Source organism: Brassica napus, chromosome C6 (assembly GCF_020379485.1).
Source record: "Brassica napus cultivar Da-Ae chromosome C6, Da-Ae, whole genome shotgun sequence".
Classification (NCBI taxonomy): Eukaryota; Viridiplantae; Streptophyta; class Magnoliopsida; order Brassicales; family Brassicaceae; genus Brassica; species Brassica napus.
The window spans coordinates 1,925,898-1,997,986 of NC_063449.1; the positions used below are offsets into that span (position 1 = coordinate 1,925,898).

Genomic DNA, 72,089 nt, shown 5'->3' on the forward strand with positions numbered 1-72,089 from the left:
GGTCGGGGTCTAAAACTGGTAAGCCTTCTCTGCCTGGCTGAGCGAGAAGGTCTTCGGCAGTGTACTGCGAGTAAGGAGCACTCGGCGGCACCATCAAATCGGGATGAATCCCGGCCGGCATCGGAGGAGCCATCGGAGGAGGCACATGATCATGAGGAGGCGGCGTTGCAATGAATCGAAGAGCCGATGGTGCACCAGAAGGAGGGGACCGAGAGACTCTCTGAGAAGACTGAGTCTCGGGGAGAGTCTCCGGACCCGAAGAACCGGGAGCTGAAGAAGACGGGTCTAAACGACTACCATGATCACCGAACATCTCTCTATAATGGGAGTAAGTCTGTTCTTTCGAACCGTCTGGAAAAAATTTAATTTTAAAATTAATATCAACAGTAATTAACAAATTCTATAATTAACCACATAATCAACACTAACTAACATAAAATCCGTAAACCTATCTAAATTCCCTACACTAACCACCTAATCTACCCTAAACTAATCAAATTAGAGAGGAAATAGAGAGAGCGTACCATTGCTACGAAAGGGAGAGGAAGTTGAGACGAAATGGAAGTGAGAATCTCGCGTGTATATATAGAAAATTAGGAATCGTCGTAAATTTATCGTAAAGTTACGAGGAACTCGCGAGGCCCGTATTTTTTTTACGAGGGTCTTCGTAAATTCGTCGTAAAGTTACGAGGAACTCGCGAGGCCCGTATTTTTTTTACGAGGGTCGTCGTAAATTCGTCGTAAAGTTACGAGGAACTCGCGAGGCCCGTGTTTTTTTTACGAGGAATTAGCGAGGCCCGCGTTTGGTTTTCTTGTAACGTCCTCGTTCATTTACGAGGAATTAGCGAGGCCCGCTTTTTAATTTACGAGGAATGATCGAGGCCCGCATTTTCTTATTACGAGTTTCTTACGACGAATAAGGCTTACGTAGAATTAACGAGCCCCGCGTTCTTTATTTTTAAAAATCGTCGTAAGTTCCTCGTTAATTTACGAGGAAATCACGAGGATTATGTTTAAATCCCTAAAATCGGATACCCCAAACACCATCTTCCTTATCTTTTACTTCATATATATTCAAAACCCCAACCTTATCCTCCCTTTAAACCTCAAATCCATTCCAAACCCCAAATTCTAAAACCACAATTCCTTAACCTATAATCTCAATCTCTTCTTTCTAATTCAAACCCCCCATTACCTTACACAAAATCAAATTATATAAATATATTTTCATGATTAAATCCATCAAATAACATGCATTAAGTCTGAAAATCAATCATATTAAAAACAAATACATCAATCGGATACATCGACATTCTCGTTATCACTAGAAACATCATCATTTTCATTAAACTCGTCGTCAACAGCTTCGTCTGTGGCATCGTCGGTAAGATCTTTGAACTCATGATTATGCGGATCAATGAGAAGGATGTCATCAATTTGTTGTTCAGGTTCCTCGACTTCATTTATCTGTTCTTCTTGCAATGGTGGTTCTTCTCCACTGATGATTCGTCCACGAGGTGTAACTTTGATCAGGGCTAACCAATTTATTCCTGATTCTCTCATCCGAGGGTATGGAAGGAAGCTAACTTGGTATGCTTGTGAAGCTAAGATGAAAGGCTCGAATTTGTTGTACCTGCAAAAATAAAGACAACGTAGAAATTAATCATAGAGATCATGTATGCCAAAAAAAGAATTTGTTGTACCTTCGTCCACCATTGACATCAACTACACCGAATTTGTTAAACCGAACACCTCTGTTGACGACGGGGTCGAACCATTCACATTTGAAGAGGACGCACTTCAGCTTCAATAACCCTGGGAATTCCACTTCAATAATCTCCTGCAAGATCCCGTAGAAATTTGTCTCACCTTTCACACATATTCCATAGTTACTGGTCGCCCGCTGTCTACCATACTCATATGTGTGAAAAGTATAGCCCCGTGTGAAATACATCTGTGATGTGGTGACCTTTGCAAGTGAAGCTTGAATGACTTTGTGAAACCACGTAGGGTAATCTACGTCGTTGTTATAATCAACCTGCGAAAATAAAGAGAATGTTGAAATACATATCATGTATGAAACAGTTTGATCGATCAACCTGCAAATGGTGATGATAAAAGTTTGAGTTAATACCTGATTCTTCAAGCACTTAATAAAGTGTTGATCTTTCCTTCTGTCTATGTCACTTGTGGATATTCCTGGGAAGATCCTTCCAATATGGCAACTCACAAAATATACTCTTCTTGTGCCAGTTGTGCCGAACACAGTAAAAATCAGGCATATTACCGGGGACATGCCAATTACTACCACAACGAACTGTTTCGTTAGCTCCGTAGTAGTCGATTTGTGCTTCAATTTGTTCTCCAGTTAGATATGGAGGAGGAGTGTCTCACACAACCCTTTTGTGCCTAAACAATTTCTTGTTTCTTCGGTACGGATGGCCAATGGGAAGAAATCAACGGTGACAATCGAACCAACTTGTCTTCCTACCATTCTTCAGTTGAAACGCATATGTCGTTCCATTACAATATGGACAAGCTAATCTCCCATGTGTAGTCCATCCAGACAACATCCCATAGGCAGGAAAGTCACTTATGGTCCACAAAAGCATCGCTCGCATCGTAAAATTTGTCTTCGTTGAGCAGTCATACGTCCTCACCCCTGTTGACCACAAATCCTTCAACTCTTTTATTAGTGTTGTAGGAAAACATCCGGAGACCTTTTTGGATGGTTCGGACGAGGTATTAATATGGTCAAGAATAGCAACTCCCGTTGCATGCACATCTCTGGTGGCAGGTTGTATGGCGTAAGAAAGACTGGCCACAATGAATATTGTCTCCCTGACATTCCGAATGGACTAAATCCATCTGTGCATAATCCAAGATACACATTCCGGCTATTGCTAGCGAATTCCGGATGTACTTTGTTAAAATGTATCCAGGCTCTTGCATCTGATGGATGAGTCATCTCACCATCCGTCTGAGTATGCTCGGCATGCCATCTCATCCCTATGGCTGTCTGCTCAGATTGATGCAATCTTTTCAATCTGTCTGTAATTGGTAGGTACCACATCCTTTGGTATGGTACCCTATTACGTCCTCGTCCTTTCGGCTTGAATCGTGGCCTCTTGCAGAATCGACATTCTTCTAACTTCTCATCATCTCCCCAGTAGATCATGCAACTGTCGATGGAAACGTCTATCATCTCCGAAGGCAACCCAAGACTATAAACAAGTTTCTGAATCTCATAATAAGAATCAGCAGACAAATTTTCTTCCGGCAAATACTCTTTAAACAAGTCTGCCCATTCATTCATGCAACTTTCAGGTAGATTGTGATCAGCTTTAATATTCATCATTCTAGCAGCCAACGACAATTTAGAGAGACCTTCTCTACAACCACTGTAAAGTGGTTGATTCGCAGCATCTAACATTTCATAAAACTTTTTTGCATCTATGTTAGGTTCTTCATCTTCATCATGAGCTACGAATGCATCAGCTACCATATCATGAACCCTATCATAATCTACCATCTGCTCCTCCTGATGGTAACTATGTTCATTATGCAAATGATGATCAACCGGTTCTTCCTGAAAATTGCTATTACTACTACTAGCTTCATTCTCATAATTATAACCTTCTCCATGTTGAAACCAGATATAGTAACTTGGCGTGAAACATCTATTTATTAAATGCTTCCAAACATTTTCACGATTTGCCAATTTCGAATTGTTGCATTTCCGACAAGGACAGAACATCTCACCGCTTTCTTGGGCGAGCGGTGTGGAATCTGCTTGATGCATAAATGTCTCCAGCCCTTCGAGGTATTCTTTCGTCACTCTCCCGTTAGCATCTCTGTGCACATACATCCATCTCCGCAATTCAAAAATATTTCCGGAGCCCGACATTTTTTTTTCTTTCACGTTTTTATTTTTTTTCTTGTTGGTGTGTTTAAAGTGATGTTCAAACGTCCATATTTATAGGAAATTTTTGAATGTTGAAATTTTACTACGAATTTACGACGAAATTTAGTTAGTTAGCCGAAAAAAACGTGTTACAACTACAAAGTTGGTGGACTCGCAATTTTCTCGTTAAGTAAACGTAAAATATTTCCTCGTAAAGTAGTCGCTACTTTTACGCCGAACTTACGAGGAAACCATCTTTCCTCGTAAAAACAACGTTATGTTACGTCGTTTTTACGACGAAATCGTTTCTTTGTTATTTTACGATGAATTAACGTTGCTTTTAAATTTCCTCGTAAGATCCTCGTAAGATTCTCGTAAAATCGACGTAAATTTACGAGGATTAATTTTCCTCGTTAAATTTTGTCGCTATAGTTGTGTTTTCTTGTAGTGCATGCAGCAGCCCCAATTCCACCAGTGTTGTTTCCCAGTGTAAGCCATTACGCAAATATGGACAATCTATTTTGGCGAACGAATGATATTGAAGATCTTGAGTTGGATAGAGATCCATACCCTTGGATTATTTGACACATTTAGAAAGCGGAAAATGATAAATTATTCAGAGGGATAGACATGAACCCATGTCTGTCAGGCTGAGTCAGAATGTCATGCTTGGTTTGAAACTAATGATAAGCATGAAGAACCAGTGGAAACACAAGTTTCTGAACAAGTGACAATCTATGAGAGATGCATGATAGATAGATCGTAGACACATGAATCACTCTTTAGTGGCTCTGGGTGGACATGGATAAACTAAAGAGGAGTAACTCAGTTATTGGGAGAAAGGAACCAACGGCGAAGAATCTCACCACTTCATTCGGAGCTCGAGGCTCTATCATGGACAATGGAGTGCATGCTAACCCTATTGAAGTGTCAATATTTTAGCACCGAGTGTAAGGATCTAGTCTTGATGATTTAAGACCCTAGAGCATGACCTAACTTTTTCACTGAACTGAATGAGTTTATAAAGTTGAAGAACATATTCACACAGTTCTCTATTGTTTTTATTACTCGTTTTGAAAATGTATCGTCTGATTCACTAGCTAAGATTGCAAAATCCTTTCATAGGGACTTATACTACTTTTGTTGTTCTATTCCGGTCTGATTCTCCGTACCACCTCAAGTTTGAGTAATACAATAACTGTTTGATGAAAAACAAATTAACATCAAAGTGTTTTATACAAATAAAATGTTAGAATCAGTAAATTAACATCAGATAAGTTTGAATTTAAAATTATCAAATAAGTATATATCAAAAATTTAATCAAACAAATTACAGATATTTTATTAAAATTTAGTAATTAAACAGATTCAAATAATTGATAAAAAGTTATGTAATATTTTAATAATAGAAAGATAAAATAATATATAATTATATAGTTTTCAAATATATTAAAATAAAAATTTTAAAACATTACTTATTAAAAACATTAAAATTTATTGATATTGTAAATTAGATTTTGTTAAAAAAAATATTTCTACACTTCTAAGAACGGGTCATAATGTTTTTTTTTTTTGGATCCAACATGTTTTATATATATGCACGTATTAGTTATAGGACTTTTAGGGCCAGTAAGATACAACATACACTTATTGCATTCAAATAATTTGACTTTCCTTAAATTATTTCTTCTAAAAATTCATCGCTGATATTCCAAACTTATATCACAAGTAAAAAAAGGCCTATGGCACGTTTTTCGTGACTATAAAGCAAATTTTTTTTTTTTTTTTTTTTTTTTTTTTTTTTTTTTTTTTTGACTATAAAGCAAATTTATAGTCAAATTTCGTGGTAATACAAAATTTTTAGCCAAGAAAAATGTGGCTCTACGTTCGTATAATTTTTTAACAGTCACAAACTTGTAGTAAATATCCATGCTTTTGGCAAAAAGAATTCGTGACTAAACCAAGTTTTCCATGAAACATTTTGTGGTTATTTTAGTCACGAAATAAACCGTGACTAACACATGATTATAAAATAAAAAATCATCAGTTAAAAATAAGACATATGCTTAGTTAATAATATTGTAATATAATCACTTGTGTATATGTAACTATTTTTCTAATACCAAATCTTATTTTATTATTTAAGGAAAAATAATTGCTGACTACATGAAGTGTTGGCCATCACATGGCTAACTATGCAAACTAAACTAATGTATACCTTGCTACACGAAGTATGTATTATGCATGACAACATCCCTCAACTTAATGATGTTATGTAGTTAACATCACGAGTTTAATTTCATATATCCAAAAATTGATGTGGATGTCAGAAACCTTTAAATCTCCCGTTTTTATCAATTAAAATATGTTGTACCTGGCGGTAATTGAAAGTTATATAAGATATTATTTAATTTTGGTTTTTAATTATTTTAATCTGTTTTATTATTAACTCTTAGTAAAATTTATGTACTTCGTTTGATTAATTCTGTGATATATACTTATTTGATCAATTTTATTATAAAAATTATTTCATGTTAATTTACTGACTCTAACATTTTATTTGTTTAGTATAAAATTAATTAAAGTAATGAATTATTTTATATATATTTTCAAAAAAATATTGCATCTATTTAAAAATATATCAAATAAGTATATATCACACAATTAATCAAACAAATTACAAAACATTTATTAAAATCTCATAAGAACACAGATTAAAATAATTTAAAAGAAATTACATAATATCTTATAGGCCTGGAATTATTATCAGAGATCCGGATTCGATCTGAGATCTGCTCTAGATCCGCTCTAAAAATAGGATATTCGGGGGGTCCGAATCCGGATCCGGATAATAAAATCTTGGATTTTTCAAGACCAAATCCGGATCTATATATCATGATTTTTAGGTCTGGATATCCGGATCCATATTTTTATAAGTTTTTAAATTTTAAATTTTATTAATAATGATATTTGATATATTGATATTTATACATAAAAATTAGTTTTATCATGTTATATTTTAATTTTAATATTTTATACATATAAATATATAATATTTCACAGATATCCGGATCCGGCCCACCCCTAATATCTTATATAAATTTCATATTTAATATAAATAAAATAATATTATTATATATTTTTGAAATACACTAAAATAAAAGTGTTAAAACACTACTTATTAGAAAATATTAAAACACATTGATTTTGTGAATTAGATTTTGTTAAAAATATTATTACGCATTTAAAACGTGGGTTAAAATATCATTACGCATTTAGTTAAATTACGCATTTAGTTAAATTAAAATATCATTACGCATTTAGTTAAATTAAAATATCATTGCGCATTTAGTTAACATATCATTACGCATTTAGTTAAAATATTATTACGCATTTAGTTAAATTACGGCCATGTCAGTTATATTTTAATTGATAAACGAGATATTTAAACGGTCTCAGACATCTACGTCAGTTTTTGGATGAGCAAAATTAAATTCGTAATTTTAACTACATAACATCATTAAGTTGAGGGATGTTGTCATGCATAACATATAATTCGTGTAACTAGATATACATTAGTTTAGTCATCATGGTTAGTCATGTGATGGCTAATATTTCATGTAATCAACAATTATTTTTTCATTATATAAATAAAAATATCACGAATCATACCCGAATATATAGAACAATCAAATTATTACGTAAACTTGCGAAGTCTCTCTCCTTCAGCTCTGTCCTCTCTTCTCGATCCGACACAGAGGAAGGATGAGATGAACCTCAGCCGAAGTTATTCTAACTTTGTTTCTATCGGGTTGATTTCTGGGAGGTGGTGATTTCTCTACACCGTCGTCGTCCGCTTTGGGTTCCGAGGATCGGTGGCTCCGCCAGCACCGGATTCGTCGGCTTTCGCTTCCGGGAAGCGGTGGCTCTGACAGCACCGTTTTCGCCGGCTTTTCCCGGTTTCCAATCTATGCTTTTGTTCTCTCTTTGCTCAATCGACTCTCGATTTGAGACTCCATGTTGGTTGTTCTTGGATCGATCGTAGATGATTGTTTTTCTGGAAGCGTAGATCTATGGTTTGAACTTCTACGAGGGTGCTCTAGTTGATCGGCCTAGTTAAGGGTTTGGTGTGTTTGAGGGCGGAGTTTGGTCGCGCCTTGATTCTCTGGGAGATGGAGGAGATTTCGACTGGGTCGTTGGGTTCGTGGCGCGGGGTTTTTTTCCGGTGATTCTACGGTGAACGCCGGTGACTCCGGCGACGAATCTCGAAGCGGTGAAGGTGGAGATGTCGTAAAACACGTGTTCCTCATCGGTGAGGAGTCCAACACGTGTTTTGGTCCTGTTATCTAGTCGACACGTGCATGGGGTAAAGCCTAGTGGGCTTGGGGTGTTGGGTTTATGGCGTCGGATTTTTGGGGCGCCGGGTTCAGGTTAATGTTTTTGGGCTTTTGACCCATATGGTTTCTTTAGTCTGTCCATCGGGCTTTTATGTTTTGTAGGGGTCATTATTTTGACCCATCAAAAATAATAATAATAATAGATGGAAAAAAAAATATATAGAACAATCAAATTCATAGATATTGATCACATGTATTTATTATCTACACTACCGATATATTATACCATTTACTATTTTTGTTATTTTTAATAAAATATATTTTCAATGATTTTATCAATTTTCTGATTTTAAATCAACCAAAAATATATCTAACTATTCATCAAAATCCGCCAAAATCCGCCGTTAGCATCTACACGTTTAGTTCGCACTTCTCAATTATTTAAAGCTAAATTCATACGGGTTTGTCATACATGGAAGTCCAGATATACTTGAAGAATATTTAACGACACATACAGGTTTTTCTTTATTACTTTCCTAATAAGTAATAGCTATAGTAATGATTACCAATCATGTCAATATTTCGAATCAATCAATTTAAATATCAGATTATTATCTAATATTTCTAAATCGTTCCACTGATATACAGTGACAGCCCATTAAACTATATATCCAGACACCACACTCACATTGTGCTTCTCAACATCTTAAGCAGATGCAGGACCAAGTTTCTGAACAAACACACTCATCGACTGCTCTCTCTTTCTCTCCCTCTTTCCCTCTCTCGTTGATAAGTCATGAAAGGACAGAACCAAAGCTCAACATCTTCTTGTAACATCCATCCAATAGATTTTGTTGAAGGTGTGTGTCCTATCTGTCTCAACGAGAGGCTGCTAGTCTTGGCTTATTTACAGAGAAGACACGCTCCATCTCCTTCTCCTTCCTACCATACCATCCAAGAACCGAAAATAAATTCCCAAAAATCTTCCAAGAAGAAAAACATCAGACTCTTCTCGTTCCTTGGCTCCTTCCAACTGCGACACCACAATTCTGATCATCGAGCCAACTCCATCATCAGTCCAGAAGGTAAAATGTAATATACTTTTTGAGAATTGACATATAATAAACTTGTTGTTCCATTTATTTAACATTAACTCATATACAGGGCCGATCCATTCGTTTTTAATATCTAAAGCAAATTTATCAAAACATGGCTTTTCTAAATTTATCATTTTAAACTTTTATTCACATCATATCTTCATTTATTTTGAAAGTATTCTGTATGTATAAACAGACTAAAAAATAAAAAAAAAGTCCTTGTTAGAGTGTTAACTGCTTTACATAGAATGTTAAAATTATCCGTCCATGGGTTAGATACTGGTAATATAAAATTTATAAATAGTTTTTTTTCAACCAAATATTTTAGATTATTGATCAAGTCTTACAAGGTGGCTTAACTAATTTGTTCAAATGTCTATAGATTCATTCATTTCGATTAATTTCGAAAACAACGGAACAACTTCATGGGAAAAGGAAAAAGAAAGTTACCAGCTTGAACATTCCACGGCTTCATGTGATCATCAATATCAACATATCACGAAGAAGGAGATTATTCTTCGGCTAATGCAACGGCCTCTGTTGACGTGGAGCAAACGGATTGGCCGACTCATACACGTCATCAGTTTCAGGAGGCGTTCTAGCGCCAAGGTTAAAGGTGATGATGGCTTGAGTAGAAGTTGCTTGAAGCCTTCGCCCCTCACAAACAAGAAAACGCAAAGTCTGGAATCTTTTGTATAATCATTTTGTTACAACTTTTTTTTTTTTTTTTTTTTTACTAACCAAGTATCTTGGTCCCACCGAAATGGTCCAGACTAGAGACCGAAGTGAGCATGGACGCTGCCAGGGCGTCACCATGTAGCTCACCGTGTAACGGTCTTCGGTCTCGGATGCTGCAGCCCACATGTAAATTTCGCAGTGGTCAAGGTTCGAACCCAGGAGCGGACACTCCAGCTGGAGCTCCTATACCACTAGACCAAAACAACTTGATTAAAACTATTATCCTCTTTTTGTTCTATTACAATATTTTGGCTTTTTCTATTTGAGAATAAGATGAAAGCAATCATATTCAATATAAATGTGTTCACTTTATATAGTGAATAATCAAATCTATTTTTGAAAATACGTAGTTAGCCATTGATTACTTATTAATAAGGACGTTAGTAGAAAAAGAAATATTTCCTATATATTATTTGACCATTTTTTTTTAAAAGTTGTAATCTTAATTTTGTTTTAATTACAAAATGAACTTGTTGAGGTGTCAACACTTAACCTCTTCTTATTGTTTATGTGGCAATTTTACAATGATTTTGGACAAACTATATACTAATAATTTATTCTCTAGGAAAATTAAATAACTTTAACATAAAAACAGTCCGAGTTCAAACTATATTAACGATCGATTAAGAAAATAATGCCATACTCTTGAAACTATCAATATGCAGCATGGTCGTAAGATAATCATAATATTAATTCAAACTTCGTCACCATCACAAATCGATTTGTAATTTCGCTATAGAGCATGAAAGAAAGCATGAAAGCAAATTCAAAACTTCGTTCACTTAAAGACAATAACCAATTTTGTGAGAAATCAAACTTCTCATATATCATCATCGATAAGAGCATTTAAATCATTCTCACCAAGTATGTGATTTGAAACTTTGTCACCAAATATGTGATTTTAGGAGACAAAATGAAAAAACTACTCTCGAAAATTTATATTTATCTTCCAGTGAGACACGTCAAATTATGCAGTGAGAACTTAAATTAACTTGGGATTTGAGGGACACTTGACCAGTGAGAACAATATGCATTTGGTGAGATATCGATATCTTGCACATTTGCATTGTTTTAACTCTTCATTCTTGCATGTTTTGGTCATTTAGATTAGGGATTATGCATTTTAGTTTCCTTTTTGCATTGCATAAGTTTTTATCAGGTGTTGGAGTGTCCATTGGAGTTTTTGGAAGTACTTGGAAGCATTTGGGATAAAAAAGGGAGTGGAAATTGTTGTTTGAGCGAGTAGAGCACCAGAGCGGGTAACGGGAGCGACCTACGACACCCGCTCCAGACGAAACAAAGGCATCGCGACATCCTGCAGCGGGGTTAGGCACCCGCTCTGAACTAACACCTCGTCGACGACTTTCGAGAGTCAGAGCGACCAAGATGGAGCGAGGTCCGTAACCCGCACGCAATACGAAGATACGAAGCAGGCATTTGGAGCGACGCAATATCTTTAAATGATGTTTTCAACTCATATGGTTTTTTGATCAATTTTATCTTTTATAACAAAAACTTTAAATTACTGATAACAAAATTTTCATTGTGAAATTAATATTTTTAGTAATTTTTTAATTTTCAAAGATTTTGTCAAAAAAAAAATTCAAAGTAAATTTCGAAACTAAGATATTTATGTATTTTTATATGCTATATAGTTTAATTAAAAATGATATATATATATATATCTTATTCTTAATTCTTATTAAATGGACTTTCTACTTATATGATTTTGTAATCATTTGTACCTTGTCATAACAAAAATTTTAAACTATGAATCATAAAATTTCAGTGTGAGAATTTTAACAGTTTAGTCATTTATAATCTTTAAAAAAAATTCAAAATATAAAATATACATGAAAAAATAAATTGTATTATATGGTTTATGTGATTTTTTAATTTATTTTAATAGTTTAAAATTAAAAACAAATATGATAGAAGATACACTCATTTTTATAAAACCTTTATTATACCATAGAGACAAATTAAGGTTGAGTTTATACAGGGAATAAAAATTGTGTTTTTTTGTTCTATTTTGGCAAAAACAAAATTTCTGACAAAACTCTTCTACGCATTTGTCCAATCCAAGCGGGCTTTAGGGCATCTGCAATGAAACCTCTTAGCTCCAAAACCTAGGTAAAAAATTATTAAAAATTTGATGGGTTCCACACTATATTAAGGATTAGCCTTTTCTTATTCTTATACAAGGATCAATCCGTGAGAAATATTATCACTGTTTGCGGATCCCGCTGTTAAGTGGCGATTTGCCATTGGTTATCTTTTTTTTTTTTTTTGTTGAAAAATAAATAATAATAAAAAAAAATAAAAAAAATAAATTTTTAAAGGATTCTTTACCGAATCCACGGTTGCAGATGGTCTAAGAGTTTGTTCTCGCTCATCTTAAACATATTGTAAAAATCATATTTTGATACATTAAACTATATAATAATTTGTTTCTATATATATAGTTTAAAGAGAGAATTAGGCTAATAAACACGAAACCATCCAATATTAAATATCTACCCACACACGCTCAAAACCTTTATTTCTCTGTAGCAATTTTAACTGAGCTTCCTAAATTGCCCTTGCCTTGTGTACACGTCAGAACAGAGATGATCGATTGGTAAATATACATATCCCCTTCAATAGCATAGGTCTCTGTTCATTTTTTTTTTTTTTTTGTCAAACCAGAATGCATTAGATAATAATTAATCGACAAAGGTAGCGGCTGAAGACAGCGAGTACAGGCCTGCTTTCGCAAGGGAATCAGCAAAAAACATTTGCTAAACGCGGGAGATAACAAAAGGAGATAGAATTGAAAGATTTAGCTAACATAACAATGTCATGGAGCAAACCTTTCAGAACCACATCCTGCCCTTGAGACTTCAAAAGCGAAATGAGATTCTTGGAATCAGAGAATACATTGATGCAACTGACATGAGAAGAAACTGCAGCTGACAGTGCAGCTTTAACCGCCAAAGCTTCAGCCACCAGAGCCGAAGGAACAAAGCGCCGGTGAGAGGAGGAGCTGTCGATAGTGGAGTTGCTCGCATCACAAAGTAGCCAACCCATACCGCAGTTACCAGAGGTCGACTCCCAAGCTGCATCAGAAAACACAGACCAAGTATAGGAGTTAGATACATGAGCACAAGGTAGCTGGACCACACACTGTGGTAAGGAAGGCTTTTTAACAATTGTTTGAGCCGCCTTCCAGGCTCGAGCATCCTGTATAGCTTTGAGGATTGATTCCTCCTCTGAAAACACTCTGTTCTCAAACACATTCCTATTCCTATTAGTCCAAAGCACCCAAAGGATCCAAGGATAAAGGGGGGTGGATCCTAGACCAGTAGGTGGGAGCGAGATCATCTTCCTACAGTGTTGAAGGAGGAGTGCGATCGTATCAGTGTTGTCACTAGTAGGCTTGAACACGCAAGGGGCCAGTTCCCAGACTTTAACCGCATAAGGGCAGGTGAAGAGCACATGGAGCTCTGTTTCGATCTCATCACACCGTTTACACCGAATATTCGCCGCCAGTCCTCTGTTTTCCAAGACAGATCCAACCGGCAGCGCTCCATTGTTAGCTTTCCACAGCAAATGTCTAATCTTTGGGGATGTGTCCACTTGCCATACACATTTCTTCCAGTTAAAGGCAAGATCAGCTGGCGTTCCATTGAAGAGCTTGGCAATGGCGTAACCAGATTTGGTAGTGTAAACTCCTGAGGCATTATGAAGCCAAACTCTTTCATCTGGAGCAGCCAAAGCACTAGGGATCAACACCCGAATGAGCTTCTCGTAATGAGGGACTACTCTTCGAATCTCAGCAAAATTCCACTCATTAGTTCCAGGAAGTATCAAGCTGTCCACACACCAATTCCTGGTAGCAAAAGTTGGAGGACCTATAATAGCCAGAGGCTCATCAGTTGAGAGCCAGGGTTCCCTCCACACCGGAACACTCCTTCCTGACCCCAAAGCCCATCCTAACCCTTTTGTTAATAAATCTCGACCAACTAGAATCCCTCTCCATCCATGGGAAACCGAGGAAGGGGCTTGAACTTCCAGGAAGGTATCATGAATACAATACTTCCCCAGCAAAGTTCTAGATAGCAACGAGTTCGGGTTTTGCAGCACTCTCCAAGAGAGTTTTGCCAACAAGGCATCATTGAACTGAACAATTTCTCTAAAACCCAAGCCTCCTGCCCCCTTAGGTTTGGTCAGTTTTCGCCACGAGACCCAACACATCTTCCTAACATCCGGGGAGACATCCCACCAGAACCGTGTCAGTACAGATTGAATCTGTTTGCATAAAGACAACGGCAGTTTGAAGCAAGACATTGAGTAAGTAGGCATAGCTGTTAAGACAGTCTTCAAAAGGATTAATTTGCCAGCACCCGACAGGAACCTTGACGTCCAGCTATGGGATCTTTGTCGAATACGGTCCACCAAGGAGGCAAAAATGTCGCGTTTCTTCCGGCCAAAATGCTCCGGCAGTCCCAAATACTTTCCGATACCTCCCTCATTTAGAATCTGTAGCTGCTCTCGAACTCTGCGTCTCGCTTCTCCCGGGGTCTTTGACGAGAACGTGATCGCTGATTTATCCAAATTTATAACCTGTCCCGAGGCCTCCTCATATTTCTTTAGAATAGCAATGAGGGAAGCACAACTCCTCGGGTCCGTACTACTAAAGAACATAGTGTCGTCTGCGAATAGTAAATGGTTAATAGCAGGACAGTTTCGGGCCACCTTAACGCCCACCACATCTCCTTGTAACTGTGCTTTTTTGCATAGGCCCGATAAAACCTCCGTACATAAGATGAAGAGGTAAGGGGAGAGAGGATCGCCTTGTCTAATCCCTCTAGACGGGATAACTTTCCCTTGCGCGGCTCCGTTGATCAGATAAGAATACGAAACAGAGGTAACGCAAGTCATGATCCACGAGACCCATGTCTCATGAAAGCCAAAGCGGATAAGAACATTGCGCAGAAAGCCCCATTCGATCCGGTCATAAGCCTTGCTCATATCGGTTTTGATCGCCATGCTACATCGAACTTTAGCCTTAGAGTGTTGGAGATAATGCAGTATCTCATGAGTTATTAGAACATTATCCGAGATCGCCCGTCCCTTAACAAATGCTGATTGGTGCTCGGCAATCAACTCTGGGAGCAAGGGTTGAAGTCTCCTGGTTAAGAGCTTTGCGATGATCTTATAGTAGGTGGAGCAGAGCGCAATCGGACGGTAATCCGCCACCTTTCTTTGTCCCGTAACCTTGGCTATAAGACGAACATGCGTCTCGTTCTGTCTAGGGTCCAGCACACCGGTTGTGAAGAAATGTTTGATGTCCTCAATGACTTCGGTTCCTAGTATATCCCAAAAGGTTTGGTAGAAGTTAGCCGAGAAACCGTCAGGCCCCGGAGCCTTTTCGGGATGGATCGAAAACAAAGCTTCCTTTATCTCCAGAGCGGTGGGGGGAGAAACTAATGTATCATTCATCTCCGTGGTAACTAGAGGGGAAATTCCTTCATGAACCACAAGAGAGGAGTCAGACATTTTTTCGGTGAAGATGCGTGAATAGTACTCTGAGACACAACGCACTATCTCTTCCTCCTTGAAAAACGCCTTGCCCTCGAGATTTTCCATGACTGAGAAGTTATTGATAGCTCTTCTGCCCCGAGTTGCAGCATGAAAATAACTAGTGTTGCGATCCCCGCACTGAAGCCATAAGATCCGGCTTCGTTGGCGCCAATAGCTCTCCTCTTCCTTGTAGGCATTCTCTAGTTCCGCCGTGAGAGCACTAATGAGGGCAGCGTCTGGGATAGAACTAGACAACGCCTGTTCCAGGTCTTGTTGTGTCGACTGAATCTTCAGGTTGCTGTTAATATTCTGCTCCCGTGTCCAGCGGATGATATTGTGTCTAATGTTACCGAGCTTTTTAAAAACTGACTCCAGAGGGTCTTGCTGCCATTGTTCCTTGACCAGCTCCCTGATCTCTGGCTTATCTTTTAAACGACCATCAAACCTGAACAGTCCTTTCTTCACTTTCCTAGCCACATCAAAAAGGACCACTATGGGCCGATGATCCGAGCCTTCAAAACGTAAATACTCGCATCGACCTGCCGGGAAACGCTCAAACCAGGAACAATTTGCCATGGCCCGATCAAGCCTTGACTGGATAAAATGGTTATATCGCGTTCCTCTCCAAGATAGATGATTTCCCGAGTGCTGGAGATCCCAAAGGCCCATCTGGGAAACAAAGCTTCTAAAGGATAAGAAGGATCCTTCCCATCGGACAGGACCACCAACTTTCTCGGAATTATCAAGGAGGTCATTAAAGTCTCATGTTAGTAACCAAGCCTCCTCTCTATCTACTCCCATCTCCGTGAGTTTACTCCAAAAGGCTGGTCGATCCGCTGGGTTTGGAGCGCCATAGATGAAGGAGACGAAACTAAACGTTCCTTGTGCTTCAATGCGAGTATCAATAATATTGGGAGAAGAGTATAAAATATTAACCTTGATATCATCTCGCCAAGACAGAGAAAGGCCTCCTGCCAAACCCACCGGCGGGACAGTGAAGTGATTGGTGAGATTCGACTTCCTGAAGTGTTTTAGAAGAGCTTCATCCTGATTTTTCGTCTCCATGAGAAAGAGAACTGCTGGGGAAATTCGCTTGCGGAATTCCCGAATTCGCTGGACTGTCAAGGTGCTCCCAATACCCTGACAGTTCCAGCTTACGCATGCTAAGGAAGAGGTTTTTGGAGAGGATGAAAATCCTTCTCCTTCCTCACCATCGCTGGAATAATCGCAGCTGTTGATTTGGCTGCAATTGTCTTTTTTCCTCTCCTTCCTCCAGTTGTAATAGCATCAAGCATCAGCTTCCGGCGAGGTGAGCTATGGATTTTAGTGGTACGTCTTCTCTTCAAAGGAATACCTTGGTTTGGGCTCCTGGCAACTCGTTTCATTCCAAGAGAAGTAGATGCAATACGCTTACCAGCTGCCTTCGCAGAAACAACATCGTGAAGATGTAAACCAGCGCTATCATCGCTTTCCTCAGTTCCATCACCGTTTAAGGGACCAATTCTCAAGGAAACATGTAATCTGTCTTCACTGAGGGTTCGGATTGGTGATCTTTCACAAGGTCCCAACCTACCATACTCAAAAACATTTGAACTCGACGGGCGAGTAATAGAGTAAAGCGCTAGTGGTTGCAAAGAATCCTCGGCATTCTGATCAGCTTGATCGTGGTGCAGAGGAAGGTCAATGGCTTCAACATTACTGGTTCTACGTGTCTGAACAGATAGACGACTTTTAGCAGAGAGTCTCTCTTCACTAGAGACTCGACTTCCCCTTGGGCTCGAGAGGCGCGTAGCCATGTTACCACTTGCTACACCCGGCAGGGACCGCGTTGCAGGGGAGTGGATTGATTTTGATGATGCCTCTCTAGGGAGGGATCTGTGTCTCTCTCTTGGGGGTGTAGCCATAGGCTGAGATCTCCCTTGTGAGTTGTGTACTCTAGTAGATAGCGTTCTCCCCTCACGCGGAACCCATGTTGCTGAGAGGTCTCTTTGGGACGACTCCCTCTGAAGGCGCCTATCATCAAAACGTCTTTGATTCTCCTCAAAGCCGGAACTCCTATCCATACCTCCAAGAGATATTGTTTCCTTAGATGGTGCAGTATCTGCTCTCCAGTTATTATTTCTGGTGTTAGTCCAACGTACATCCCCATAGTGAGAGGAGTTGAATTGGCGAGCAGTCTTCCTATCATCTTGGCGTCTTCTTGCTTCTCCAATCCTCTCTAAAGTATTTTGCTGAGTAATACCAAGAGGTCTCTTTCCATCATCCTGGGACCGAGATGAGGAACGGTGCAGACAATTTCCTTCCTCATGAGTAAGAGCCTTGCAATAGAAGCAATGATTCTCTATTTTCTCATACTCCAGTTCCACTTCAACGATTTCACGGGAGGGGAGTTGGAGGTCCATCTTCATAAAGAGAGGCTCTAACCCATTAATCAGGACTCTCAGTCTTGCTTTGTTCACATCGCGATCTTCAATATTTCCCAGAGCCTTCCCAATAGCTTCAATGGTTTCATCCTTCCAATAATGGAGGGGAATACCATGTACAGTTATCCAAAAAGGAATGTGAGCTGGGAAGGTATCAGAGATAACCGGTTCCCAGCGTTGGAGGATAAACATCCATCTTTTGAAATGGAAAGGAGCCTTAGAGAGTATAGTCTGTAGATCATGTTCAGACTCAAAGCTGAATTGGAACAGCGAAGGACCTAAGTCCCTACCCGTAACTCTGCCCAGAACATGCCAGTGTTGTAAGAAAAAGTCCACAAGCGCTCTTGTCTTCTGGATAACTGGGTTTGTAACTCGCCCAATGAGGGTAAGTTTGTTGCGGTCTATGAGTTCGGAAACGTCGGAGTCTGGAACCCGGACTAGTGGTTTCCGCAGAGGAAAACTATCAGATTTTGCTTTTCCTCTGTCAGTTCTTGAGTAGCGGTGAGGCATCCTTAGACAAAGCCAAGCTAGCTTGCGTGATGTAAATAAACGTAAACTACAAACTGTAGTAAAGTCGTGGGTAACGTCAGACAGGAACCGCTAAAACTTCAACTCTTTAAATCAAAAACGGTGAGAAGATTCAGGAAAGCTTGCACCGTGAAGAGGGAGAGAAACTGAAGCAGCGACCTTAAACTTTCACTTTGGAGCTCCAAATCTTAGGCTAGTCTAGAAGAACCAAAGGACCTCGCTTCCATGGACTTCACCGGTAAAAAAGACCGGAGAAGGCGGTCCCTCCGACAGGGTCGGGGGAAGAACCCGGTGTGCAAGGACCAGTAACGGCTTTTACCCCGGGAATAATTCTCCAAAGGGACGACAATTCGAAAAAGGAAGTACAGAAGTAGGTGTCTTTTAGCCAAAAAAGAGATGTCAACTTCACCGAGCAACTAAGAAACTAGTGGTTAAAGATCCCCTCGGAAAAAGTGCCTGGGAGAGAAACCTTTTGATTTTGTAGGTCTCTGTTCATTTTGTAGGTCTGGTAGAGGTATTGTAAACCACACATTTGAATTGTTGTACACGTAGGTTTATGTACTTATCATTATATGGACTTTAGGAAACAAATATGTTAAACATTGCTTATGCTGAAAATACAAAAAAATATAGATCCTACCAAAAACTGTTGTATGCCTCATCATCCTTTTGTATTAAAGTACATATCAAATATATTAAAATCGAACTTTAATCACCTACGAAGCTAAGACCATGATTAACCTCAGTCTTTTAACTAGGATTCTTAACTTCGATCAAGAGACGGTTTTTACCTTTTCTTAGATTTTAACTAAGAAAAGTTAAGAACCGTCTCTTAAATAAGAAATATAATAACCCGTCTCTTAGCCGAAAAGTGTAAAATAAATAAAATAAAATAAAAAAATGCCAAATCATGAGTTAAAAACTTCGGCTAAGAGACCGGAGTTAATGATGCCCTAATGGTGTAGAAGTTAAGTCCAATATGGTATAGTACTATAGTGTTATATGTTACAACATTTATTATAGAAAATAGTTAGATGTTAATTGTGTAACTATATCTTAGCAATTTAAATGTGTGTACCTTTATATTTTTAATGGAAGCTACAAATGGTATTAGGTGTAAATGGTATTAGGTGTTACATTCGATGTTAGATGTGACATATTTTGTTAGATGCTATTTTATTTAATTATATCATCATAATTTAAATATGTTGTACCATCATCTCACGTTATTATTGAGAGCTACATATAGTGTTTGGTGTTACACAGTGTTTTTAAAACCGGACCGGAAATTAAACCGAAAATATTTTGGATCACGGTTCAATATGGTTCGACCGGATCAAACCTGATTCAATAATATGGTTTAATATTTTTTTAGTATGTAAATATAAAAGTAATATTAGTAAACATAATGCATAGTTAAAATATAAATCAATTTTGAACATAAAATATTATAAATATAAATTAGTTTCTTGTTTATATGGATGATTTATAGATTTTCGATAGTTTTAGTGGTTTTTATTAGTTTAATAACTTTGAAATATAATCCGGCTATGTGGCCGGTTCATGGTCGAACCAATTACTAGACCAACCCGGCTATATAACCGGTTCACGGTCGAACCCGGTCCAACCATCGGGTCGGTCCGGTTTTAAAAACATTGGTGTTAGAACTGATGTTAGATGTTGCATACATTTTCAGATGTTACTTTATATAATTCAGTATTATGGAAATAATGAGTTTTGTAGTAACTTAGTTTTAGTAATTATTGTGTTTGAGATAGGTTAAATGTTGTTTGATATTAGTGGGGAAACACCTTCAAATTTTGTTTGTCCAATTTAGTAATTAAGTACATTAACACGTAATAAGATTGATATATTCTAATTGTTTAAAGCATTATATTAGTAGACACACACAGTCAGTTGTTTTCGGAACATTGTCTCTTTCCTTCTTCTCTTTGGTTTCTTTTTCTTTCTACTTATTCTCGTTCCTCATTCGGATTAGATAGTTAGCAGTAAGTCCACAAACCAACATAGACTTCGTTCAATTCTAATCATGTCACCCATCATCGGCTTCACCAAGGGTGGGATGGTGCGGCAGCGTCGCCAATTATCATCAAAAGATCGCATCTGGTGTAGACATAAGAGCATCCATAACCTACGAAGATTCAAAAGCCAAATCGTATTGATCATATAATCAATTAGTATGATGTTCTTAAATTAATCATTGCAAGGGTTTGCTTAACATATATACACGTTGAAGTTAGTTGTTATCGTAAAAGTTAATTCACTATGCTAGATGTTACAGGTTAAGTTATTAACACAAGAAAAAGTAATGTATTAGCTGTACAAGAAATTGTAAAATCTACTACATTAGGTGCGGGTTATCAAGGAGAATACTCTATTGTTAGTGACAAAACCACCTACATTACCCAAGCTTTAATGACCTATAGCCTAAAGATATGAGGTTCCATCTGATTTTACCTTAGGTGCCATACTGCCATCTAAGCTTAATGTTAATCGTTAAGATATTTCTTACAACATAAAAATAAATAATATATGTTATTAAAAATGTTACTCACCACATTGTCTTCGAAGCAGCCTCCCAAAACATATGCATGTAAAGTCGGCGGATTAGTGGGGCTGTCGGACGCTTCCTCGGAAATTGTTTCGATGTCTTCACCCACAATGTAAGTACCCTATTTAAGAGAGGCTTATTCAATACAAAGTGGAGTTTAGAAGGAGATATTGATTCTCTAAGGTGCTATCTGAGCTTAAAGATAATGATTTTACCTTAGGAAGATTTTCTCAGGTAGCTGTAATTCAGACATCAACAAGGAAAAAATAATATTGTTAGACAATATTTCACAGATGGTGCTTGAGGGCACTGTAAATCCGTTTTGCGGGAGAAAGGGAGATGACTTACATAGAGTAGAGAGAATAATTGTTTTTTTTTTTTTTTTCCTTAACATAATTTTCTTTTCACGGGGCTTCTATCTCTAGTGGTAAATGGCTTACAGTTGTGAGTACCGCCACCTGGAATCGAATCCTTGTCACTGGGGATTTAACATTTCGGCATCGCCAGGGACAGAGGACCGATACGTGGTAATACGTGACTAGTCTGGATCACTTCTGTGGGACCAGGATACCTCTGTATAATTTAAAAAAAAAATTGTTTTTTTTTCACACCAATTTCTTGATTGTTTTTTTAATATTTTGTTATATCTACTATTATCTTTCTATAGCGTTATAAACAGAATCCCTTATAAACCAGTGTATAGAGTGATGAGTAAGCATTTATGTGTGCTGGTATCGTTAAAGGTTCTGACACAAGTATATCCTATAGGATATCATAGGTTATAGCTTGGTAGGGGCAACGGCGGAATATTGAGTTTTGAACAGTATACCGAACAGTGAAGGGGTATTTGCCTAGTTTCGATTTATTGCAGGTATAGACGGCCTGATTACTCTAGCTTAAAATAATAATAACAAAATTCTATTTATTGTTTTGGTCTGTATAATCGCAATACGAAACGATTTTAGCATGATCGGCCAACAAAATTGGAAATCAATTACTCGGCCAATTTAACCAATTAGTCGGCCCAGTTAAGGATTAAATATACCTAAATTTTAAATCATGAAAGTATTTATTCGGCTTTCAGAAATCACGAAAGCCCAATTACTTCACTATTTCCTACACATTTATACTCTATACTAGGGTTAAACCCGCCCTACGAGCGGGTAAGCAAATACAAATAAATTATCTTAAATTTTAATACATTTGTAAAAATATTTTATATGCTTATTAATCTTCACTATTTGTTTTGTTGTTCTTATTAAGATTCAAAGGTTTGAAAAAGTAATAAGAAATTTTTCTTTTTCATTAATATAATTATGGTAGATTTTTTTGATTTTTCTATACCTTTACTATAAAATTAAGTGAAATAAAATTACTTGAAATTACATTTTAAATTCAATATATAAATTCATGGATTATTTCTCCTTTTATTCATTTGTTTTTGAACATGTTGATACTTTTCTTTTCTCTTATACATTCTTTTGAACTTATTGGTGTAGTTAATCTATAAAGTGAATCGATTTATTTATTTTTATAAAATTAGTTAGGTAGTATAACAATCTAAAATTGATTGTTTAACAATATACACACTTATTAAAGTTTCTATCGAGTAAACCATATCATCCAAACTGACTATGATTTAATTTTAAACCATAATATTGTTAATTTTTAGAGTACATTTGGTTGTTGTTGTTTTTATGTGATTACTTTCGGATAAGATTTTTGTACTTAGGTTGTATTAGATAGATTATTAAATTTAATTTCTTTTACTCAAATTTTTCATAATTTTTTATTTCCTGTACTCAAATTCACCTTCATTTTTTCTTCTTTTGTTTGATATGGTTGCGAAGCCCTCAAGATATGGTTGCGAAGCCCTCTAGATATGGTAAAAATGGTCTCAACCTATCTATTCGATATGGGGTTTGCCGATTTTTCAATATCAAAACTTAGCGTTAGTTTTACTTTTTGCAGGTCTTATTATACCAAACAAAGCATGCTGCAGTAACAGAAGATATTGGAAGAGCATTAACATGACTTCCCTTGCAGAAATCATGCTTGGATAGACATCAATATGTCTTTTGGGATGCATTTCATACTACACAAATTGCTAAGATGAAACGTTTGTACATATTCTCCCGAAAATAAAATTAACATGAGGGTTATACATTCGTACATGTCATAAAACTTTTTAATACCAAGATGATAGATCTTTTTATCATAGAATCTAAAACTTGATACATTTGGTACCTTACATAATATCATCTCTAATATTATGATGCCTACTTCTCCTCCTCATCTCTTCCATCAACAACGCCAGCTCAATTATACTTTGACGGGGGCGATCTATTAACATTCCCTATTCGTGCATTGAAATATGAAGCTTTTTCCAGCCAGCAAAATATCTCCCGCTTGCACCGGCTTCAGAATCTACTTTTGTGTTGCTTCATAACTGTGTTAGTAATCCATTTAGCCTCTGGCGGCCCTACTTGTTGACCTTCCTAAAGTTAACTTCTTCCAGACTTCTCATTACAAAAAGATAAAAAAAACTCAGGTTGGCAACATACCTTGTATAATCAAACGAAAGAGATTTTAAGTGTCTCGACTGAGTAATTGTTAAACCTTGATGATGATTGGCTTCTTTCATCCTTATCAGTTTGGTTATGTTGGCTCCTTGAGACTGTGAGTTCCTGGTTCACTTCATGATGTTGAGGGATACTGCTCAATAAGACTGAGAGTAGAGATCTGGGTTCATGTCTTGTCAAACCACTGTGAAACATGATCTTAGACGCAACTTACATATACCTCAATTTGTTCTCGTTCTGAACACACTACATAACCCCATATCTAGAATCATTAGAAACAAACAATAATAAGAGACAAAACAAAGTTTCTATATACAAAATGAATCAAAACTCAAGCAGTAGGCACTCATATTACTGAGACTCTCACTCCAAAAGAGTGGCTTTTGGCTATATATGATAGGAAAAAATTCCCGAGTTATCTCTACATACCATTTGGGTTCAGTTTCTTGTAGCATTTAGAAGCTTCATACGCGTTGGCAGCTTCATGTTTGCTGTCCGACTGTGACTGAAGATGCATACATAAATGTTATAGTAGTTCCATACATTGGTTAAGAATCATGGGTTTAGGTAAAGAACTAACCGTTAAGTGATAGTTAGAAAGTTAAAAATAAAAAATTTCGGCTTGATCCTAAATAAACATATATTGATTCGATTAATAGGAGAACTGAAGGTAAAACCTAGTTGTTGCTATAAACCCCTATTAAAGTCAACAAACCAATGATGATGACAACACAAATATTTACGGGGACAACAAATAGAAACAGTTACTATAGAAGCATATGTTATTAAGAAAAAGGGCAATAAGATAAGACTTGAAGAATGCAGTCTCAACCACCAAATGTTTAATAAAACAAACCACACTTGATGAAGATGCTCTCTTCTAACTCTACACAAACATTACTCCAAGACATAACTCAATCATGGGCCATGGCCCCGATCTTATTTTTATCTTCCTATATGCGGTCTCACATAGTACTTACAAAAAGTATTACTTTCTCTCTTAACAAACCAAAACCGGACCACCATTGTTGATTCCTAACCTCAACTTCCTGGTCATAAGAATAATAAGAGAAACAAAACTATTATAATATCATTGTAAAAATTAGATTCTGAAATCATTCCCAAGAACTAAAGTGATCAAATCTAAAAACAGAGAGACATGTAATTTTTTTTAAATGTAGTACTTATAACTTAAGATTCCTGAATCTATAACCTATTCATAAACATTTGCTTAATAACAATAGTTAATCTGTGACTTAACATGAATTTACCCGGATGCAACCGGTTCAAGCTTCGAGCTAAACTATTCAAGGCAGTGTAACCATTAGAACTAAACGCAACAGATGAAGAGTCCATGCCTGTAAAGCAAGTGTGTCCTCTTCGCCATCTCCTCTGCTTGAACTCTGTTCGTTGTGAAATGTATCTTCTGAGCCGACGGATGCAAGCCTCTCTGATTAGTTATTCCGTTTGTTTTTTTCCGGCAACCGGAGATTTTTTTTTGCAGAACGGTGGTTGTCTCTGTTTCTGCTTCTCAGCTAAAATGTGGACAATACAGATAACTCTAGTACTTACGGGAAATTTTTTAGCAACAAAGCACTAGGGTAACACACATAAACTACACCAATATTCATATTAAGAAATAATCAGTTTCAAAAGGCGCAAACCTGAAGGAGCCGTTGTTCTTTTTCATTGTTAAATCGGAGATGGCGACTATTGTGGTCTATCCGCTTAGTGGGCAGCTCAACCATGAAGCTGTATTCCGAGTTTTTGTTTTTCAAATCACTATTAATTTAGGGATCCAAGCTTGCTTTTCACCCAGAAGATGCCTTTATTTTGTTCCTCGAACCAGATCACAGTGTATAATTATATAGAATGATCGACAATCAGAGGGGGAGTCGAAGAGAGATCGACAATCTTGTCACTTTTTGAAGACGTCAATAATGGCTGAAGTTAGTGGCGGAATTAGTGGAAAAGACAAAGAGGTGAAGGCAGAGAGAAACGACGGCGACTAAACGGAGGAATAAACTTTTAGCCTTTGATAGGTTAAATGGATTGACATGTGTCCTCATTTGCCATCCCCTTATTGATGACGTGGCACTCTATATGAAGAAAGTATTCTCGTTTATATATATAGATAGATAGATATAGTGAGATTTGACATCTCTTTCGTATGTAGCGATATGAGACTTTTGTCCATCTTGATAGTAATAATGAGAAATAATTAAAATGTAGATAGGAGGCGTCGAACCCAGGTTTTTCAGAGTAAGAGCATATGCCTTGGCCATTAGGAAACCTGGAATTCTTTGCTCTCGTACGCATATGTTAATATATATATATACACATACATATAATAAAAATCCAAAAATAGTCTAAATTAATTTGTGTTTTAATTTTATGCTAAAAATTAAATTTAAAAAAAAAAATCAATAATAACTTACAAAAAACTATTAAATTCTAATAAATTTATATTTTATATTTAATTTAAATATTATAATAAAATAAAATAACAATTCAACTAGTATCTGTGTATATCCCGCCTAATCTCAGATTTATTGGTAACTCACTAGGTCCGGAATTTCCGCCCGACTAGCGCCTAGCATATTTCCGAACTGGGTTAAAAACTGCTCGAATGCTAACCGTTAATCGTATTTTACTCATAAAAATCACGTTCGGCCACATAATACAAATTTATTAATTGACCAGCTAATTTTCTCCTCTTATTCATGTCAAATAACATATAATTTATCTAAACTATTAAAACTGAAATACAAATAAATCTTAACCCTAAGTTTTCCTCAATAATTACTATCCAATGCCATTGACCTTATAAATAGCAATTTTCATAAAAATTGTTACGAAATTGCCTAATATTTAGCTACCTAATAAATTTAGAAGATATGCAATCCTTCATTTAATTTAAATCAAAATCAAAAATTCAATTTTGCAATCCATAAAAAAACTATATAATAGATTAAATTATCAGATTAATTTATTGGTTTATTGAAAATTAAATTAATCAAAATCGTTTAAATTTTAGAATAATAAAAATAACTCAGCTATATTTAATTAATTAGTCTCTTCTAATTTAATTAATACAATAATGTATATATATTTAATTTTAAATGTTTACAAAAGAAAATACCCGTGCGAACGCACTGGTCAAGATCTAGTATATACTTAAATAAAACTTCATCTTACATCAGCAAGCGAAAAAAAAGAACGTTAGCACATGTTTAATATTTACAAAATATTTAAATTTATGATTTTCTTCTTACCCAAACCAAATATATTAAAATAGTATTTAATAATATATATTTTAATCAGTAGTAAATTTTAAATTAAACCAAATTTATAATAGGACGTTCCCCTGAAAAATAATTTATATGAAATCTTAAAATATAATTGACAAAATATATAAATTTAAAATACAGAGTGGAAATTCATAAAAACTTAAATTATGATAATCCATTTATGATTTTTCCTCATGTCTCATCAAATGAGGTCTAAAAAATAAAATATGTGAGTGTCTACAAACTTTTAATTTTCTTGTCCATCAAAATCAAAAATTTGACAAGAAAGGATGAATAACCACACTAAAGAATTAATCTATAATGAAGATATGTTTAAAATCAGTTTGAAAAAGAGAGCAAGATATAAAAATACACAAAACTACACACATTCTCTCTTAATCATGAGCTACTTACAACTCAATCAAATAATTCAACACCACTGATTTTTTTTTAATAAAAAATAACACACCAGTAATAGCATAAAAACAAAAAAAATGTCTCTCTTCTCTTTGCACTATGTCAGCACCCACTCTTTGCACTATGTCAGCAACCAGAGAAAGATAGGACGCTACATCAACATATTTTTAATATTTACCAATAAATTTTTCATTTTCTTATTATTCCAACAAAAAAAAATAATAATATCTAACAATAGATAGATATTTTTTTTACTTCAAACTTCAAATGGCTTCACAGTTTCCACAATGCTCCAATACTAGACTTCAAAATACTTTAAAACAGATTCAAAACTTAAGGACTAAAAATAGACTTATACCATAGTTAAAACCGAGGTATATCAAGAATCCATTAATCTCTAAGCTTCAAGCTTTTTGCTTGGGAATTTAATGCACCAGATAAGATGTGTCATCTTATAAGGCAGTTAGTAACATGACATATGAATGTAACAAAGAACCTGACACGTCTGTCATATGGAATGTGATAATATTTGTCTTAGGTGTAGGGAACCAGATAATGAATTTATTAATCATGCTATTTTCTAATGTTTCCCAGCCTTACAGACAATAGGCCTTATCATATACACCTTGTAGTTTAGATATTTTCTCAGCCTCAAGTATCTTCGTAAATATGGATAATCTCTTCAGAAGAAAAATAATATAGAAAATCTAACATTAAATAGGGATTTTTATCTGTGGATAATCTGGTATTTCTGAAAAGCCATGAATGATAAATTTTTATAGCAATTTGATACACTAAAAATGAATCTTTGCTACTGTCAAGTTAACAGTGGTAATCGTAATATTTGAGATTACATCTAGAGGACCGGTTTACTCTTTACTCTTATAAGTTCAATATTAAGCTGAGAAACAAGTGGAGTTTTAAAATCAATAGTGACGCAAGTAACTAGAATACCTAGAGATCCAAATTCTATTTAAATGAAAGCCGGCTTAGGGTTGTTCATCGGGTGTCAATGCGGAACCAAACAACTATTCAAGTGCAATGAGGTGCAGTCTAGAACTCGGATCACTCGGCTAGAACAATCCATTATCGCGGACTTGTTCCCTTTGCTGATCGGTCTTGAGTCCGAAGCTCTCACTTAGAACAAGACGCGATAGCAAGTCTTAGAGATCAGGTCCGATTAGTTCACTTAATACCCTAATATCTACTCTCGCTGATTAGGGATATGAAGCTCATTCAATATATATCAATTTATCTCCTAAGCGGTTAGCTAGGTGATTAAACTAGAGATCGAAAATTAAGTGATCAATTCAATGCAAGCAGTAAGAACAATATGAATGAAGAACAGTTAAAATCACTTATTTGCGTTTAGCTCATGCGATTGACACCCTAAACCCTAAGCAAGCTTAGCCGACTACTCAATCATAAAGCAAGATGACATAGGCATGATTTCTGAATAATACTGCATATAAAATAAAATAGAAAGACAAGGGTTCAGGATGATCTTCTCGTGAAAATGAGAGATGAAGCCTTCTCCCTTACAAGTTCCTAAATCCAAAATATTTCTAGGTCTCTTGTAAAACTAGCATAAGGAATTAGAAATGATAGCATAGGCTTTTTATATGGACGCGCCAGTGGTAAAGAGAAAGGAGAGAAAATCTAGGGCAAACCCCTGAAATCTTGGAGGTTTCCTTAATAGTCGGGAACAGTCAGACGCTTGCTCTCTTTGGGAACAACCTTCGGATTGATCCGACTGGCTGTTCTCCGTTAGATATTCCAAAATGACTTCTTCCTTCATGGCACTCTCTTCTTTACTCTTTCACCTGCTCCAAACCTGGAATGATATCAAATAAGCACGAATTAGGACTGAGAATTAACTCAAAGAACACATATAATGGTATTAAAAACACCATATATCAATTCCCCCAGACTTAGATCCTTGTTTGTCCTCGAACAAGGCCAAGCCTCAAGAATAGGGAGAAAGGTTTGAAAGAGTGGAAACTCGCTTGACCTTAATAACCATACTCTTACCACACATCTCTGAACCATACAAGCTGTAGACTCAGACCACACACCCTTACCAGAACACCCACGATCGCTGTTCAAAAATCAGCTCCATACTCTGTATCTCATACCTGAAAAAGGGTACACTATCGTGACAAAACTCCTTAAATTCAATTAAGAATAGCGTGAGCTTTTCATCACAGGCACTATTCAGGGTAGACGGGCTAGGTAAGGAACAGGCTATTTCATGGTGGAGCTAAGAGTGTTTAGGGGCTACCAAATTTAAGTGGATGCAGGATATCGCGCAAAATAGTAGGAGAGAACGGATCCATTGATGTCCACAGCCCTTACTCGTTTCTGCTTCACGGGTGCAGTTGTTCTCTCCTTCGGATCAACCGTGGGACTGTTCTTCAGTTCTTGACTTCCTTTGCCTACTCCTCAAAAATTGGTACCAACTCCTTGCTCAACCTTCCCAGTGGCGTGTGTTTATATATTATATATATATATTTTAAAAAAATAATAGGTGATGGGGTTGCGAGGGGGAGGCAACAGAATGAATGTTTCGCAGCCACTGGTGGTCTATTCTTTTGTTTCTCACTAGTCGCCATCGTTCCTCTGGTTAGAACATGCACTCATAGACTGTTCTCTTGTTATAGCATGGTCTCATCGACTGTTCTCTTCATGCTTGATCTCTCTTATCTGAGTGTATGGCATTAACGAGTAAGAGGCAGCGTCGATCCTTTCCTCTCCGACCCTTTTGCACATATGACACTGAAAAACAGAGTGCATGAGGGTAAAAATAAAGGCTTAGGCGTAAGGTGGGAACTAGCTAAAGATGAGCTAGCCACTCAGGATCAACAAGATTGGTAAAAGGAGTAAGAAATTCTGAGTGTAAGTCTCGTTTCCCTGATCTAGTGCCTATAACAAGAAGAATTTCAGTCAAGATTAGGTTCAAGTTAGGTGGAGTTGAGTCTACCCAGTGTAACCTGATCGGTTGAGAGCTTCTGGAGAATCAAATGAGATAAGTCAGGAGTGTTCCAAGTCCAAGTGTGGGTCTTTCATCACTGCTAAGGTCACTGGATAAGAAAGTTAGAGCACGAGGTGGTTAAAAGATTATCACAACACAAGGTCCTAATTCCTACAAGAGTTTTGGCTGACTCGATCCTAAACTGACTCAATAAAACATCCAAATAACATAGGGACTGACTAAGAAATAAAGACATAGAGTATCAGCACACAATAAGTGTTTCTCCCAGACTTAATTTACACCATCCTTGGTGTGAAACCAAATCGAGGTCAGCCAAATAACAACACAAAGCATAAAAATAAAGAGTTCAGATGGATAGAACATTGGATAGAGAATAGTCCTTGCGGACTCAGTCGGACTCGCCGCTCTCGGCCGGATCAAACGAACGTCTGTTGCGCGAGCGATGAACCTCCTCAGTTGAAGTGCCTGTTCCCATAGGCGCCTTTCCTGGACGGTGCGATCGTGGAGTCTGCTCTGCTGGTGACCGTCGCTGGTTACTGCCGCCGGTAACGAGATGGAGGATCCTCCGCATGAGACTGTTGTTCTTCCGCTGCGAGTCAACCATCCAGCGTCGGTAAGCCTGATCATCTGTCACATCAGCTCTCCGAGGTCGTATGATGGGTCAGCTTCTGGGGTAATGTCCTCGACATCCTCCATATCCGCGTCAGGTGCAGCAGCACGAGGATCAGTGCATAGGAGCTCAGATGGTGGGAGGAAGCGTATGTTGTCGAACACGCTGAGCCTGGTGATCTTGGGGTGAGGCAGCTTGGTGAACAGTTGGGTACCCTCCTTGCCGAAGAAGCTGTAGGTATCCTCATCTCGCATGATGTGGCACGTCATAAGGTACTTGATGTCGAGGTACTGAATCTCCGTGTTCACCTTGTATTTGCTGAGATCAATGCCGAAATGCTTGAAGAGCGGCGTGAGCAAGCTACCGCTTCTGTCCTTCTTGTTCGTGTCGTGCATCAGACGGAGCCTCCTCTCGCAAAGCATGGTGATGACATGAAAGCATGGGTTCGTCTTGACCTTCTGAATTGGAATGCCAGACCCTGGAGCGCGGATCTCATCCTCAATACCTGCATACATGGTTTGCAGCTCCCCGTTTGTCACTTTGGAAGTCTGATCCTTGGCGAACAGGAGGTTTGAAATGATCTTTGCAATGACTTTAATTGTCGGGTTCCTGAACTGCGACTGGTAGGCTTTGCCAGGTGTGAAGTTCCCATTCGCGATGAAGTCCCGGAAGGTGTTTGATGGGGCAAACTTTTTCGCCACTGCTACCCCTCTCGGCTCATTCGCGATCTCATAGATTTCGTTGAGTTTGTCGAGGGACAGTGAGCAATACTCTCCATCAGCCATGAATGAGAAGGAGCAGTTGGCGTAGGAAGGAGCAGAGAAGTCCTCATAGCTGATGGTGGCAGTGGCGAGCACTTGGCGGACAAGGTCAGGGTAGAGCTCGTGCGTAGCGTAACAAAGGGGAGCGATCCCCATTGCTTGCAGCGTCTCGAACACATCCTCGTCGATACCGAGCTCAACGAGAGTCTCGGCGTGGCAAAAACGGGTAGGTAGTGTCTCGGCCTTGAGGGGAGTGTTGTACCGACTAGCTGTCTCCTTGTCCCACCTTTCGCAATTGAAAATCTAAAAGCATAGGGTCATCGAGATTGATTGGCTCGTCCTCCTGTTCTCGCGGCCATGGGTAAGAGGCGGAGGTTGGTTGTTGTGCTCGCTGTGGGGGCGTGTTGTTCGTCTTCTTTTTTCTATTGGCCGACGTGGAGGCATCTGCAAGGTAAACAAAAGTTTTTCATTAGTTTCATCCTCGGTTGGATAGAAGAAAAGGAATCAAACTAATCCTCTTTCAGGAACTATTCCTTTTTCCTTCTAAGCAACCCGCCTTCAACAAACCTGAACATCAACTCGCCAAACCAAACCATTTCAACTTTTCACAATCGCAATTCATATGAGCAATGTATATCAATATGCAACATTTTGTCTAAATCGGAACTTGCTCAAACAAAGGGGAAATTAAACCGCAATTCTCTAGGGCTAAGAGACAAAAGTTCAACTTCTAAAATCAACCCTAACAGCAAAAGGGAATTTCGGATCAAGCTATTTCTAACAAGAATCGAACTATTAAAGCGGTTTAGAAGGGTGAGTTTTCAAACCGAAATCGCGAATGTATTTTGATTGCTGAGCCTCTTACCGTGATAATCGGAGCAAATGGACTGCAAAAACAGAGAGAACTCGAAAGTCCAATTGGATTAGAAACAAGAATCACTTAAAAAGAGTGAGAATTTAAGTTTTGGTGATGGCTTAAATCCAATTGGATTAGAAACAAGAATCACTTAAAAAGAGTGAGAATTTAAGTTTTGGTGATGGCTTCAAAATCGCAAGAAAGGGAGGAGTGTACGGCTGAGTGAAAGGGGAAAGTGGAAGGGTGGGGCCTTAAATAGGCGAAACCCTAACCGCTCTCCATTATCTCTCTCTCTTTTTGTTTTTAATATTATTATTTTTTTTTATTGTTTTTGGGTCCTGAACACTTACCTGGAACAGGCGATGGGTTGTTCCACCAGAAGAACAGTCCTTCGGTTATTATGACTGAAGTGTTCGGTTTTTCTTGTTTTTGACCTGCTAACTAAATCTGAAAAGAAATAAAATAGACTATAGAAATATACACTCACCAGTGGGTTGCCTCCCACCATGCGCTTAGTTAAAGTCATTAGCTTGACTTGGCTCAGCCGATCAGGCTGATAGGGGATCGCTTAGGGGAATTTCTTCGCCCTCTGCGATAGTGGAGTCGGCAAGGTAATGCTTGATGCGCTGACCATTGACGACGAACTCGTCTCCCTTTCTGTCCAGCAACACAACAGCTCCGTAAGGGCGGACTTTCTTAATGGTGAAGGGTCCGGACCATCTAGATTTCAGCTTGTTTGGGAACAACCTAAGTCTGGAGTTGAAGAGCAAGACCTTATCGTTTGGTTCGAAACGGCTGGAAATGATTCGCTTGTCATGGTAGGCTTTGGTCTTCTCCTTATAAATTCTGGAACCCGAGGTGCCTTATCTCTTCCAGCTCATGGACTTGGATCATGCGCCTCTCAGTTGTTGGCTTGATGTCGAAATTCAGTAACTTGACCGCCCATGCAGCCTTGTATTTGAGCTCGACAGGAAGATGACAAGCTTTACCATAGACCAGGTGATAGGGGTGGTCCCTATCGGCGTTTTGTAGGCTGTTCTGTAGGTCCAGAGAGCATCGTCCAGCTTAAGCGACCAGTCCTTGCGCGAGGTATTGACAGTTTTCTGTAGAATGTTCTTGACTTCCCTGTTGGAAATTTCAACCTGTCCACTAGTCTGTGGGTGATAAGCGGTAGCCACCTGGTGTTTCACCCCATTCTTCTTCAACAGGCCCTGAAATGTCTTGTTGATGAAGTGTGTTCCGCCATCGTTAATGACCACTCTAGGCACCCCAAATCTCGGAAAGATGATGGAGCTGAACATCTTAGTCACCACTTTTGCATCATTAGTGGGACTCGCCACTGCTTCTACCCACTTGGAAACATAGTCAACGGCGACCAGGATGTACTCGTTCTTGAAGGACAGAGGGAATGGTCCCATGAAGTCGACTCCCCAATAGTCGAACACCTCAACTTCTAAAATGTTATTCTGAGGCATTTCATTCCTTTTGCTGATGTTCCCAAGTCGCTGGCATGCATCGCATCGAGCTATGTAGGCGTGAGCATCTCTGAACATAGTTGGCCACCAGAAACCTGCTTGGAGGATTTTGGAAACCGTTTTGAATGTGGCGAAGTGCCCTGCATAGGAGGAACCATGGTAATGATGTAGAATCCATTGAATATCTGCCTCTGGAACACACCTTCTGAATATGCCATCCTTGCAATGTTTGTACAAGTACGGTTCATCCCAAACATACTTCCTCGCCTCTCTTAAGAATTTCATCTTCTCGTTTCCAGTGAACTTAAGTGGTTCCTTTTCAGCAGCTAGGAAGTTCGCAATCTCAGCAAACCAGGAGAGGTGAGAGTACTGCTTTTGGATCGCGGCTACTGATTGTTCCGGTACGCGAGAACAATCGGATGTTATGCTTAGGGGTTGTTCCGCGAAGCGCAGACCAATCGCGTTGACGTGTTCCACTCTGTGTTCTTCATCAAGAGCTGTGTCGTCCTCAATCTTCATTCTGGACAAGTGGTCTGCAACCCCATTCTCGACTCCCTTTTTGTCTTTTATCTCGAGATCAAATTCTTGGAGAAGAAGAATCCACCTCAAAAACCTCGGTTTTGCATCCTTCTTTGTGAGTAAGTACTTAAGAGCAGCATGGTCTGTGTGCACAATCACCTTTGATCCCACCAGGTAGGATCTGAACTTTTCGAATGCAAAAACAATAGCCAGGAGTTCCTTCTCAGTCGTAGCGTATCTGCATTGATCTTCATCCATGGTTTTGCTTGCGTAATAGATCACATGAAGTTTCTTATCCTTGCGCTGCCCAAGGACTGCTCCAACTGCAAAATCGCTAGCATCAGTCATGATCTCAAAAGGGAGATCCCAGTCTGGCGGTTGTACAACAGGTGCGCTGACTAGAGCTCCTTTGATCGTATGGAACGCAGCTAAGCACTCGCTGTTGAAATCAAACTTGATCTCCTTGCAGAGCAGTCTGGTGAGTGGTCTCGCTATTTTTGAGAAATCTTGGATGAACCTCCTGTAAAACCCTGCATGACCCAAGAAGCTTCTGATAGCTTTCACAGTTGTTGGTGGCTGCAAGCTCATCATCACCTCGACTTTTGCCTTATCTACCTCAATGCCTTTCTCGGAGATCTTATGCCCTAGAACAATCCCATCTCTAACCATGAAGTGACACTTCTCCCAATTGAGCACCAGGTGTTTCTCCTCACACCTTTTGAGTACCCTGCACAAGTTTGACAAACAGACACTAAAGGAGCTTCCATAGAAACTGAAATCGTCCATGAAAACCTCCATAACGACTTCAATCAGGTCAGTAAAGATCGACATCATGCAGCGCTGAAATGTTGCTGGCGCATTGCACAGGACGAATGACATTCTCCTGTATGCGTACGTTCCGTATGTGCATGTGAATTTCGTCTTCTTCTGATCGTCCGGATGGATAGGGATCTGAAAGAAACCTGAATAACCATCTAAAAAGCATTAATATGGGTGGTTAGCTAATCTCTCAAGCATTTGATCAATGAAGGGAAGTGGAAAGTGATCCTTTCTAGTGGCTGCATTTAATTTTATGAAATCAATGCACATGCGATGTCCTGTCACTGTTCTAGTAGGGATCAATTCATTATTTTCATTTGTGATAACAGTGATCCCACCTTTCTTAGGTACTACATGAACAGAGCTAACCCCCTTTACTATCAGATATAGCATAGATCACACCCGCTTCAAGAAGTTTCATTATCTCTTTCTTAACAACATCTTTTAGATTCGGGTTTAACATCCTCTGATGTTTAACAGAAGTCATTGATTCATCTTCTATGTGTATTCTATGCATGCATAAATCAGGTGAGATGCCAGGTATGTCAGCTAGTGAATATCCTAATGCCTTACGATACTTCCTAAGCTCACACAAAAGCAATGCAGTTTCCACATTATTGAGTTCAGCGTTCACAATGACTGGGTAAGTGGAATTCCGACCTAAGAAAGCGTACCTGAGCCCCTTGGGAAGGGTTTTTAGCTCAACCTTGGGAGCCTTCAACTCGCTCAAAGGGATCATCAGGTAGGTTCGGCGGAACAAGCGAGTTTGGTAAAGGGGTCGCTTCAGTTGGAGTGTTCTCGTCCTTGTTGCTTTCTTCCCCCAGACTTAGACTCGCCACCATTCTTCCCATACTCCTTGCGGAGTCGAGCATCTTAGCATACCCGTCTGCGTCAATTTTCTCGACACTCCGCTCGGCCTCAGCTCTTACTAGTGCAAGCTCAAGTGGATCTTTTGCAAGAATCTCCTCGATCATCCCGTCACGAGGTTGCAGCGGATCAATCCCTTCATCCACCTCGAAGGTCTGTCCATCCAGCATCGGCTTCTTCAGCAGCTCATCCATCTCGAACTGCATGACTATGTCCCCCAGATTGAGATCAATATTCCCTTGCCGCACATCAATGATGGCTCCAACAGTACATAGGAACGGTCTTCCTAATATGAGAGGATCTTTGGATTCCTCTTCCAGCTCTAGAACTACGAAGTCTGCTGGAACAGAGGTGTTCCCGACTTTTACTTGGAGATCCTCTAGAATACCAACCGGGGACTTAACTGATCTATCCGCGAACACCAAGGACATCTTAGTTGGTTTGAAATGCGTGTATCCCAGACGTCGTGCTACAGAGTAGGGCATGAGGTTTACGCTGGATCCCAGATCAACCAAGGAGCATGAGAAAACTGTCTTCCCAATCTGGATAGAGAGGACGAACTTTCCAGGGTCTCCTCGCTTCTTTATCTGTCTGTTCTGAAGCACGGCGCTGCACTCCTTAGAGACAGTCATGAATTCGCTCTCCTCTGATATTTTTCTTGAGATCAATCCCTTCATAAAGCTGCGAATGGAGAGCATCATCTGGATCGCATCCATCAAGGGGAGTCGGACGGTTAGGTCCTCCAGCATACTTCTGCACTTCAGCTCCTCTCGGTCCTTACGAGTAGCCTTTGCTGGAACAGGGTAAGGGACTTTAGGATTGTATTCGCGAGCAGGAACATGCTCTGGGATCGGGCGGACAGCCTCAGCTGGTTGTTCTGGTCCTGGCGAATTGGTTCCAACTGTTGGTTCCCTCTCCTTCTCAGCTGTCGGGGTATCGGTTGGTGGTTGTTCCGACTCTTTCTGCTTCCCCTTCTCAGCCGCAGTGAACCTCTTCTTTACCGGCTTAGACAGTTGTTTTCCACTTCTCAACTCAACCGCATTGCACTCCTTAGGGGTTTTGTCGGTTTTCCCAGGTAGAGTACCTTGTTGCCTCTTGACGCTCTCAGCAGTCTGAGCAATCTGAATGTCCATCTGTCTCATATGACTTGCGACATTGTCGTACTTGGTGCTCAAATCGCTGAACATATGGTTCATTCTGGTATTGATCTCGGTAGTAACCTGATTTAGAGCCTTCCCTTGGAGCTGTTGTCCTTGGAGCAGCTGCTGCAACATAACTTTTGTCTCATCTTGCAGAACAGCGACATGAGCGGAGGTAGCTGGCTGAGTGTTTTGGTGTTTCTGCATCTGAGGTGGATTGTTATGCGGTTGGCTTAGAACATAGGTCTGGGGTTGGTAGTTCTTTTGATACCCGGCATACTGACCTTGGTTACTCTGTGCAGGATCAGCTGGTTTGTCTTGCTTAGGCCAGAAAAGTTGTGGGTTGTTCCTCACGTTAGGGTTTGGGTGGTAGTTTTTGAGCAGCCATCCTTGCCCATTCACGTAGCTCACCTCTTGCTGATCGTCTCCTGATATTTCAGCATCAAACGCCAGGTCACCGACACTCTTCTCAGGAGCTGCTTCTTCCATTATGAACACTTGGCTTTGGTTTCCCTTAAGCAGTTGGTCGACCTTTGCAGCGAGATCATATATGTTGTTCACACTCTTCGAGCGGTCATGCTCCTTGTTCTTGTTTAGTGAACTTGAAGCCATGTTCTCAATCAGCTCGAACGCACCAGGTGTGGTTTGAGTCATGAAGTCTCCATTACTCGAAGAATCAAGGGTGTTTCGAAACTCATAGCTCACTCCATCATAGAATACCTCCAATATATAATCATCGTCAAACCCATGGTGCAGGCACTCTCTCTGGTACTCCTTGTACCTCTCCCAAGCTTCATGAAAAGGTTCATCCGACTTCTGCTTGAAATTGGAGATCATGTGCCGTACAGCCGCGGTTTTAGACTTCGTGTAGAAGTGGCTCAGGAACGCTGATCGGACCTGGTCCCATGAGGTAAGAGAACCGGTCGGCAGAGATTGGAGCCAGCGAGAAGCTTTCCCTTCAAGAGAGAATGGGAACAGCGTGCATTTGACATAATCTGGTGGCACTCCGTTAGAGCGAGAGAAATTGCAGATTCTCTCAAAGGCTTCGATGTGGTCCATCAGGATGTCAGTAGTGAGACCGCTGAACGTGCTCTTTTGTACCAGACTTATCAGTGCAGGTTTGATCTCATTGTCTTGCCGAGTGCAAGGAGGAGGGTTGATGGGGGAGGAGGGTTGATGGGGGAGCAGTTAGTAGTGAAGTTCCACGAAAGGTTCCGCTCCCCAATAGGAGCACCACGCTCTTCTCGCGCGGCGTTCTCAACTGCTTCTTGAGCAGCTTGTTGCTGATTTTAGATGGTCTGTTGCATCTGCAACATCTGTTGTTGCTGAGCCTGCATTTGTTGTTGAATGATTGCCAGTGCAGCAGTGAGGTCATCCTTATTGACGTGATCACCCATGTTGGTGTCGGTTGTTCTCGGCTGTTGATTGTTCTGTCTTTCTAATCTTGCGAGTTCGTCGTTGGTCAGTTAATGTAGTGGTCCTTGTGCGTTGCTCCGAGTATGTCTACTGGTCATACACTTGGTTCATCTGTTCCAACAAAGAATTAAAAGCAAGTTAGATATCTCAGACTAAATATTAAACCAAAAAATAAAGGTAAAAGTCTGGTCCCCGTCGCAACGGCGCCAAAACTTGATACACTAAAAATGAATCCTTGCTACTGTCAAGTTAACAGTGGTAATCGTAATATTTGAGATTCAATCCAGAAGACCAGTTTACTCTTTACTCTTATGAGTTCAATATTAAGTTGGGAAACAAGTGGGGTTTTAAAATCAATGGTGACGCAAGTAACTAGAATACCTAGAGATCCAAATTCGATTTAAATGAAAGCCGGCTTAGGGTTGTTCATCGGTTGTCAATGCGGAACCAAACAACTATTCAAGTTCAATGAGGTGCAGTCTAGAACTCGGATCCCTCGGCTAGAACTATCCACTATCGCGGACTTGTTCCCTTTGCTGATCGGTCTTGAGTCCTAAGCTCTCACTTGGAACAAGACGCGATAGCAAGCCTTAGAGATCAGGTCCGATTAGTTCACTTAATACCCTAATATCTACTCTCGCTGATTAGGGATATGAAGTTCATTCAATATATATCAATTTATCTCCTAAGCGGTTAGCTAGGTGATTAAACTAGAGATCAAACATTAAGTGATCAATTCAATGCAAGCAGTAAAAACAATATGAATGAAGAACAGTTAAAATCACTTATTTGCGTTTAGCTCATGCGATTGACACCCTAAACCCTAAGCAAGCTTAGCCGACTACTCAATCATAAAGCAAGATGACACAGACATGATTTCTGAATAATACTGCATATAAAATAAAATAGAAAGACAAGGGTTCAGGATGATCTTCTCGTGAAAATGAGAGATGAAGCCTTCTCCCTTATAAGTTGCTAAATCCAAAATAGTTCTAGGTCTCTTGTAAAACTAGCGTAAGGAATTAAAAATGATAGCATAGGCTTTTTATATGGAGGCGCCAGTGGTAAAGAGAAAGCAGGAAAAATCTAGGGCAAACCCCTGAAATCTTGGAGGTTTCCTTAATAGTCGGGAACAGTCAAACGCTTGCTCTCTTTGGGAACAACCTTCAGATTCTTCCGACTGGCTGTTCTGCGTTAGATATTCCAAAATGACTTCTTCCTTTATGGCACTCTTTTCTTTACTTTTTCACCTGTTCTAAACCTGGAATGATATCAAATAAGCACGAATTAGGACTGAGAATTAACTCAAAGAACACATATAATGGTATTAAAAACACCATATATCACAATTGACAGGGATCCTTTGGAGATAATCAGACACGCATAAGAGGAATGTCGATCCTGGTATTATGTAATGCAACATATATGAAAAAGATACAGACACTACAATAAAGATTCTACAACTTTAGGATTTCCTGCATCTCAAGAAGACAATATAATATTTGTTGATTCTTTATATAGAATTGCTGGAAAACTTTTCATAAATAATTTTATTTTATTGGTTGTTATATTTTGGTCTAGTTTCCTAATCCATCGTATGAGCAATAAAAGCCCTGTTCGTTTACGTGTCGCGCGACCTGCGACATGTGACATGCGACTAAACCTGCGACCTGCGACTAAAACTATGTTTGTTTACGTGTCGCGCGACCTGCGATCTGTGACCTGCGACCAGTCGCGCGATCAAAATTTTCTTAACTTTTAGTCGCTGTTTTTTCGGACGACTTGAATGGGAATCCGCGACTGATTATGCGATCAGTAGCGCGACATCAAAACGAACAATCTGCGACTTGCGACATGCGACCAATCGCAGGTTGCATGTTACGCGACAGCAAAACGAACAACAACAATCGCATGTCGCAGGTCGCAGGTCGCATGTCGCAGGTCGCAGGTCGCAAGTCGCATGTCGCAGGTCGCGCGAAACGTAAACAAACAGGTCAAAATGACATTTTGAGGTTAAGAAAAACATCCAAGTTCATGGGTCGAATCTGTCGTCCCATCCGGTTTAAACATGATGGGCTAGAAACAAGTCAAAAATCAAAAAAGGCTAGTAAAAAAGTCTGCTTCGAATCTCCCCCTATTAATAGCTCACCAACTAAGCAAAAACTCATTTTAAAGTTCACGGATCTCCGGCGAGCGATCATCGCAGATCCCGGAGAAGACGGACATAGATATCTCAGTTGAATCGATAACCCTTTTCTTCAGTCTCTCTGTATCGTCGTTTCTTACAGACGATTACTATGTCAGGTCAGTCGCTTTCTCCTTCTTCCTCTTTTGTGTTTCCCCGACATAACCAAGATGGTGGATCAGTTGTGTTCTGTCTCGGTCTATGCTTTATGGTTATTATTGTTCCATGAACTAGATGAATTTTCGATCATTTTTAGGGTTTATGCTTAGGGATTCGTTTTCTACGAATAAAAGTTTGAGATTTTGAAGTTATGGGTGTACAGGCAATCAAGAACCAATCTTGGTGAAGGAGGAGGAGAGTGTGGAAGGTATTCCATCTCCACTCTTGAAGCTCAAAAGCTGGCAATGGTGGGTTCTTGTGTCCACCAACATCTTATTCCTCATTGGTGGTCAAGCTGCTTCTGTGCTTCTCGGTAGGTTTTACTACGATGAAGGAGGAAACAGCAAATGGATGGCCACTCTTGTTCAAACCGCTGCTTTTCCGATCCTCTATATCCCGCTTCTCCTCCTTCCTTCTTCAGAGCCCGCTTCTTGCTCCCTTAAAACCATTGTCTTGATCTATGTTCTGCTCGGTGTCATCATCGCTGGTGACAACATGCTCTACTCTGTTGGACTTCTCTACCTCTCTGCATCGACTTATTCGCTCATTTGCGCTACACAGTTGGCTTTTAATGCAGTCTTCTCTTATTTCATCAATGCTCAGAAGTTCACTGCTTTGATTCTCAACTCAGTTGTGCTCCTCTCCTTCTCCGCCGCTCTGATTGCCCTTAACGACGATGCAGACGCTCCTTCTGGTGTCTCTAGGTCCAAGTACGTTGTCGGGTTTGTGTGTACACTCGCTGCATCCGCTCTCTACTCTCTGCTGCTCTCGCTCCTGCAGTTCTCCTTCGAGAAGATTCTGAAGAAAGAGACGTTTTCTGTGGTTCTCGAAATGCAGATCTACACCTCTCTAGTGGCCACTTGTGTCGCGGTCATTGGCCTTTTTGCTAGCGGGGAATGGAGAACGCTGCACGGTGAAATGGAAGGTTATCATAAAGGCCAAGCCTCTTATGTACTGACTTTGGTCGGAACGGCAGTTTCATGGCAAGTATGTTCTGTAGGAGTGGTGGGTTTGATATTTCTGGTGACCTCCCTCTTCTCAAACGTTATTAGTACGCTCTCTCTAGCTGTGACTCCACTCGCTGCTTTGGCTGTGTTCCGCGATAAGATGAGTGGGGTTAAGGTTATGGCCATGCTCATCGCTCTTTGGGGTTTCGCTTCTTATGTTTACCAGAATCATCTCGATGACTTGAAAGTAAGACGAGCTAGAAAGCACGCTCAAGCAGGGCAGCTGGATCCGCACTGCTGATTCTGCGTATTCGTAGGACAAGCTGTCATATTGCTTAAAAATCAAAACTTGTCGTACCGTCAAATTTTAATATACAACATTTTATGAGAATAAAGATTCGGAAATAAAATGGTTTGAAGTGGTTGATACTTCTATCATCAAGTAAGCCGCAGCTGAGATTGCTCTTATTCATTGCAACTCTTTATGTACTGATGAACGTGTCTTATTCAGTCGAGAAATTCACAAACTATAAATGGTAATGAGCCTCCAAATGTCAATTCTAGTAACACATGTAGTGACTTCGATACCATCGCAGGGTATGAATCTAGCTATGACGACGTGTGCTTAAAAGCACATTAGACCAACTCACAAGATCCAAAAATGCAATGGACTACCCCTAGCCAGAAACAGAGGATGCAGAGGCCGAGGCGCTGGAACACTACACCATTAGGGAATGCATGCGAATTTTCTGTGATTCTTCTCTTAGTCTGAAGAGCTTTGATGTCTTGTATGCTTAATTATCTACTTCTCGCATTTAACAGAAAGCCCTTAAGCAAAAGAAATTTTATGAAAGATGTTATACTTTTAATTGTTTTTAACTAATTACTAATAATAATCTTTAGTAAAACATTCTTAACTTCTGAATCCTTTTCTAAATGGCGAAATTAGGCATGTTTGTTCCGAATGAGATTACTTTTAGGCCCGTTCGCAATTATCTCGAATTACTTGAAATTATATAAAATATCTCTCCTTGACATAATGTCCTAATTTCCCATCACATATTTTATATATGATATTATATTTTGGTAACATTTTTCAATAAGTATGTATGTTTAGATACTCGTCAGATTCGGATCAAAATTTTGAGTTTTTATAGTCTTTTAGACTTCTCTCGAATTTCATATATGTTCAGAATGAATTCGATTAGTAAACTTCAAAGTTTGGATATATTTTTACATATGCTCATTTCGGATTCGGATAATAGTACTTTAGATTTAGGGTTTTTAGATATTATATCAAAATGAACATGAAAATTAATATTTAAATCACTTAATTTGGTTTCATGTAACTTTTTGGATATAATTTGGATATTTGAATTCTTTTAGGGTTTTTAGTATACATTCGAGTTCGGATCGTGCTGGAATGATACCAATAAATTGAAATACCTACTTATATTATTGAGCAATTCTCTCAAATAGTTTTTTAAAGTTTTTGTTACAAAAATAGCTCTCAAAAGAAGAAATGACCAAAATAATCTCTTTTTATTTTGAAATTTTAATTTTTTTTATTTTTATTTTTAAAAATTTGACACTTTATCTCCAAAACTTCACCACTCAACTGTAAACCCTAAGTCTGAATTAGTTAATCATATGATAAAAATATGTTTTTACTCTTTAATAAAACTTATTTTGATAATTTTCTTCATTAAAAACTATTTTTTCGAAAATAAACAAAAAAAACTATTTAGAGAATTTCTCTACATTATTTATTTCCTTATTTATCCGGGGACTTTTACATACAGATAAAATCGGGTACATATTCGGGGTCAAATTGTCCATACATACTTTTCAGCATCGTAAACTAGGCCTGGGACGGATCGGATATCCGGGCAATTTTAAAGTATCCGGATCCGGATCCTTATCTGGCGGATCCATAATTTTACTCCTTATCCAGATCCGGGGTTCTCGGATATCCGGGTGTCGGATATCCTTCTAAAAATTGTAATATCCGGCGGATATCCGGATCCGGATTTGGATTCTTAAAATAGATAAAAAAATAATATTAATATATAAAAAATATTAAAAATAATTTAAAAATAAAAAAATATATAATGTTTTTAATTATTTCTATGTATAATATAACAAAGTTTACATAAAATTTATATATATTATTATAAAAATAAAAATAAAAATATATTAAATAAATTAATTTTTATATATAGATATTACTATTTTTGAAATAGTTATTAATAAAATTTACGGATCCGGATATCCGGACTAAAAAATTAAGGTATCCGGATCCGGATCCGGTTTCAACGGATCCAATATTTTACTATCCGGATCCGGATTCGGCCCCTCCGGATATCCGGATTGGATCCGGATCGAATCTCGGATCGAATCCGGATCTCGGATAAAAGTCCCAAGCCCATCGTAAACGTTATTTTGCGTCTGTATACCTAAAAACAGGATTTGAAACTTGGCCCAAACTGAAAATGCTTTGTTTCATATGGCATTTGAAGTTGGTCCACACAGAAAATGCCGCTCCGGTTTAGCATAAGAATATATCGATCAAGTGGGATACAAATAGTTAAACTTTAATTTCTTACCGGACATAAGACAAAGTTATGTTCAAGATGGGACAAGAAAGAGATCCATAGTTTATTACACTAAAATTAACACCAACTGATGGAACAGTTCTACTACGGCTGCTAAGATTAGAAATTGCGATTAGGCCAGAAGCCAGAAGTTCTTCTGCCATCGTGTGTTAATCAGGTAGCCACTAACACCGTTGCTTTGTTTCCTCACACCAATCGTCAAACAATCTGCACCATTGATACATCGATTCACGAGCTCCTCTGATCTACTGGGTCCACATAAGCTACGCACAAAACAACAAAAAATGAAAAGTAATTATTGGAACGAGAGAATCGTGACGAGGGAAAAGAGATCTGACGATTGAGATTACGCACCAGGAGATGAATGGTGCAGATTTCTTCTGACCCAAAACAAGAACAGTGACTTCAAGTTTCTTCACTTGGCTGAGTACAGTTGCTAACTTTGGTCCTTGAATCACCAACGCCTCCACATCCACCTTTTAAAGGAAATTTACATGATAAAATATTATCAAAATTCATCATAAATCATTGAATTTTCAATGCAAAAACTGTTAAATGTACCTTTTTTTTTGTCATCACTGTAAATGTACTATATAAACATTTCTTGAACAACTCTCAAGAAACTTTTAAGTCATCAATTACAATAAAAGATCTTATAAAACAATGGTGAACTATAAATTTTTGAAAAATATCTCGACAGTTTGCTTAGAAATCGTAAAAGTTACGAAGAACTATACCTGATAACATGTTAGATGTTTTCGAAAAACTTTCCTTTTGAAATGCTAATTAATTATTCTTTAATGGGTGAGTGCACTTTTTAAGTAACAACTGTCTATGTTACTACCAACTATACTTAAACCAAGATTTAATAATCATTTTAAAAACATTAGATCTAAACAAGGAAAAAAAGTTGGATCTTTAACTGAAAAAGCTTACAATCAGAATGATGAAAATCCCTTTTCAATCCATTTCTTTTTACAAAAAAGAAAAAAATAGAGGAGCCAGTGGAATCAACTAGTCACTATGCCCATCACAGAGACATGGTTTCTGCCTTTTTCACATCTCCAACACTCGCGCATGCATTACCCAACTAACTACTCAAGTAGCTATAAGACATTTTACACTATAAAAACAAAACTAAAATCCAAAGGCGAATTACTACACTTCACTAACCACGGCCTTAAATGAATGAATCGTATTAAGACTCGTAGATAAATAATCGAGTAAAATAATTAGTCAATTTTGTTTGTTTTGCTAAGTAAAATAATTAGTAATTTAGAGTAAATTAATTAGTTACCTCGGGTTTACAAGCTTTGCAAAGAGAACCAAGTGACTGAACCAAAGAAGGCGAAGCTTCATCATGAGGAGACACAACATGAAGAAGAGTCATCAAGTCTCCTTTGTTAGTCAAGTGCGTCAAAGCCCACATCATAGCATGTTTAGACCTTGAAGTCTCATCCACCACAACCATCACTCTTTTCCTTCTCGCCGCCGGATCTTCACCAGAATAAACCCCATATAGACCCTCCATTGAAGAGTAACCGCCAGCACCACCGCTTGTGTCGTCGGCGAAGGCCGTTGAGCTATCTCCGGATGTCCACCTTCTAGAAGCCGACCTCCAACCTTCTTTCCTGCTTAGTTGCCTAAGGATTGAGTTTCTTGAAAATTGCATTTTTGGGAGTATGGTGATGGGAACTATAACGTTTTTGTAGTGAGAATCAAGAGAGAGAAAGAGTGGTAGTAGGAGTCTATTGTAGGGAGAAAGTGAGGAGTCTTTGGTTTCAACTTGAAACCGTGAAATGGAAAGAGAAAGGAGGGAGGGAAAGGGGGTAAATGATGTTGTTAATAAAGAGTGAGCGACAGAGCATTAAGGCTGAATCACATGCCGATAATAAAGTGTGTGTTATTTAAGCAACCAACAATACTCCCTCTGTTCCGAAAGTAAGATTTTTTAAAGTGTTCACGCTTATTAAAAATTTAATAAATATTTATAATTTAATTTTTTTTTTTTATCATACACTTTTCAATAACTTTTCACCAATGAAATTTAATCAATTCAAATATTTTTATTTAATGTTTCTTAAAAATATAAAAAAGTATCTTAAACATATAGAAAATCTATCTTCGTGGAACAAGTAAAAAATCTAAAACATCTTACTTTCGAAAACAGAGAGAGTATTATTTTTTCATTACTTGGTGAATATTCTTTTAGTTTAGGTCTACTTCTATTTATTTTTAGTGTTGGAACCAGTGTTCTTAAAACCGGACCGAAAGCTGAACCGGAATTGTTTTGGGTCACGGTTCAATATGGTTCGACTGGGTCAAACCTAATTCAATACTTTGGTTTAATATATTTTTAGTATATACATTTTTAAGTAATGTTATCAAATATGATACATAATTAAAATATAAATAAATTTCAAACATAAAATATAAAATAGTTTTATGTTTAACGAATGGTTTATAGATTTTTGATAGTTTTAGTAGCTTTTATCGCTTTGAAATCCAATCCATCTACGTGGCTAGTTCATGGTCGAACCAATTACTAGATCCAACCTGGCTATATAACCAGTTCATGGTCGAACCCGGTCCAACCAGCGAGTCGGTCCTGTTTAAAAAACACTAGTTGGAACATAAATCAAGATTAACCGTTTAAGAAGATAAAAAGTTGAAGTGTCTAGGATTTGTTTGGTTTAGAAACGATTCCCATTGTTTCAAATTGTAAGTAATTTTACATAAAATGTTATTATTAAGAAAACTGTTACTTTTAAAAAAATATCATTTAATACTATTGATAAGTTTAACCAGTTAAAAAAAACTTAGTGCGGAGGAAAAATTATTTAATATCAGCAAGGAAAACTACTCAGATCTAGAAAAAGAGTTGCGGAGGCACGTCAGACTTTACTATTAAGACATAATGCAATGCTGCATAACCCAACTACCATTAATGCTGAAATTGAGTTGGAGGCTCAATTAAAGTGGCAGGAGCTGTTTAGAGCTGAGGAATCTTCCCTTCTCCAACGTTTCAGAATCCTTTGGCTGGCCAACGGTGATGCTGAAAGAGCCTATTACCATCGAATGGTTGCTACACGTAAAGCTTTAAACCATATCCATCATCTCACTAACGTGGCTGGTAACATATTAGAAACTCATGAAGAACATAGTAGGCTTGTTGTTAGGCTGGTAACAACATATACACTGAGTTGCTAGGTGAAGATACTGAGCCTCAGATGTTTATCCAGGAGGATCTGAATGTCATGTTCGATTTCACTTGCTCCCAGGAAGATCATAGTAAGCTTGTTGCGGGGTGCTCAAGAAACTAAAGAAGTATTCTTCTCTCTTCCAAGAAACAAAACGAGTGGTTTTGATGGTTATTCCTCCGAGTACTTCTCCTCATGTTGGCAGATAATTGGTCCTGAAGTAACTGAAGCAGTGCAGAAATTTTTTAGTTCGGGGACTATGCTGCACCAATGGAATGCAACAACACTGGTTCTCATTCCGAATATCACAAATGCATCGTCCACCTCAGATTTTAGGCCAATTTTTTGCTTAAATACAGTGTATAAGGTGGTATCTAAGCTGATATCGAATAGACTTAAAGCGGTGCTCCCGAGAGTGATTTCGCAAGCTCAGTCGGCCTTTATGCATGGTAGACTCCTTGCCGAGAATGTTCTTTTAGCCACAAACCTGGTCAAAGGCTATAACTCGAGCACATCAGAGTCTAAAGCCATGCTAAAAAGTGGATCCCATGAAGGCTTTTGACTCCATCAGATGGGATTTTATCTTGGGAATTCAAAAAGCTATCTTTGTCCCACCTATCTTCATCAACGGGATCGCTCAGTATATCTCGACAGCCTCCTTCTCAGTTTCTATAAATGGCGCCTCTGGCGGGGTTTTCAACAGCACTAAAGGCATTAGGCAGGGAGACCCTATGTAACCATACTTGTTCATGCTTGCTATGGATGGCTTAACCCGGCTTCTTCAGTCCAGATATACATCGGGTTCCATTGGTTATCATACCAGAACCTCTTACCTTAAGATCTCCCACCTGATGTTTGCCGACGACGTTATGATCTTCTTCGATGGTATGAGTGATTCGCTGCACGGCATAACGGGGTGTCTAGACGATTTTGCTTCATGGTCTGGCCTGACAGTGAACATGAATAAAATAAAACAAAATTGTAGTATACATGACTGAATCTTGGTGAAACCAATGTTCTGGTTGCATATGGTTTCCCTACAGGTACAATGCATGTCAGATACCTAGGCATGCCTTTGATGAGCCGTAAATTGCGGTCTCAGAGTATGAGCCACTATGACCAGACTGCTTGCTCAATTCAATTCTTGGGCGATGAAAGCATTATCGTTTGCAGGCAGATTGCAGTTGATCGCTTCAGTCGTTGTGTTCCAGGTTCTTGTGGTCTAGAAACACAAATCTTATTGGCAGAGCTAAAGTCTCATTGGTATAATGTTTGCATGCCAAAAGCGGAGGGAGGACTCGGGTTAAGAAATTTAATTATCTGGAACAGAGTACTGTGCTTGAGATTTGTGTGGCTATTGTTTTCTGATAATGCTTTGAGGTGGGCTCAATGGCATAGACAACAACACATGGACAATTAAAGCTTCTAGGGTCTTCAAGAATCGCCTTTTGACTCATGGGTCTGGAAATAATTTCTAAATCTCAGAGCTGGAGCTATCAAATTCATAAAGCCAATTCTTGGAGCAGGGCATAAAATCAGCTTTTGACATGACATATGGACTTCTTTCGGACAACTTATAGATTTCCTAGGAGACAGGGGGACCTACAGTTTCGGGTTCCTATCAATGGGAATGTGGCAGCTGCTTGTTCTCCATCTGGTTGGATGCTTCCTTCCCCAAGATCAGACGAGTCGCTAGACTTACATGTCTTCGTACCAGCATTCAGTGTCCAAGTTTCTCTAATGATTTTGACTCGTACGTTTGGGCTACTTTAGCAAAAGAGGAACCACGTTTCAACGCTCGTTACACATGGAAAGACATGATACCTTCTTTTCCACTACAACTCACAACTGATCTAGTGTGATTTAAGGGAGCTATCCCAAAAAAATAATTTCACAATGTGGGTTGATAATATGGACAGAGTACCAACTAGGACAATATTAGCTTCTTGGGGTCTTCAAATTAATACATCTTGTTGCTTGTGCTCTGCTCATGAAGAATCAAGGGATCACCTATTCATGTCTTGTGGTTTTAGGTCTCGAGTATGGTGTCTCCATTGCAAGACTCGATCCGCCAAACTCATCATTCTGGTCCTGGCCTGAGCTCCTTTCGTAGATCAGAAGGCCTTCATCTTCTGTTCCATTGTTGCTCAAGAAGCTTGTGGTCCAGAATACTATCTATCACCTTTGGAAACAAAGGAACAACTTCCTCCACAACCAGCTTACTCAGTCTCAGTCTACGATCTTCAAACTCATTAACAGAGAAGTGCGAAATACTATCACTGCTAGGAGGAACATGAAGCAGTTCCAAAACCTTATGGCCAAGTTGATGCACTGATTTCGATTAGTTCATCTTAAATTGTTGCTACTTTGTTTTTTTCTTTTTTTTGCTAATGTATAACATAAAATAGATCTACTTAGCTCGTAAATCTGAACCTTCATTTATTTGATATTTACCTTTTAGCAAAAAAAAAAAAATTGTAACAATTATCTTCGTGATTGGTTGATCCATACTTTGTATATCTTATTATCATTTTAATAAAATTATAATTTGCCGTTAAAAAAAAAAATAACACACACAACCATGTAAATTTTTAGTTAGAAAAATTGTTCCATTTTCTTAGAGTTTTGAATATGGAGTTCAAAAAATAGAAAATTCTATATATTAACATCATCTTGGTTTTCAATCGATCGTTTTCTTCATCCATTCCCTGTTCACGATGTAATTTATTAATTGAAACACCGTGTGATATATTTTCTTGAAGGTCTTTTTAGTTTGTTTACGTTTATTGATTTTGTGGTTAAAAGTACTTTAGAAACACACTAGTATCAAACGAAGCCGTAATCCGACCCGTGGGATTTGTATATTACCAACCAAAAAGTGAACCAAAATAAGCCATTTAATGCAAATCTTGAATAATAGATACTAGACCATAATCCACCTAACCGCGCGGATGTTTATTTTCAATTTCTAATTTTTATTTTTACAAAATGTTATATTTGTATGTCATAGTTATTGTGTTATAGTTAGTGTTTTGAAACCCGATTAGGAAATCGAACCCGTAAATCTGGTGATCTATATGTAATGTGGTTTAGATTTTAGAAAAAACCATTAATAAAAAACCTGATAAAATTTATTTAGAATTCGACTACCTGTCCAACAACTGTTTTGCCCATTATATAACTTCTACTTATTTTTTTCTTTAGTTTTTTGTAATTATGTTATTAAAAAAAATTGTATTCTAAATAAGTAAGGTTTTTAGATTTTTACCATCATCTAGACCTTGATTTCCGCAATCGCGTGGATATATATATTTTATAATAAATGATGCATTTGTGAAAAGTAATTGTAATACGTTAAATAATTATTTTGAGTGTTAACAACCTATTGTATCACCATGTACGGTATCAAATAAACAAATCCAACATGTATATATAAATAGACTTATGTGTAAGATATATAGAAAATATTTTTTTGAATAAAAATATGGAAAAATAGAGAACGTATGGTTTATACGAAATTGATAAATTAGTTATAACATTATAATGAAAACATTATTATTCAACTTCTATTAAAAAAATTAACCTATAAAAAATTTGGATTAAGATTTCTAAAAAAAATGAATGTATCAATTAAATTTAAATGATTAAAAATTAATTATGGACTTATGTTTGTGTCAAGATAAATAATAATTTGGATCATCTTAAATTGGTTAAGGGGGTGATTGGTGTTGGTTGTGAGTGCTCTACAGACCCATAATTCTCTATAGAGCAATAAAATCAAAGTAATCAAACTTTATTAATAAAAACTAAAGCTAAAGTCCAAAATCTTTAAAAGAAAATATAATGGCTCTAGAAATCAATTTTTCTACAGCTTAGGTTTAGTGTTTTTAAAACTTTGAAATAAACTTATAGCAATAAAATTTAAAGCTAAAACCACAAAATCTACAGCTTAGACCTTAAAGCAAAAAAACCAAAGGTACAACATCTATCAATCAACTTTTAAGACCCAGAATTTTAGTTAATTATTTAATTATTCTATGAGAAAGTTAACCGTATACAGAATAATTTGAGATGAAAAATCTCTACAAACATGTATGTACACATGCTAATTATTTAATTAATTACTTTGAATTGATTGTTATTAGATATGGTAGATATGAAAACCGATTGTATTGTTACCAAAGCTGGTTGAAAGAATAGTTCAAAATAGAAAATCCATATAAATATGCATTTAAACTTGTATTTACGTAATTCAAAATAGAAAATTCTATAAATATGCATTTAAACTAGTTTTAAGTTAAAGTAAATTTATTATTTCGGTGGTATATAACTGTAAATAAGTTAAAAACTAAGAGTTATTCTATACGTGTACTTCTGATTTAATAAAGTAGATGGACGCTTTGATCACATGAAATCATTCATGGAGAAATGGGGTTTTAATTAATTATATTTTTTCCCCAACCAAACTTTACTCGATTTCTTTATACGTACTCAAATTTATGAGTTTCATATGTGTCAGACGACCTCACTCACATTTTGCTAATCTTCTATTGTCCTCTTCTTCCTTATCATCTTCACATACTTGTCTTTTTCCTTTGGACTATTTTGCTTTGTGTTTAATCCTGACATTTCTAGTGTTTGAACAAGCTAAATCACACACACTCATAAGGTCGAAAAGCTCTAAGATTGATTACATTCTATTAACTATAATTTAATACTGAGGGGCCAACTATATGAATAAACATGAGCATCATGATAAAAACATTGTTTAAGGTTTAGATACAAGAAAATAAGTATACCAGGCTTCGGACCAGCCATGATGATACAAAACGAAATCATTATCACCAGTCACCACTATTTAAGCGTTGCATACTTTTAAATGTAAAATAGGACAACAAGGTACTCGAATAATGTAAGATTCAATTATGTTGGTCAAATAATAAATCCAATGAAAACACGCAGATTTCTATGAAATTCTCTTATCCCATGTGTTTTCTTCTAAATTACTTCGACAAAACGTATGCTCTGTCTCTTCGTTAAACAAGACTAATATGGTAAAATAGAAATTTGACCTCTTGAGATTTTTAAAGGAAAAATATTGGAAAGGGTGAAAAGAAAAGAAAAAAAAAACAAATTAAATTTGGAATATGGTGAAGGGTCAAACGGTATTTTTACTTGTGTAAATCATAGAGTTGTTTGCTTCTGTATCTTTCTTCATTCAATTGTCAGACTCAAAAAACCAGTAAAGAATCATTTACCCTGACACAATTTACTACCACTAAAAATTTCCGTCTTTGATTTTATAACAATTTTGAAAATGTCAGAAGAAAACACACACGTACTGACGTACCCATAATAACACTTCTTGATGTATTTTTATGATTTAAAATGTTATTTAGTTTCTTGTCTCTTTATTTATGTTATTAATATTTCAAGTGAAAAGATAAATGAAAGAACGAAATAAAAATCAAATCGTAAAAAAACCTAAAATTATTTCCTCATATGAATGATAATCTAATTCTTTTTCAATAATTTTTATTTTTGTTACTGTTTTTCTTAGTTATTTTAAGGTCTCTAACTGGACGGCGGATTCGACGGTGTACGAGAAAGATATACATTATGCACCTTGCTCTTTCTCAGATTAAGTTTATTTCTAATGATTCACTCTATTTTTATTCTAAAGAAGTGTAATTCAATAATAGAGTTAAATTCTCTTATAGTAATACATTTTAAAGTAAAAAACAGAATGATAAAAAAAACAACAACTTAATCTATATATAGAGTAAACTCATTTTCATTATATTATAGACTAAAAAATAGAATACCAGTAGAACAACACTTTTATTCTAAACTCTATTTTAGAGTAGAAAATATTCTTGGATTCACTCTCTAGGGTGAACTTAGTGGTTCACGAACTAATAGTATTTTGTTATTTCATATTCAATATCTTAAAAAAAAAATATATTGTCAAGTTATATTATGTTTTTAAAGTAAAAATAATTTAAAATAGTAATAGTTGAAATTTTTTTTAAAATTTTTTTTAACGATATCAGCAAAACACTAAACCCTAAATCTTAAACATAAATTCTTGGGTAAACTTGTATAAATTTTAAACCCTAAATAAAAAATACCAAACACTAAATCTTAAAAACACTAAACCATTAATTTTAACCCTTAAACCTTTGGATAAAAGTAAATAAAAAATAGTAGTTGTTATTAAAAAAAGAGAATTTTTTTAAATATTTTTAACGCCATCAGCAAAATACTAAAACTTAAATACTAAACACTATATCTGAAACATTAAACTCTAAACCCTTGGATAAACCATAAACCCTAGGGTTTAGGATTTATCCAAGGGTTTAAGGGTTAGGATTAAGAGTTTGGTGTTTTTAAGATTTAGTATTTAATGTTTTTGATTTAGGGTTTAGGATTTATCCAAGAGTTTAGGGTTTACTTAAGGGTTTAGGGTTTAGGATTTAGAGTTTAAGGTTTACTGTTTTGCTGAAAGCGTTAAAAATATTAATTTTATTTTGCAATTACTACTATTTTATTTATTTTTACTTTTTTATTTTAAAAATAAAATATAACTTGATAATATTTTGTTAAAAAATGCTGAATATGAAATAACAAAATAGTATTGGTTAGTGAACCTAGAAGTTCACCCTACAAGGTGAATCTAAGAATAACTCAGTAGAAAATAGAATAAGGTTGGAAATGTCCTAAGATCATCTCTAATAGTTCATTCTATTTTTACTCTAAAATAGAGTAACTCTATAATAGAGTTGTGATATATTTCAATGGTACTCTATTTTAAAGTAGAAAATAGTGAGATGAACAAACAAAAAACAACTTAATCTATATATAGAGTAAATGGTGGTATAGCACCGTGTAAGGTTTTGTTGGTTTAATGGGAGCGAGTAATACAAGAGCGTGTCAGTCGCCATTTCATTCGGAGATAGATGCTTTTATAGGGCAATGGAGTGTATGAGGAATCTACGACAATTTAATGTTACTTTTGCAACAGATTTTTCTCAGTTGGTGAAGATGGTTTCGGAACCAGAAGAATGACCCGCATTTGCAAGTTATCTGGAAGATATCAAGATCCTGAAAAGAAGTTTTCACGGCTCATAGCTCATTCATATACCAATGACACATAATTCAAGGGCGGACAGTCTAGCACGCAGTGCAAGAAAGCAACCTTCGTTTGTTGTCCATATGGATGCGGAGCTATCAATTTGGTTTACAGAGTCTATATGGGTCTGTTTGTTGCTGACAAAAAAAGAGTAAACCCATTTTTTACTCTATTATGGAGTAAAGATAAAGTATCACTGGAGTACTTTTACTCTAAACTCTATTTTAAAATGGAAAATATAGTGGAGTTGGAGATACCCTGACTTCAACCAAATGGTAAAAAAGAAATCTGATCTAAAGTAGTTTTTAGCAACTTGGATGCATAGTCTTACTTGATTGTTCTGATTTTACTCAACACCACTATTACTTATTTCTTTTCATTAATAAAATATTAAACTAAATAAATAACAAATAAGAAAGAGGTTCTTTCAAAAATGACTCAAAATTTCAAGTCAAACACAAAAATAACCTATGCTTTTTTGAAACTTTGTTTTGTCCTATTCACCCTAGAAGTTCTAGTTATTCACAAAAATGCCATTACTTTTTTTTTCTTTTTTTCGAAAATAATGTTTTTACCTTACCATCCTCATCTTCACCAAATATTTACAAGTTTGCCATTGGCATCAATAACTCAACCACCATGAACTACCAAAAAGAGAGTGTTAATGTCCTAAAGTTTCGATTTTTTCTCATCATTTCTCATATCATATCCATACAAACCACATATCTTACAATTTCTCTCAAAATTAATCAAAAAAAATTGAAGATCTTGATTACAAATTATGTAAGGTTCATAAGCTCACGATTCTTAGTGATTAACGAGTAGGCAGTTGTTGCGGTGAAGTTCTGGGTGATTGGAGAAAGCACACAAGTCATCTCACGAGTTCAAAGTATGGAATCGCGAACCACATTTTATTTTTCAGATCTGTTCGACGAAGAAGACTTCTTTAGAAGTCTTCTGGTCAATACATAGGTTAGTTTTGCAATTGACCTTTTGTGTGTTTTTAATAGAAGACTTCCCTAGAATTCTTCTAACTTTCCTTTGTAAACAAAAGAATTCAAAATTCTAAGAGAAGAAGTCTTCTCGGATAAACAGGTTAGTTTTAAATTTGACCGAAGTTCGTTAGAAATTTGACTTTTTGTAGAAGACTTCTAAGGAAGTCTTTCTGGAGAAAACATCTACAGAAGTCTTCTGAAAGTCTTCCTTGAGTCTTCTCAATGCCGGAAGATGTCTGTGTGGGTTACTTTTGCAATTGAAAAATAATAGTAAAACATTTAATATCAATGAGAAGACTTCTAAAGAAGTCATCCGACGATAAGTCATCCGACGGTAGACTTCTAAAGAAGTCTTCTCTCGAAAAGTCAAATATAGTTAATTGCAAAGGTAACCCAGAAGACTTCTTGCAACATTGAGAAGACTTCTGGAAGACTTAGAGAAGACTTCTTTTGAAGTATTCTACAGGTACACTTCCCTAGAAGTCTTCAACAAAAAGTCAAAATTCTGACCAACTTCGGTCAAATTTAAAAGTAACCTATTTATCAAAAGTAAGCCAATATTTACAAAGGGATGTCTTCTGTAGAGTAGACTTCTTAAGAAGTTTTCTTTCGTAAATTTGCAATTGCAAAAATGACCTAAACAGAAGACTTCTTTTGAAGTCTACACAGGGTAGACTTCTTTTGAAGTCTTCCATGGATGACTTCAAAAGAAGTCTTCTACGTAAATATTTATTAAACTTCAAATTTATCCAAAATTAAAATGAATTTTTAATATTTTCTTGCTAATACATGTTTATTAGTCAATATTGGGACTACTGAGTCGAATTCATAACTTAATTGTTGATAATTATAAAGTTACAAACACTGATGTTTAATAATGTTTCTAGCTAAACGGAGAAGTCTTCTGTAAGTCTTCCTCATAAGTCTTAACTTTCAAAAGTGTTAAGTAACTTCAAGAATATCAATTCATGTGGTTTAATGTGTCTTTTTAAATCATAAGATATAATTTTTAACTTACATAAAATTTTAAAAAATTCAACTTTCACTTAAAATTCAAGGTTGATCTTTTGTAAATTTGACTAAGTTTTTTTGGGAAGTCTTCTCTCTTAGTTTTAGTAAAATTGACTAATTTTTTGTGTTGTTGTGTTTTGTTATGAGTGGGTAGAATGGTTAAAAAAACCTTTTGATTAACATTTCTTTAAGTTTACAAAAGAATTCACAACTAAATAGTGCACATACAAATCATAAAACAGACCATAAACAAAACTATTACACATGGAACTAGATATCATTCCTCAACATAGATAAGCTTGGTCTCCACTTGACATCATTCCTTTGTACCACTTTGGGCAGAAGACTTTGGAAGGCTTCCCGAAGACTTCGTGGGAAGTCTTCTAGCATAAAATACATTAGAATACTTCTCAAGAAGTCTGCCAAAAGTCTTCTGAGAAATCTTCCAAAGTCTAACTCATACCTGAAAAATCTGCATATTCAAAAACATTCAAATGGCTTCAAACAGAGAAATCTTCAAAAATAATGTTTTATGCTTAAATAATAAATAAAACAATCAAATTAGGTTGAATCTATAATTTTTTAGATTCTAATGTATAAAACACACAATGCATATCCAAAATTTGTATAACTTTGAGCATAAAACTTTGGAAGACTTCCTGAAGACTTCGTGGGACGTCTTCTAGCATAAAATGTATTAGAAGCTTACGAGAGTCTTCCACGAGTCTTCTGAGAAGTCCTCCAAAGTCTGATTTAGATCTGAAAATTTTATATATTTAAAAGCATTCAAATAGCTTTAAAACAGAGAAAACCACAAAAACATTTTTTTATGCTTAATAATAAACAAAAAACTATCACATTAGGTTGAATTTATAATTTTTTAGAATCCAATATATAAAACACAAAAATACATATCCAAAATTTGTACCACTTTGGGCAGAAGACTTTTTGAAGACTTCGTGGGAAGTCTTCTAGCACAAAATGCATTAGAAGACTTGTCTAGAAGTCTCCCGAGAGTCTTTTGAGAAGTCTTTTAGTGTCAGTCTCAGATCTGAAAAATCTGCATAATTCAAAAACATTCACATGGCTTCAAAACAGATAAAAACTTCAAAAATATAATTTTAATGCTTAAATAATAAACAAAACAGTCACAATATGTTGAATCTATAGCTTTTTAGAATATAATATATAAAACACCCAATAATACATATCCAACATTTATAGATCTACCTTTGAATGAGTGAAGATGATAACCATGTAATGAAAAACCTGCAAAAAGAAGATAAATTTGTGAGAAGACATAAGAAAAAAAATAAGAAATGGATTTAAATATGGTGTTCTGATGTTCAAAAAGATTAGAGAGAGGTTGAAGAGTTTTAGAGTGAGAAACATTACATTTTTGGTGCAGCCATTTGAGAGGAAGAAAGAGAATAAATAAATTTTCTTTATATATGGAGACAAAAATTTCAATTAGGTTAAATATTTTTGATATAAAAGACTTCTTGGAAAGTCTTCTATAGAGAAGACTTCTTGGGAAGTCTTCTAAGAAAAGACTTTTTGGGAAGTCTTCTAAGAAAAGACTTCTTGGGAAGTATTCTAGCTCTTACATTCACTCATCTATGTTAAAAATAATTCGAATTTAGTAAAACTAAATTTCCATCGTTTTTAAATGTTTATTAATACATGATTTCTATTTTTCTCTTTCAAAATATTTTTTATTAAATTTATTAATTATTTTTAAGATCTAATACATGAGAAGATTTTCCCTAGAAGACTTCGAGAAGACTTCTGGAAAACTTCGATTTAGGCAGGAAACCTAAATTTTTCTAAATTTAGGCGGGAACCCTAAATTCTACAAAAATTTAGGCGGAATATGTCAGAAAACTTCTTGGGAAGTCTCCTACGAGTCTTCCAGACCCTATAATCAAATAACTAAGCAAAAATTACTTTCTTAAACTTTTAAGATATTTAGAAAGTATTTAAACCAATTTATTAGATAGTCACTAATCACATATATGTCAAATTTGAAAAAAAAAAAGATGAGATTTCAAAATCTAACCCTAAAAATACTAACAATACTACAACATATGTTACCATACCCTAAACCAAAGACTATCATGACTTAATCTACATTCACTCATATATGTTAAAAATAATTCAATTTCAGTAAAACTGAATTTCCATCTTTTAGAAATGTTTATTAATACATGATTTTGACTTTTTCCCTTTGAAAATATATTTTATAAAATTTATTAATTATTTTTAAGATCTAATCCATGAGAAGACTTCCTCTGGAAGACTCTTGGATGACTTATGGAAGACTTTTGATTTAGGCGGGAAACCTAATTTTTTCTAAAATTTAGGCGGGAACCATAAATTCTACTAAAATTTAGGCGGGATGTGTCGGAAGACTTTTTTTAAGGCTTCTGTGAGTCTTAGAGGAAAGTCAATTAACTATGCAAAAAACATTTTCTTAAACTTAAATGAAACTTAGAAAATGTTTAAATCAAGTTATTAGATAGTTACTAAACATATATGAGTCAATTTGAAAAAAACAAAAAATGAAGGTAAGATTTCAGAATCTAACCCTAAAGATACATACAATACTATAACATATGTTACTAAACCCTAAACCAATGACTCATGAGCCAATATACATTTACTCATGTACGTTGAAAATAATTCAATTTCAGATTAACTAAATTTACATCATTGAGAAATGTTTATTATTACATGATTTCAATATTTTACCCATCAAAATATTTTTTATAAAATTATTTTTAAGATTTACTGAACGAGAAAACTTACAAAGAAATCATCGTACAGAACTTCTCTAACGGAAGATTATAATGGTAAAACTGAATACATGTTTTTTGTATGTTCATAAGGAGGCTGTTGTAATTTCACTAAGTTTTTGGGTTACTTTTGCATTTCATTGAATTTGGGGTACACTTTTGTATTCAAAATCAAGGTTTGAGTCGCTTTTGGCAAATCCACTAATAAGAAAATATAAATTATTACATTAAATATTTATATTAACATTATATATATTTAAATAGTTTATTTAAATGTATTATTTGAATATTATTTTGTACTGATAATAAAATTTTTAAAACAATCAATGTAATTTGTTTTACGTAACATAGTGTCTCAATAATAATTATTATACAGTTAAATATTAAATAGTTATTATTTTTGTAACGTAATATTAAATAATAACAAAACTCATGATATAATACAATAATTAAAATAGTTTTTGTGTGAGATTTGGTGTTGTATTGGAGAAAAATATAATTCTGGTGTTTAAATTCTAATCAATAGTATGATTATAACATCATAACCGTGTTATAGACTAGGAATTCCCTTAAAAAAGTAAACGAATTTTAAATTAATGGTCTAGAGTTACGCCAAGAACTTTCTTGATAAGCACTATAAATGAAGTACTGGAGTAACGTACAAAGGCCATGAGTTTTGTTTTCGTCAACGTCCATAATTATTTGTGATGATGTAGGTTTCATGATATAAACTGTAGTATATAGTAATAGATGATGTAACTTGCGACGTCCTCGTGAATTGAGCTTCAAATAAGACACTTTCTTTACGCTATGTATATTTTCATATACTATAAAAAACAATTATATAGGATCTTTGAATCAGGAGTGTTAAAGCGACCATGATGGCGGTAATGCGGTCACCAGAGATTACGGTAACCAGGAGACTGGCCAGTACCATTATTACCCCATCTCGGACTGACCTTCCTATGGAAGAAAATGTAACCAAACGGCCACTCGATCTCTATCATTTACTGCTTTAAGTGATCAGGAGCTACAAGACGGGTTGGGAATGGTCAGATCATTGGTGCCTTGAGTGATATGGAGATTGCTGATCAGCACGATGGGGAGATGATGGACTACGACGTGGGAAACGATGACCTCTTAGACCTGGAGCTCACGGAGATGGGGTCGGGTTCGCGTCAAGATTCGCTCAAGGAAGCAGGAAGATCGGCTGATAAAGCGACCAGGAGTAAGAGACAAAGCGCAAAAACGATTGTCTCTTCGGGCATTCCAAGCAGAAAATTTGAGATTCTTCGTCAGGGATCTCCGCGGAAGCGTTCGATATCGTCTCATGTTAATGCAGGAAAATCTAGGCGCCACCACCAAAGTTCAAAAAATCTTAGAGTTGGTTCGTCAACAAGTGATGGTTTGATGGGTTCCAAAAACTCATCCCACGATCAGATATGAGGACACTCAGTTGGAACTGTCGGGGTATTGGGAACGACCTCACAGTTCGACGCCTTACGGAGATGTGTCAGAAGCATCGTCCAGGACTTGTGTTTCTTTCTGAGACGAAGAACAGAAGGCTGCTGTTGCAAAACATTCAGGCCGACTTAGGATTTGATCATTTGTTTACTGTTGAGCCACTTGGACTCAGCGGAGGTTTAGCTTTATTTTTTATGGATGAATTTCGAGTTAATGTTTTATTTTCGAATAACCGTATGATTGACATCAAGGCAGTCATTGATGGAATAAAAGTCTATATGACGTTTGTTTATAGGGACCCTTTACTAGAAAGACGTGATCAAGTTTCGGAACGTCTTACGCGTTTCTCAACAACACGAAATGGACCTTGGTTCATGATAGGTGATTTTAATGAAATCACAGGTCATAATGAGAAAGAAGGAGGACGACAACGTCATGGTAGTTCATTCCACCCCTTTAAGCAGATGCTTAATGACTATGGGATGCTAGAGTTCCCTTTTACGGGGGATAAGCTCTCCTGGGTAGGGAAGAGAGCAGGAGGAGCAAATGTTCGATGTCGCTTAGATAGAGCAGTAGGAAATGCAGATTGGCATGAAAAGTTTCCTCACTCGACTGTGAAGTATATGAGGTTATGGGGATCGGATCATCGTCCGATTCTTGCAGACATACTCATAAAGCCCATAAAGAGATCAAAAAAAGTTTGAGTTTGACAAAAGATGGCTGGATAATGAGGAGCTAAGGCAAGTTATTCTTGAGGGATGGAAATCTCCTGATCTTCCTCCTAATGCGACTATTATGGAACATATTTCCAGTTGCAGAAAAGCCTTGAGTGAATGGAGGAGACAACATAATGTAAACTCGGCTAAATTAGTGGAGGAGCTTAAGGAAAAAGTGGAGTGTATGTACGCTGATGATAACGCTACAACTGAGGAAATTGCAGCAAAGTTGAAGGAAATCTCTGATGCTCTTAAAGCAGAAGAATTATTCTGGAAACAGAAGAGTCGAGTGTTTTGGCTGAGGGAAGGGGACAGAAATACAAAATTTTTCCATGCCTTAACGAAGCAAAGAAGAGCAAGGAATAAGATCACACAGCTCCTAGACGCGAATGGAGCCATAGTTGAGGATGAAGAAGGATTAGTAGTCATTGCTATTAGCTACTTTAGACAGATCTTTGAATCATCGAATCCTGAGGATATTGAAGACGCACTTTCTCAGGTTCCCTACGACGATCACTGGAGCTATGAACAACAACCTTACAGCTCCGGTCTCTGAATGGGAAGTCAAATTAGCGCTCTTTGATATGCATCCGGAAATGACCCCAGGGCCAGATTGGATAACTGCGCTTTTCTATCAGAAATTCTGGGATATAGTAAATGAGGATTTAACTCTTATGGTTAATAAATTCCTTTTCGAGGGGACGATGGCGAATGGATTGAATGATACAAATATATGTCTTATCCCGAAGACAACAAGGCCCAATAAGATGGCTCAGTTTAGGCCCATCAGCTTATGTAACGTCAGTTACAAGATAATCTCTAAGGTCTTATGCCAGAGATTAAAGAAAGTGCTACCAGGATTGGTATAAGAGACTCAGTCAGCTTTTGTTGCTGGGAGACAGATCTCAGATAATATTATGATTGCTCAGGAGATTTTCCACGCTCTTAGAAATAAACCAAGTAGACGTAGTAAAAGGATGGCTATCAAGACATATATGAGCAAGGCATATGACAGGATGAAATGGTCCTTTATTGAAGCTGTAATGCGCAAAATGGGGTTCTCAGAGATATGGATCGCCTGGATAATGCGTTGTATAACGTCGGTCAAATATAAGGTCCTTATGAATGGAGAGCCAAGAGGAAATATTGTTCCAGGTAGAGGTTTACGTCAAGGAGATCCTTTGTCTCCTTTCATTTTTATTCTATGCACGGAAGCGCTCGTCAGCATTCTCAATCATGCAGAGAACCAAGGGAAGATAACAGGGATGCGCGTCACACGCGCGTGTCCGTCGGTATCCCACCTTCTCTTTGCTGATGATAGCCTTTTCTTCTGTAAGGCGGAACCCCATGAATGTGAAGAAGTAATCAGGAAATATGGCAAAGCGTCTGGACAATGTATTAATTTTGATAAATCATCCTTACTCTTTGGTAAGCGGATTAATGCGATTACTAGACAAGAGCTTAAAGATGTGCTTGGAATACAGAACGAAGGAGGAATGGGAACTTACCTTGGTATCCCAGAAGACATAAGGGGGTCCAAGTGCAAACTCTTTGCATTTCTGAAAGATAAATTGATGCACAGAGTGAATGGATGGACAGGAAGATGGTTTTCAAAAGGTGGGAAGGAAGTGTTGATTAAATCTATTCAGCTCGCTCTACCGACATACGTTATGTCTACTTTTCTGCTCCCATTGGAGATTTGTGAAAATCTTGCCAGTGCCATTGCACAATTCTGGTGGAGTTCAAATCCACCAAAAAGAGGTATATACACTGGGTGAAGTGGGAAAAAGTCTGTTTACCAAGAGAGGAGGGTGAGATCGGTTTTCGTATGATCAATGAGTTCAATCTGGCTCTATTGGCGAAACAACTATGGAGACTACTTCAATTCCCTGATTCTCTGGTTGCACGGGTCTTGAAGGGAAGATACTATAGATTGAGTTCTCCACTAAGAGTGAATAATGCTACCAGCCCATCCTATGTGTGGACAAGTATTACTGCCGCAAGGAAGTTGCTATTACTAGAGATCAGACAAAAGATACATTAAGGGTATGAAGTCAAGGTGTGGGAGGACCCGTGGATTCCAACGACCCCTGCGAGACCAGCTATCCCCATAGCGGCAGCTATGCATCCTAATATGAGAGTCAGCGATCTCATTGATCATGTATCGAAGGAGTGGGATGTTGGTTTATTGGAGAATTATGTCACTCTTGAGGACATACCTCTCATAAGGAGTTTAGCCATAAGCTCAACTCATCGTCGGGATTCTTTCTGCTGGAACTACACAAGGAATGACCAATACACGGTTAAATCTGGATATTGGGTGGCACATAATGTATTAAAACCAGCGGTAGAGAAGGAAGTTGTACAGCCAAGCATCACAAAGCTCCAAGCCCTTGCTTGGAAGGTACAGGCGCCGAAGAAGATATGTCATCTTATATGGCAACTGTTAACTGGTCATGTGGCAGTAACGAGGAACTTAACAAGACGTAATATGAGGTGTGACAACTACTGTCCAAGATGCGGAGAATTAGAGGAAACTGTGACCCATGCATTTTTTTAATATCCGCCAGCTCTACAAGTCTGGTCATTATCATTGACTCCAACAAGCCCATATATATTTCCGGTATCAAGCGTCTACACAAACATGAATTATCTGTTTTGGAGGAAGAATAGCATCATCGAGCCGGAACAAGACAAGGATCCTTATCCCTGGATATTATGGTATATTTGGAAGGCTAGGAATGACAAACTCTTCAGAGGTATAGATAGAGATCCCTTGGAGCTAGTTCGACATGCAGAGAGGGAATGTTAGGCCTAGTTTGATGCTAACGACGTGGTACAATCAGTGGTACAACCAGTGGTACAAGATAATATTCCTGAGGTATCCTAAGTCATAAGCTTGGGTAATATTTGCATGTTAGATGGGTCTTGGACATCTTCTGCTCACTTTAGTGGATGCGGCTGGGTATGGATGGACAGTGCTGAGAACATTAAACTTATGGAAACAAAGAATTTCACTCGACTTGAATCAGCCTTGCATTCGGAAGTAGAAGCACTGCGGTGGGCAATGGAGAATATGCTTCAACAGTCAACATGTGAGAGCTTCGGGACAGACTGCAAGAAGCTAATTGCAATGATAAAGGACCCACAGGCGTGGCCAAGCTTTGCGACAGAATTGGAGAGGATAGAGACGTTACAGATATGCTTCCCGGACTTCAACATCATGCATGTTCCACGGGCGCAAAATCAGATTTCAGATTTTAACTAAGACTGCAAGATCCTTCCATAGGGAGTTATTTTTTATTGGTTGTTCTATTACGGTTTGGTTACCCAGACCACTTCAAGTTTGAGTAATAGAATGACCTTTCGTCGTAAAAAAAAAAAAAAAAAAAAAACCACCACGATGGCGATTAGAAACTAAGGTGTTCCATAAAAAAAAAACTTAGGAGTTTGATGAGAATTCAGGAATCGATTTTGGGGATTCGAAGAGTTTTTTTTTGTTGACAAAATATTTCATTAGCTTAACTTAAATGGGTTATGTTACATGGGCTCTTAGGGCCTGTTTAGCTAAGCCATCCTCTAGAAACAGAGTGTCACGATGGCAGAACCTAAACAGAGAAGATGTAAACAAACCAGACAAAAGAGTTATATCAAGCAAAATGCCGTGAAGGTCAGAGACGCCTTGATTTTCAGTAATTGCTGCCACCAATTGCTTTGAATCAGTCTCGAAGATCATTGAGCCGAAGCCGAGCGACACAGCATGCTCCATCGCTTGTCGAAGTGCTAGTCCCTCTTCCACAAGGGGCGAAATCACACTCGAAAAAGTTTGAGAATAAGAGGTCATCAAACCTCCCTGATTGTTGTAAAAGCTCCATGCGCCACCTGCGACCCTGGAATCAGATTTCCATGCTGCATCTGATCTGCAAGTGAAAGCCAAATTGGGATTTTTATCCTCCATCGGGCGAGCCCTAATGTTAGGTTGCAACTGAATTTGAGCCTCTTGCCATTCTCTAGCATCACATAACGCTTTTAGTGTTGTTTCTTGCGCAGAGAAATGGCGGTCCTGGAAGATCTTCTGGTTACGGTAGGAGGAAGCGGTATGATCTGCAACCCCCGGCTCCATGCCTCAGAGAAAGTGCTTGGATTAGAGACAATTCCCACGCTAGATAGAGGTAACAACTCCCACACCTGCTTTGCGAAAGAACATTGGTAGAACAGATATAGGATTGTCTCCCTTTCTCCAAAGTGAGGACAATTTGCTTGGTTAGTTATACGATAGGCTAAGTTATCACCGATAGGATTTGAAGGGTTAAATCAATTAATTCTGGTGGGGATTCTCCTCATTATGAAGATCTCAAGCAAATGGATATTCCAGAAGGAGAGTCTACGATTTTGTCGTTTGGAAAAATATGGATATTCTCTAGAGTCGGATTACAGAATGAAGTTATTTTGGAAACTTGTATTCAAAGGGAGATACAAATTTATCGATTCAGAAATCCGATCTTTGCGAAGGAGTCAAATAGAGACATAAAGGGTTTGATAGAGATTCGACAAAGATAATCTATACCAAGTTAAGAAAAGCACTAATACAAAATCAAGATTGCAGATCAGAGATTGAGAGGAGGATGGCTAGTAAATATTTTCAAAATCAGCAATATTCTTGGCCATTAATCACCGGATATTGAGAAGGTTACAATATGCGATACAAATTCTTGGTATTCAATGGATACTACAAACAAAAGGAATGCGAAGAAGCATTGAGTGTAAAAAGGGAGTCGAGACCACAATGAGTTTTATCACACTCACAATAGCAGTTCTAAATTCTCCGAGTCTCCTCCGTGTCTTACTAGTTCTCATTACTTTTGTCAAGATAACCCAATGACAACTTGTGGACGGATCATGAGGTAGTAAGAGAATGGAGGATACCATCAAGACACTGAAGATTTCGGTCCCTAAATTTGATAAATCAGCGTTGATTGAAGGCTATTATGCCAAAACATTGATTGACATGTGTATGAATCCTAGTCTTTCGGATATCAAGGCGCTTCTGGTGATTCTCTCAAAGATCTAGAAATTGGAGAATAATTTCATTGGACCTGACTTGGGTTTAGGGCGGTTCCAGTTTGATTTCGACAAGGAAGAAGATATTGAAGAGGTAGTTAAGGTGCAACTTTACCATTTCGATTATTGGATGATCTCATTGGTCTGATGGAAGCCAATTGTAGAACCAAACTACCCATCAAAAATAACCTTTTGGGTAAAGCCATTGGGCGTGCCTCTCTATTACTAGACAATTCCGATTCTCAAAAGTATTGATCAGGCTCTTGGAGTGGTCAAGGATGTGGATTTAGATAATGGGAAATTCCAAATTGAGTAGATGGCTTCAAAAAACTTTGTTTTGAAACTCTGATGGAGTTTCATGGTGGGAAATAGGCTCCGGTAAATGTAAGGTACGAAAGATTTTTTGGGTATTGTAGGATATGTTACAGTTTGTGCCATGATCATCATAAATGCCCTACCAAGAAGGAGGATCAAGAGGAGGAGAAGGTTTACAGAGATATTACTTTAGGGAAACATGATGTTCGTAGCTCTAGCTGCAAAGGTGTTGTAATAAATGGAGCCATGGAGGTCAAAGATAAGGATAATGGGAAGATATCTTACCATGGAAAGAGGGAAGAAAATATGTACGAGAAAAGGAAATCAAAATGGAGCCGAGTAGCAGACAAAGACTCAAGGGTTTCAACTGATAGGCGAAACAAGTTTGGTGGAGAAGATGGAGTATCCTATCATACAAGCTCACGACACGTGACCCCAAGAGACTCACGTCAATGATACCATTCATTGAAAGAGTCGTGGTGAGAGGAGCCAAAGGGATGTGTTTAGAGTCCGCGAGTCTACCCACAATAGACATGAGACCTCTAATGACCGAAAAGAGCCAACTACATCAACAGTGATGGCCACTAATGTCCTTGAGGGACAACCAGAAGCCAAGGTATGTATGGAATTGGTAGTGGTTGAGGATGGCTTAAATTTAGTGAATGAGATCCTAGAACAAGTTCTGAATGTTCTAAAGGATGATGGAATGAACTTAGATGAAACCATAGATCGGTTAGGTGAGAATACTGGGTATGATTTGGTCGATGAGGGGCCCCAGGGAGTTAAAATGGATGAGAAGGAAACATATTTCTCTAAGGAATGTAAGGTTGTGAGTAAGTCTCAAGATCTGTACACTGATGAGTGTTGGTATCAAAATCAGTCACGAAGGAATCAATGTCTGAAAGTCCGTAAAAATCAGTATGAACATTTTTACGAAAAGTAATCTTCGTAAAGAAGCCTTGCGGTAAAATCTTGTTCTAATCTCAATCGAACCACTAAATACCGATTGTCCGAAGGCAACGGAAACGTATCCAAATCGGCCACAGACAAGCTAAAGTATGGCCATCAGACCACGCACAAGCCAAGCTCGGTCGCTACGTAGCAACCGAGCACGCACAAGCCAAGCTCGGTCGCTACGTAGCAACCGAGCACGCACACGGCTCGGTCGCTACGTAGCGACCAAGCTCCAGCCAAGCTCGGTCGCTACGTAGCGACCGAGTTCAAGCCAAGCTCGGTCGCTACGCAGCGACCGAGTTCAAGCCAAGCTCGGTCGCTACGCAGCGACCGAGTTCAAGCCAAGCTCGGTCGCTACGCAGCGACCGAGCACGCACACGGCTCGGTCGTTACGTAGCGACCAAGCTCCAGCCAAGCTCGGTCGTTACGTAGCGACCGAGCATGAGCACGGCTCGGTCGCTAAGTAGCGACCGAGCTCCAGCCAAGCTAGGTCGCTACGTAGCGACCGAGCATGAGCACGGCTCGGTCGCTAAGTAGCGACCGAGCATGAGCACGGCTCGGTCGCTAAGTAGCGACCGAGCTCCAGCCAAGCTAGGTCGCTACGTAGCGACCAAGCACGTACACGGCTCAGTCGCTACGTAGCGACCGAACTTTTCCAAAACGTCGATACGACACAAATCCATGCATTCTCGTCTACTTTTTAATGCTATCTCCCGTAGGCCATGGCTAAACCATTCTTTGTTTTCCATCAGTCGAAGTCATCAGTCAAACTTTATGATAAAAACCGCGGGAAGTTTGTTTTTATCGAAGAAACCGTAGTAAATATTTCGAGTCAAAGACGGCCCAAAGAGACCTAAAATGCAACTCGAAGCCCACTTACGATTGCTTAACTGAAAACCCATAAGCCTTATGACGGTTTATGCTTGGTTCGTAAGGCATGATAAATGTCAAGTTTCCGCGGATAAATGTGAAGTTTCGGAAGATAATCACGAAGATCGGGAAAATGGGAATATCTCCATTTTTGAGCTATGACGGCTTAAGGGCAGAATGGGAAATGCGCAAACCGACCTTGGAGTAAGTATATAAGGAGTCCTAGGTGAGAGGCAAAGGGGATTCGAAACAGAGCAAACTTAGCACTTAGAGCAATTAGGCAACTTTCCATCTTTGTTATTTCGAGCTGCGGCTCAACTAGGTTCTGCAGTCTTATGTTATTAGAACTAGGGAAATCGCCGACAGCTCTTGTAGCCGAGGCTCCTGACTTATTGTTAACGCTCATACGCAAATTCGGAATAAGACTTCTTTTTACAATTTCTTTTATTTTCATCGTTTTCATTCTCGTATTCTGATTACTTGGCGTGTGGTTTAGCAGAGATCCGGGACCTCTGGGAAATTAGGATTTTCCTAACTTTCCTTATTTAAACGGAAATCGACAGTGTGAATTTCGGTTCCCACAGTTTGGCGCTAGAAGGAGGGAGGGGGGGGGGGGGTACAGATTACTCTAACTCATAGCCGCAAAACGCTTGATCAAAACAATGTCTGGAAATATGAAAGACAAAATCGCAGTTCGCAACAACGCTGGTAAGACAAGTCCAGCCGCCACTGCCCCTATGGCCAACGCTTACGCAAACGCCACAGTTCTTGAGAAAATCGAAAACCTTGCCGCGACTTTTCGCCACAGGAAGTGCAATGAAACGAGTTCGCGATTTTTCTTTCTAAACATAAAAGGAAACGATAAATCTTATCAAACCCCGTAAGTTTGGCTCATTACCGAACTCAAGAAATCTCAATATGTAAGGGTTTTACCAAAACACGTTTTCCGAAAACTTTTTGGAAAAGTAAAACTTCCTCTCCCCAAAACCGCAGAAAAACCCTAGGTTAATCGCGGAAAAGGGAAGCACAGCAAATCGGGTACATAACTCGCCGCCGTACTTCTTCCGACTATCATTTGGAAAAACCCTAGGTCGGTCGCGGAAAAAAGGAAGCACAGCAAATCTGGTACATAACTCGCCGCCCTACTTCTTCCGAATATCTTTCGGAAAAACCTTACATTTATCGTATAAAAAGGAAGCGCAGAAAATCGGTTATGAAACCCCCACTGCTGTACTTCTTCCAAATAACTTTCAGAGAAACGAAGTTAATTTCTATAGAATCACCCGAAACCTAAAACGGCTGACGAAGACTAAATAAAGCAAAACGGGAGATCGTATCCCCACCGCTAAAACGTTTTCTGAAGCCTAAGCTTTCGTAAGAATTCAAGTATCACTTCCATAGTAACAAATTCTGCGAGTTGTCGATGTTTGTCACCTAAATCTTACTTCGGAAAAAAACTACTTGAAACTTCCACGGATCAATCCTCGGATATGAGAAATTTTTTTGATTAAGTTTGGTTGCAATAACTAACCTCGTCACGGTTCTCGTACAACCAAAACTTGAAAACTTCTGTACGGAACAAATCTCGTAAAATTATGCTCGACAACATCTTGCGAAATAACCTTTGCAAAAATTAAGCTCGACAACCTTTTACGAAACAACTTTCGTAAAATTAAAATCAATAACATTGTGCGGAATAACTTTCGTAAAATTAAACTCGATATTATTTTTTGAAAAAACTTTTGTAAAACTAAAGTTGGCAACATTTGACAGCCTTCGAAAGTCTAACAACAATCGTAGAAAAAGAATCTCGGATAAGGAAAGAGATGGAGCGAAATCTGATAATCAAAATTCGCCCATCTGCCTCTCTCCATGGTCTCACCATCCTTACTCTTGCGCCTCGATCTGTCGCCAAAATCTCATCACCTTGCAAATCGTCCTGATCATCCTTGGCACTTCCTGATCCTTGGCACCTCTTGATCATCCGTGGCTATTTCTAAACTCTAAAAAAGTTTTCGACGAGATGCTCATTCACTTTCGTAAATCCAATGATACTCAGATTGAAACATGGATCACGAAAACCGAAAATATTGACAGCAGCCTAAACATGGCCAGGAAAGCAGAGAAGTCCAGGAAGAATCTATATTCTTGCTATTCTAAATGGGCAGACAGACACGAAAAGAGTAAGGGCAAATGAGCAAGCAAAACGGAGAAGAGGCTAACCCGAATCTTCGAGAGAACTAAGGTATTTCCGACTTGAAATCAGGCTTGGAACTTTCGTAGGAAATTACTAAGAAATAGAAACGCCTTTGAGACTGGCGTAGAACTTTAGAGAACTTAAAACCTAGGTAGATAGTCTAGCGAACTAAGTCTTAGGCGATTTTTCCTGTCCCAGTATATTGTTCCATGACTGTTCAGCCAGATCTTGCAAACTGATCTAAGCTCTCTGAAAATCGAGAAACGATCGCCACGCATATCCAGCTCGCTTCCTAAAGAGCGAAAAAACTAGAGACATGAACGTCGTCTTAAAACCGATTCATTTCTAGCGATTTTCTTAAAACCGACATATTCCAAATCGTCAACCTGGAAACAACCAAATCACAGTCCCAGCGTCGTTTGTAAATCGTCCAGGATTATCGATCATTCCAAACCTCGGAAGAAGAAACGTACACAACTCTTCAAAGTATCGGTTCAACCGTTTTCTTTCGTAAAAAAAAAGGGGAGTAGGTACATATATGATACTCGTATACTCTCAAACTTCAA

The 72,089-nt window shown here is 37.7% G+C and overlaps 4 protein-coding genes, 1 long non-coding RNA gene and 1 other non-coding gene across 7 annotated transcripts; 3 read left to right on the forward strand and 3 right to left on the reverse strand.

Annotated features, from left to right (window-relative positions):
• The first annotated feature begins 7,193 nt into the window (after positions 1–7,193).
• BNAC06G00700D lies at positions 7,194–10,619 on the forward strand. Its single transcript, XM_013808555.3, has 2 exons — positions 7,194–9,326; positions 9,721–10,619. The coding sequence occupies exons 1-2, from the start codon at positions 9,038–9,040 to the stop codon at positions 10,035–10,037; spliced, it is 606 nt and encodes a 201-aa protein (XP_013664009.1). The 5' UTR covers positions 7,194–9,037; the 3' UTR covers positions 10,038–10,619.
• A 12,653-nt stretch (positions 10,620–23,272) lies between these two features.
• LOC111206698 lies at positions 23,273–27,632 on the reverse strand. Of its 2 annotated transcripts, XR_007325254.1 has the most exons (4): positions 25,411–27,632; positions 24,176–25,281; positions 23,784–24,008; positions 23,273–23,683 (listed from the first exon to the last, which is right to left on the reverse strand). It is a non-coding gene; the product is annotated as an uncharacterized LOC111206698 (long non-coding RNA). The 2 variants fall into 2 exon arrangements; XR_002658948.2 differs by having other exon boundaries at positions 24,176–26,163.
• A 10,601-nt stretch (positions 27,633–38,233) lies between these two features.
• LOC125589454 lies at positions 38,234–38,341 on the forward strand. Its single transcript, XR_007325641.1, has one exon. It is a non-coding gene; the product is annotated as a small nucleolar RNA R71 (small nucleolar RNA).
• A 2,711-nt stretch (positions 38,342–41,052) lies between these two features.
• On the forward strand, positions 41,053–42,644 carry LOC106350821 (probable purine permease 11). Its single transcript, XM_013790663.3, has 2 exons — positions 41,053–41,211; positions 41,415–42,644. The coding sequence occupies exons 1-2, from the start codon at positions 41,205–41,207 to the stop codon at positions 42,497–42,499; spliced, it is 1,092 nt and encodes a 363-aa protein (XP_013646117.1). The 5' UTR covers positions 41,053–41,204; the 3' UTR covers positions 42,500–42,644.
• Positions 42,645–44,771: 2,127 nt separating this feature from the next.
• BNAC06G00720D lies at positions 44,772–46,669 on the reverse strand. The gene is made up of 3 exons (XM_013790657.3): positions 46,111–46,669; positions 45,168–45,289; positions 44,772–45,076 (listed from the first exon to the last, which is right to left on the reverse strand). The coding sequence occupies exons 1-3, from the start codon at positions 46,483–46,485 to the stop codon at positions 44,926–44,928; spliced, it is 648 nt and encodes a 215-aa protein (XP_013646111.1). The 5' UTR covers positions 46,486–46,669; the 3' UTR covers positions 44,772–44,925.
• An 18,992-nt stretch (positions 46,670–65,661) lies between these two features.
• Positions 65,662–66,249, reverse strand: LOC106368526. The gene has a single exon (XM_013808522.1). It carries the CDS (start codon positions 66,247–66,249, stop codon positions 65,662–65,664), a length of 588 nt encoding a protein of 195 aa, XP_013663976.1.
• Positions 66,250–72,089: the final 5,840 nt, after the last annotated feature.

Excerpts from the sequence above, each read along its gene's own strand:
- BNAC06G00700D (XM_013808555.3), top strand. The coding sequence starts at position 9,038 with ATGAAAGGACAGAACCAAAGCTCAACATCTTCTTGTAACATCCATCCA. Across the intron at positions 9,327-9,720 it reads CTCCATCATCAGTCCAGAAG|ATTCATTCATTTCGATTAAT; the intron begins GTAAAATGTAAT and ends AAATGTCTATAG.
- BNAC06G00720D (XM_013790657.3), bottom strand. The coding sequence starts at position 46,485 with ATGCAATTTTCAAGAAACTCAATCCTTAGGCAACTAAGCAGGAAAGAA. Across the intron at positions 45,290-46,110 it reads GCAAAGCTTGTAAACCCGAG|GTGGATGTGGAGGCGTTGGT; the intron begins GTAACTAATTAA and ends TTCCTTTAAAAG. Across the intron at positions 45,077-45,167 it reads TCTGCACCATTCATCTCCTG|CTTATGTGGACCCAGTAGAT; the intron begins GTGCGTAATCTC and ends TTTTGTGCGTAG.
- LOC106368526 (XM_013808522.1), bottom strand. The coding sequence starts at position 66,249 with ATGGAGCCGGGGGTTGCAGATCATACCGCTTCCTCCTACCGTAACCAG.